This window comes from Adiantum capillus-veneris, chromosome 10, assembly GCF_014529385.1.
Source record: "Adiantum capillus-veneris isolate H3 chromosome 10, ASM1452938v2, whole genome shotgun sequence".
In the NCBI taxonomy this organism is placed as follows: Eukaryota; Viridiplantae; Streptophyta; class Polypodiopsida; order Polypodiales; family Pteridaceae; genus Adiantum; species Adiantum capillus-veneris.
The window spans coordinates 27106418-27178506 of record NC_140940.1 but is presented as its reverse complement, the minus strand read 5'-3'; the positions used below and the strand labels follow the sequence as shown (position 1 = coordinate 27178506).

The window sequence follows — 72089 nt, the reverse complement described above, 5'->3', positions numbered from 1 at the left end:
AAAACACCTCAAATTTGCATCCATTTTGCATGTAATCCATAATGTGTACGCGTTCTGCAACCTGCTCAAAATCTTTTGCAAAGCTCTTTTGAGAGCCCTCAATAGGGTATCATTGTTGGCGAAACCCATAGGGTAGTGCAAGGCAAAACCAGGGCAAGGCAAAACAGACAACAAAATGTCAAACTTGAAAGAAGGGTTTCTTGGCTTTCAGAAGGGTTTGGCCAACGAAACCCATTTGAAGGCTCCCTATTTATCTGTGAGGTCCCCAACCCCAAGAAGATTGAGACGACTTGATAGATGGCCTTCCTTTATTCTCCTTTTCCATTGACGACACCCTACTCCGTTTCCACAAAGTAGAGATACGAGCAACAAAAGAGAGGAAGTCCTCCATCCATCGTTTACGTGGTTATAAGGGTGATACGCCACAAGCTAGGTCGATAAATCTAGGATTCTAATGAAGCTGTTTCCTAACATAAATATGAAATCCAATCCATAAACAACACCTTTTTTCCCACCTTTAAGAGGCACGGCCGCCATCCATAAACCATAAATAGGATATGAAACTTAGTCTAAACTAAATAGTAATTTTATGTCACATAGATTTGGGACATCTTGACTCTTGGCACAATGAGTCTCTAATTTCACTTCTCTTAATAAGAGGGAGTGGAGAGTTTCTCGACTAATCGAGAACACCCATACTTGACTGGCAACCTGAGCCAGCCACCACTTTCCACCCCACACTCACACTTTTTACCACACTGTTTTACATATACAAACAATGTTCCTTAATTATTTCAAAACACAGTTTCTTTTATACATCCCTTCAAACAATACCAAAACAATTGAAACAAGGCCTAATGAAGACATCCCTATTATTCAACAAAAATAACTTTTCCAATTTCTCATGAGTTGCCTCTACCCGCGGACTTTCTCTGTCTAACCAACAGAGCCTTTGCAAAGGATTTATTCGCTAACCACGTGCGCAACCTTCCCATCTCGCTAACCGCGATGCATATTGCTAACTGCAAGGAATCTTGCTAACCGCCAGGCATCCTGCTACACGCGAGGCATCCCACTAACCGCGAGGAACAAAAGAGAGCCAATAACCTCAGCTTAATCTCCGCTAACCACGGAATCATCTCCTTACCCGTGAGGAACGAAAGATATTATTTCAACAATTCTTCTCTTTAAATGATTCTTCAAAAATGATCAACCACTTCTTCATATCAATCAAAATCCACTTATTAAACAGTAACAATTTATTAAGCAATAAGAATTCAACAAACAATGACAATTTATCAAACAGTCCTTTCACTAATCTATAGAAACATATGCTTGTTTCTTGTGATAGAATCACGTTTCTCGGACAGTTTAAGGGGTTTTCTATGCTTAGCTTTCCAGGTCATCATGAATAGCAATGTAGAATTATAAATTCGTCTTACCTGATTAGTGACATGTTTGATTACCTCCCGTGTTTGAGGTTGGATGGCTTCGACTTCTTCTGCGACCAATACATCTGCTTCAGCAACGTTTGGAGTAGATGATATCTTCTTTTGAACCTTCCTTGGAGGTGGAGCGACATGAGCGTTCTTCGAGCTTTGAGTAACTCGCTTCAGGCCATCGTATCGATGTAGAGAAGAGGGAAAGAGAACTCAAGAATTTCAAGGCAACACGATGATGGTAGAGAAAGACTCGGAGATGGAGATGGCTTGAAGGTAAGAGCTCGAGGGAGAGAGCTTGAGGGAGAGAAGATAACTCCGACGTCAACGCAAGAGAGCTTCCGCTTCTGAGAGTGTGTGTCTGTGTTTTGAAAGTGAGGGGAGAGGGGTCTTTATATAGGCTCTCAAGGCCAGCTAAGAATAGAGGGATAAGTTCGCGTATGTTTGTAGCTCCCTTTTAAATTTTAAATTTTTTAAATTTTTTATAATAATGCGGACACGGATTCCGATGCAAGATTTTGGTTCTCCACTTTTAGAAAAAGCTTGGGCTCCAAGACAAGAACTCTAAACTTAACTCCCTCCTCTTTCTTTCCTAAAAATACTCCTCCTTTTCTAAAATTGCTGCTTCTTTCCTAAGAGTCAACTCTTATCTCTAGATACAATCTTGAGGCTTAAGTTTCCCATCAACCTTATTGTTTTCAAGTGAATAAGGGTCATATTAATAGTTCTAAAGTCTGATTTTTGATCCGATCGTTCCATTAGAATGCTGTTTGACTTAGCAAAATGCAAACCTCAAATATTTGAGAAGTAAATGAAATACTTTTATTGAAAAATGTTGGGTACATTACAATCTCCCTAACTTAGGGATTCGAGATATCCTCATCTCAAGAAAAAGTGAGGATACTCCTATTCTAATTACTAGCGACCATCATTATGTCAAAAAGGGTGATGCTTTAGTCTGCTTCACTTGCTACTGTTGCTCCATTAGTCAATCGTGGACAAGTGCTCTGTAAGAACTAGGGAACTAGGCCTTGAGATCCTCCTCCCAACCTCCCTTTATATAGGTGGGCTCCTAGCCCCTTGCCCTAGACGGGTCGTAGTCCATGACTATCCTAGTTCTTAGGGTACAGGACCCTTGTCCTGACATTACTCCCCCCTTAAAGAAGAGTTTTCATCCTCGAAACCAAAAGTGGTGATATCTTCGTAAGAAGACTGATGTTTTCTGTTTTGGTATCCCAAACTTGATGCAATGAGGAGGTTCAATGAAACCAAGAGCAATATCTTGATTTTCAACATTGTTGTCCGTTTGCAAGCACTTGGGTCTAAATGGTAACTCCATTTATAACTCACTTCAGTACTGTAAAGGAGGAACCATAATTAAGAATTCTCCAAAGGCATAACCAGTGTTCAGATCTTCTGAAGGTATTGGATAATGCAAGAAAACATTGGCGCAACTGTCCATGAAGTTGAAATCCAGATTTCCAACTCGCGTTAGTATCTTAAAAAGCTTCATAGCTGCGAAGAAGTATAGTAGGGTGTGTCCTTATGTCAGAATTTTGAACATATTGGAACACATAGAACTACAGATTCATCCCTAATGAAGGTTACTTGCCAACATACTTTGTCAGCACACTTGGTAAGTCCTTGACGTACGAAAGTATTGACACAATCTCCAACCCCACCACAAGAGGTGTTCAAAGTCGAAAATCGTACTTAAGAAATTTCAAAAATAGGGAGAAAAATCATCTATTCAGAAATGCATTGTGCTAATGTATGCTCTTAGCAAATCCTTTAGCAGAAGATTACTCTTTTTAATCTACCTATCCCCTTGGATAACTGACATTACTGAGGTGTGTTTTTTGCACGGTTTACAGATAGTCGTGCTAGATGATTGGTAAACAGGAAATCATAGTAGTGTATAGCATTGGTGAGGAATCAACAATGTCCGAAATAACCATCGTGGTTAACTTGAAAAAATCTACAAACACCCAAACCGAGCCATGACCTCTGTTGGTGATTAGTAGACCCAAAAATAATCTCATAGAGATAGTGCACATAGAGTGCAAAATGCTTCAAGATTATTGCCAAAAAACGTTAAGAAACCTTAGCTTTTCATTGGATTATGGAAGCAGCTATCAAATAACGTACTATAAGCAGAAATAGCTAGAGTCTAGATTAATGTTTATCTGCTGAAATACTTCGTAAGCAACAACCTGAGGAATATGCATGCCGTTCCAAATGAGCCTGTGCTAAACACTAGGCCCATAACACCTAGTGTGCATGCATTTAGCAAAAACTAACCCGAACCTGTATATCCATAATGGTCCTTGCCAATACTGATGGCAAATGTGATGCGCCTAACACACATTAAAAGGAATGTAAATAGTTCTGAAAAGAAACTAAATACTTTTAGTTGCAATCTTTTGCAAGCCTTGCTGAAATTTCTGAATCACAATAGAAGGTGAAACATTGATCACGTCTAGGTACAGACAATGAAACTTTTTCATTAACAACTTATAGCCTTGCTATATGTATAAATAACCATCTGTAATGTTGTTTAGTAGTACTTGTACCTTACAAGTCATTCTGAGTATCTGACAATTTCTGGCCACGAAATTGCTCCTGATACGCCGTGCTAAAAAATGGTCTAGAAAACAGATGTGACCAGCACCTAGGGAATTTGTCGTGACACATAATTGAAATAATGGCGCCACTGTCAGTCCAGAGACTCATATTCTCCACATGTGGAATATGTCTCATGTAAGGATGTGTAAAAAGGAACATCCTTCAAGTACAAGATGTACTTGTGTGTGGAGGTAACTGCAAACACTCTACGACTGGAGTGAGAGGGACCCTCATTAGTCTTGCTCCACTGGCTAAACCGAACTCCTTGAGTTCCTAGACCATGTTGTATCCCATGTGACAACATGTGCCAAATTGAACCCTACAAGTAGGTTCGTAACATCATAAGGCAGAAAGATAGATTGGGCACTTGGCCCAAAGTACTTTGTGCCGACATGCCCTTGGCATGGCTCTGTAACCTTCAAGCGTACTTAGATGTCTTGAAAAAACCAAGCAAATCATACTAAATATGGAATTGACACCAAATCAGTACACTTACCTGTATGCAAATGCAATAACATAATGTACATTTACTTGTATGCAAATGGAATAACATAGTGTACACTTACCAACAGTATGCAAATGGAATAACATAATGTATATTTACTTGTATGCAAATGGAATAACATAGTGTACACTTACCTGTATGCAAATGGAGAGGAGCACGTCCCCTACCTGAAAACAGACAGTATTGCACTGGGAACGCTCGTTGTTGCCGTTGCAACCCCAACCCTTGGATTAGAATCTATGTAGTCAAACCCCTTGATAAGACTTCTTTGTAGAAACTAGATAACGGTAACCAACATAGTTAACCGTGTACCGATTGAGTGGAATCAACTTGAAAAACATGTAGTGCAAAAATGACACCCTAAACATCCGTAATGAAAAGACGCTTGCTTGTCAATTAACATCAATGTGTACTCCACTGGGTAGAGAACAATCATCCAAGGAAGACCAACAAATGGATCTTATCCTAGGTTGAGCAATGGCTCTTAGCTAGCGTGCGTGGTTCTTCGCCATCGTGGAAATTAGTGTTCAATCGTGGAACGGATGAAGACTAATATGGATGGCACCTTGGCCAATTTCTAGCTGAGAGTTTTAGAGCAGCTTGGCTCAGGAGAACTCAGTAGTGAAACATTTCACAAAACTTCGTAGAAAATTTTCATTTTGTTCCTTAGAGAAAGAGATGAAGAATGAACAGAAGAGCATGCTGGGCTGAGGAACTTTCTTGACATTTCTAGTGTGTGTGTGTGCCCAGAATGTGTGTGCTTAGACATCTTATGCCTGACTAGCAGCGTATTCTCTAAGCATGCAACAATCTGACTGGATGATGCTCGCATCGCGAGAGGGAACACAAGTCACATCTTGATCGTCTACCGTGTATGGGTTGTGACTGTATGGGGATGATTTGAATAGGGCACCTTGCCAGTGAATCCAGTAGAAATTGTAGGTTCTTTTTAGTGGTGTGTGCCTTGATAACAAACATAGATAAAATTATGGGAAACTATGCATAACTAATATTGTCCTTGACAAAATGACTGTGTGAGAGTGTACTTTATACCACCTGGGTAGCATGCCTTGGATACTAAAACGGAAGCCCGTGACAACCGTAAAAGTCAACACCATAAGTGCCTTGCACCGCTAGACTGGTAGGGATTCGATGAGATGATATCTTGAATAATGTAGGTTCCCCCAACTTGGTTGCCAACTGCTCTTGTCACCGAGTTAATCGGAGTAGGAATTAGAAGCCTTGTGTCATGTGAAATTTGCCAAGCATTTGGCTTTTCACAATACTGTCCAAAGTAAATGCGAAATGTAAAGTTGTAGGACACGTGTATCATATACACCCTAATTCAATGATCTTGCATTCATCTCATAATGTTTTCAGCAAATCGTATAAGCCGAGAGGATGTGTCTGGTCGTACCAAAAATGACTATGGCAGAAAAACAATTGGGGCGTAATAGTACCCAATTCAAAAAAAACTTACAATACGCTGAAAATCCATATTCAAGTATGAGAAAATGGCTAAGCATAACATGTTCAAAAGCCATATAACTACTGTGCCGTGCACCAAAACTGGACTTTATGTCAAATCACGACCTCATGCATCATGCTTAAGTTTGTCTGACATGTGGCACTGCTTTTTTTGATGCGTTCCTAAGCAATAAAAGCATAATTTTTGACGCTTTGCCCGTTGGAAGTCTAATTGTGAGAGTTGTTTCCTGACCACGTTGGTCACGACCAACAAATCTGTATCGACAGTCAATTTCTCTTGTACCTGCTGGACCTCTTGGTTCATAACTGTTGGGTAGACAACCCCTCGGGTTGCTGGCGAGTGAGAAGCTGATTCTGGTAGCATTCTATAAATTAGTTGTGTGAGATTTTCTACTTGCGTCACCGATATTTGGACCCTTACAGCTAGCTTGCGAAATCGTGCATCAAAAGTTTGCCAGTCCTGTCGAGTGACAAACTCCTTGGCATCCAGCAATTGACTGTCATCCTCGAGAATATCCAACACGCTCTGAGGAGGAGGGTTTCATAAATGAGGAGAAAGAGATTGATCACTTGGGTTTGCACCATCCATCCTTGTTGCCACGATGGTACCCTCCGTGAGAGTATCCGGCGCCATGACATCCACAGGTGTAACCAATTCCAGGTATTCAAAGTCAAACACGTGTTGATCATCAATTTCCGCACTCATGGCGATTCTGTGTTGTGCGAAAAAAAGAGAAAACAGTACCTTGGAGTGCAACAAAAACTTGTAGCCGTATCGAACACAGAGGTAGTTAGCCGTGCTAACCTCGCCGGCGGTCGTAAAGAAGGTGAATTTCAAGTCACGGTAGAATTGGTGAAGAGGTGAAATCACCGAGGAACTTCAGCACTAGCTCATAGCAGGTTGCGATAATTAACTGGGTAATTATGTCTTCAACTGAACTGAATGCCGAATTCGAAGTCGGATTGTAAATCCCAAGCCACCGTGAAATCAACAATTGATTTGCAGCCGAGGATGCATTTGAAAACACAGATCAATTCATAGTGGCCGATAACGGGATTTGCATCTTATGCAAACGGCAAATCGGTTGTGCAAAAATGCAAAATCTAGTTTGCAGCCGGCTCGGAACACTGAGTTATTCCTGCTCAACAACAAATTGTGGTCGTTTATCTTCCAAAGGAGCACGAGAACGGATGGGAGGCTTGCCGGCCTCTTGCTTATGCCGCCATGTTGGTGGGAAGGGACACCTACTATGGCCAAAGCTCAAAATTAAGTGCTAATTGGCCTGGCCATGTGAAATGGAGCAATTTGTTGAAGGCTATTGTCGCAGGCAACGCATAAGAAAAAAACGAGAGCTGTGGAAGCTGTGTGCAGATTGCAATGGTCGGTAGTGGCTGAGAGCTCTTGACAACAGAATCTCCTCGCCAAGGTGCTCCCCTCAAGCCCAAGAGCACCAGCGTTTGTGCACCATAGCTTGGCGTCCAAAACAAAAAAGCGTGCCCAAATTGGCAAGGAAAACTGCTATTTTTGGAAAAGCCTAAAAAAGCCACGGTTCTCACCCACAGTCCTTGCTTTTAGGGACCTAAAGAGACCACGCCTAGAGAGAGAGAGTGGAAGAGAGACTCCTAAGCTCTGATACCAGTGTAAGAACTAGGGATCTAGGCCTTGAGATCCTCCTCCCAACCTCCCTTTATATAGGCGGGCTCCTAGCCCCTTGCCCTAGACGGATCCCGTGTCCACACTACCTAGCCCGACCCTTGGTCGTAGTCCATGACTATCCTAGTTCTTAGGGTACAGGACCCTTGTCCTGACATGTTCCGATAATGTCCCAACTTTCCACATTCAAAGCATCGAGCATTCAAGCGTCGAGAATCTTGCACAGTAGCGGCATAAACCCTTTGTGGTTGTCTATCGTTGAATATTTGATTCTGTTCGGTTCTTCTTGTAATCCCTTGTTCCTTCATCAAAGGTTTAGATCATAGTAAAGCATCTTGTACAGTGGTAGGCTTCATGGATTCCAATCGCAAGCTAATTGGTTCTCTTAAACCTTGGCAAAAGCGAGCTACCTACTGCTCTATGGTCATTGATGGTGCGTAACGTCTTAGTCTTACAAACTTTGAGTAGTACTCTTCCAAGGATAAACTATGTTGTTTTAAGCTAAAGAACTCATTCATCTTTATCACTTCATGGGCAGGAGGTAAGTATCTTTCCTTCACCGCTTGTTTGATTTCTCTCCAACTCTGGGAGTTCTCCAATACTCCCATGTCACGACAATGTTGTTTCCACCATAATTTCACTTCACCAGAGAGGCAAAACATCCCTAGCATCGCTTGATTTGCAGGTGCAGTCTTTGCAGCCAAGAAGTAATCATCCATAACTTCAATCCATACTTCTGCATCCTTCTCAATATCAGCACCCTCTCCTTTAAAAGAAGGTGGTTGCATTTGTTTGAGCAACAACTTCTTCTTTTGAATCTCCGTATAGATAGCATCGTTCTGGAGTTTCCCAACATAGAAGTGATTTGAGGATTCCCCTGAGTGTACATCAATGTTTATAATAACTTAAATCAATAGGGTACTTTTCAAACTTAGACTTATCCAGTCCACTAAAAGCTCAATCGTATGACTCAACCAATCATTACTTATCCGATTCATTAAAACTCAATCACATGACCTAACCAATCTTGACTTAACCACTCCATCAAAACTTAGTCACATGACTTAACCAATCATATCTATCTCAATCACATGACTTAACCAGTCATGGGTTATCCAATCACATGACTTAACCAACCATGGCTCATTCAATCCACCAAAAAAAAAACTCACTTCATGACTTAACCAGTCAAACAATTTCTTTATAGAAAAACAACTCAATCTTCTATCCATAAAATCATCCAAATGTCATATAGGGCCTACAAAAGATGTTTCTATGAAAAAAAACATAATAGAGGTTTCAACCATAACTATGGTACATGTCAATCGACATAGCATAATATCTCTACAAGTCGGATAATGGGTATAATAACCATACACATGAGGAAGATTGAAGTAGCCAACTACATCTTTTTAACCTATTCTCTGATACCAATTGTGAGGTCCCCAACCCCGAGAAGATTGGGGTGATTTGATAGATGGCCTTCCTTTATTCTCCTTTTCCATTGATGACACCCTACTCCGTTTCCACAAAGTAGAGATACGAGCAACAGAAGAGAGGAAGTCCTCCATCCATTGCTTACATGGTTATAAGGGTCATATGCCACAAGCCAGGTCGATAAATCTAGGATTCTAATGAAGCTGTTTCCTAACATAAAGATGAAATCCCATTGACATATTTAGAATCCATAAACAATGCCTTTTTCCCCACATTTAAGAGGCACGACCGCCATCCATAAACCATAAATATGATATGAGACTTAGTCTAAACTAAATAGTAATTTTATGTCACGTAGATTTGGGACATCTCAAATCTTGGCACAATGATCTCTAATTTCACTTCTCTTAATAAAAGGGAGTGGAGAGTTTCTCAACTAATCGAGACCACCCATCTAGTTCCCACTTTCCACCCCACACTCACACTTTTTACTACACTGTTTACATATACAAACATTGTTCCTTAATTAATTCCAAACACAGGTTCTTTTATACATCCCTTCAAACAATACCAAAACAATTCAAACAAGGCCTAATGAAGAAAACCCTATTATTCAACAAAAATAACTTTTCCAATTTCTCATGAGTTGCCACTACCCGCTGACTTTCTCTATCTAACCAACAGAGCCTTTGCAAAGGATTTATTCGCTAACCGCGAATTGTGCAACCTTACCATCTCGCTAACAGCGAGGCATCCCGCTAAACGCAAGGCATCTTGCTAACCGCTAGGCATCTTGCTGCCCGCGAGGCATCCCGCTAACCACGAGGAACAAAAGAGAACCGATAATCTCAGCTTAATCTCCGCTAACCACGGAATCATCTCGCTACCCGCGAGGAACAAAAGATATTCTTTCAACAATTCTTCTCTTTAAATGATTCTTCAAACATGGTCAACCACTTCTTCATATCAATCAGAATCCACTTGTCAAACAATAATAATTTATTAAGCAATAAGAATTCAACAAACAGTGACAATTTATCAAACAGTTCTTTCACTAATCTATAGAAAGATATGCTTGTTTCTTGTGATAGAATCACGTTTCTCGGACAGTTTAAGGGGTTCCTTATGCTTAGCTTCCCAAGTTATCATGAATAGCAATGCAGAATTATAAAATTCATCTTACCGGATTAGCAACATGTTTGATTACCTCCCGTGTTTGAGGTTGGATGGCTTCGACTTCTTCCACGACCAATACATCCACTTCAACAACGTTTGGAGTAAATGATATCTTCTTTTGCACCTTCCTTGGAGGTGGAGCTATATGAGCGTTCTTTGAGCTTCGAGTAACTCGCTTCAGGGCCATCGTATCGATGTAGAGGAGAGGGAAAGAGAGAAAGAGAACTCAAGAATTTCAAGGCAACATGATGATGGTAGAGAAAGACTTGGAGATGGAGATGGCTTGAAGGTAAGATCTCGAAGGAGAGAGCTTGAGGGAGAGAAGATAACTCCGACGTCAATGCAAGAGAGCTTCCGCTTCTAAGAGTGTGTGTCCGTGTCTTGAAAGTGAGGGGAGAGGGGTCTTTATATAGTTTCTCAAGGCCAGCTAAGAATAGAGGGATAAGTTCGCGTACGTTTGCGGCTCCCCTTTAATTTTTTTTATTTTTTATAATAATACGGACACGGATTCCGATGCACGATTTTGGTTCTCCACTTTTAGAAGAAGCTTGGGCTCCAAGACAAGAACTCTAAACTTAACTCCCTCCTCTTTCTTTCCTAAAAGTACTCCTCCTTTCCTAAAATTGCTCTTTCTTTCCCAAGAGTCAACTCTTAACTCTAGATACAATCTTGAGGCTTAAGTTTCCCATCAACTTTATTGTTTTCAAGTGAATAAGGGTCATAATCAATAGTTCTAAAGTCCGATTTTTGATCCGATCGTTATATTAGAATGCTCTTTGAATTAATAAAATGCAAACCTCAAATATTTTCAAAGTAAATGAAATACTTTTATTGAAAAATGTTAAGTACATTACATTATCTTTTTGACCTTCAAAAGCGTTTTGCCAACGAAATCCACAGAGCAAGGCAAAGGAGTGCGTGTATGTGCTCATTTGAGAGAGAGAGAGAGAGAGAGAGAGAGAGAGAGAGAGAGAGAGAGTACCTTGGTTCTTCCTCGTGCCATATTCAGAATACCTCTTGCTTTGCTTCATTGTGGGCTTCTAGACCTTGTCTGTATAATAAATCCTAGAACTTGAAACGTAGTCCTTCAAGAGAGGAATGGGACGTTATGCTTATACGATTTGAACTTGAAACGTATTTCTCAATAGAGGAATGGGAGATTTAGAGAGAGAGAGAGAGAGAGAGAGAGAGAGAGAGAGAGAGAGAGAGAGAGAGAGAGAGAGGAGAAGAGATTGTTAGCTTCGTCAAAACAATCCCGAGTGACCTAAAAGAATATAGTAATGTGCACTTTTAAAGTTTTGTCATGAGTGTGGGGAGAGATTCAAGTGCACTCATTTAAAGCACAACTCTTAAATGATAAATCAAGATCTTTATCATTTGATTCATGCAAAAATCTATTGAGTAGAGGTGAGCAACAATCTATTGGGTGAGTGCAAATGTCGTGCAACAAGATGAATAGTGTTGTGATTAGAAATGGAAGGAATACAAAACAAGTTGAATATACTACACAGAATGGTGTTGTTGAGGTCTCTAAGCAAGATTTGTCAGTAGTATTTGGGTTCAGAGAAGATAGTATTCAACTTCATTAGATCTTTGGAGTCAAAACAGAGGGCCTCTCGTTTGAAATGCCAATGACTAAATGAGGAGACATCAACATGTTTCAACTTGATATCCAATCTAGGAGAACTTTTGTGGTACATGGTGGCCTGACAAGCACATGCGCCTTAAAAGAAGAGTCATTTGTGCAGAGAGGTGCATTAAGTAGTCAAAATTCAAGTTTTAGTGTGATAAACATACTCAAAAACCTCCCTGAATGAAACTCTCTTAAAGTAAGCTTCTAAGTGGTGACAATGATACAACAGGTTACAGAAATCCCAAAAAGATATGATGGGAATATATTATTTGAGTTTCCGTGCAACATAATAGGTTCAAGAACTGGTGGAATAGAGAATAAGCTTGATGGGCATGTTTGGACAGATGGGATTACAAGCAATGTTTCCGGGTTCAAGGGATTGTGAGAAATAGAAAGTGTGATGGCCACCTACAGTGCATCAATCGCCTATGCTAAAAAAATTTGCAATCACAGGAATTGAATGAGAAGCATTGGGTTGGGCAACTAGCTCTAAAGTTTGCCCTGCTAGCAGCAATACAAATGGGTTTGGGAGTTTAAAATGTTTCTTTTGCACTATGTCACCCATGTGCATTTTTGAGTGCTCGTGCAAGCTTATTTATGCTTTTTCCTTATATATCTGAAAATAAACAACTAAGTGGTGGATTTATACATCTCGGGTATCACATGCACCCTGTGGCAGAGGGTGTTACACAACAAGCAGTGGCTGAGGTCCAGACAAGGGGCAAGGAGCTAGTTGCTAATGACTTTTCTGGAAGACCAAGGTCAATCCAACAAGAAATAGCGAAGGAGATTGTGATGTAATTAGTGCTCATTGGAGACCATTCATAAGAAAAGAGACTTTCAGATAAGGATTTGAGTGATTTGTTAGCAAAATTGGCACCTTTGCTTGACAAGAGAAGATTATCATGATGGACAAAGGAGGCTCAGGTAGAGATAAATCAAACAGTGGGAGATTATGATGGAATTTTCAAGTTAAAAAGAGGGTTGTTGTTTGACTTCTTTCAGAGCAAGGCCTTTCTTGGGCAGCTGGAATTCTCAGAATTTGATAGGTGTCATATACTTAAAATGTCCACACAAATGGCATGGACATGGTGTAGAACTTCTCAACAAAATGAGACTAGGAGGTGAACTTGGAAATTCATGGTTATGCTTTGATTTTGTGAAAAGAATGTGTGATTGGACAACAATGGCTTGCCATGTTTACAATCCTTATGTCCAAGAAATGCAAACTATCACGATTGGGGATTTCAAAGTAGAGGATACAAAAGCACAAACATTATTTTGGAGCCTTCTAAATAAAGTGATGCGAATGGAAGGATACAATAAACCTGAATTCAAAGGGTTGATGACTAATGAAGCTCAAGCAAATTGGCGTCACAAATTCAAAGGGTTAATGACTAATGAAGCTCAATAAGGACTATATACAATGGAGGCCCTGACAAAGTGATGGCAGGGAAAGAAAGGTCTTGTTTGCTTCATTGGCTTCAGAGTTTGCAACAACATACAAAAAGTTGTATACCCCCTCATAGCCAAGAGGAGTTTAAGAATAGGTGTAGACAATGGAGGAAAGATATAAGATAAAGTTTGAGAAACTACAACCATGGCTAAGAAATGGGCATGCAGGCAAGATAGAGATCTCTATGCTTGAAACATGGTTGGTATGGTGGCATGCAATAGTCACCCATTGGGGAGAGTACATGATGTAGGTATATTTTTAATATTTTTTCTTGTTTTCTATATAAGTTCTTTCACTAGTTAATTTCATTATGTGCAAAAGGCCATGGAGAATGATGATATGCATATGGTTCCAAGGAAAAACTTGCCAAAGTTGGTCCATGGTGGCTGGTTAGCTTCAAATGATGGCGTTAAGTATGTATCCTTGTATACTGCTTGTCTAGGAGATCTGACCACTACTCTCTTGCAACAATCAAGGTATGACTCATTTCTCAAAGGTGGACACAAAGGGTGTGGTCTAGGACTGCAAAAAATAAAAAATAGGAGAGCTTCTATGTCCATGGTGCCACTAACAGTGAGCAATGCTATTGATCTAATCAATGAGGCTGCAATGGAGCTGAATATACCCCAGAGGATAGTATCCATTATGATGGTGATGCACGGAAAATAAGGAGAAAGCATCGAGGCACACTTGAAACACCTACTAAGGAAGGTGACTCCCACCGCTCAGAATATGAGTATGTCACACAACACGTGTCACAAAATAGGAAAAAACAAGAAGAGCATAAATAAGTTTGAGAAATAGTTGAAACTAACATTCATCCTAGTAGGTGGGTGACACATATGACCAATCTTGGAAGCGAAGTAAGATGTCAAGGCTACCTCCATGATAAGAGAGAAAAAATGTAATAAGCTAATTGACCAAAAGGGAAGATCAAGATGAGTGGGTGTACCTGCTCCATGCTCTCAAGGGGTGGTACAAGTTACATCACAAGTTAAAAAGAAATTGCTTGTGTACGCTTTGCCATACATGTCAAAGGCTGGGAACTTGCCTGTGCACTGTGTGTGAGCATTGAAAGGCTGCAAACACACAACTAGAGAGTCCTAGAAAGCTCAAAGAACAATGGTGTGTCACTCATCTCTCAATGCTTCCGTCGTGAAGGATTTTGTGCTGCAAAGAAGAAGGAGATGCCGCCAATGCCGTGCTCTACCGCCTCGCCACTGCCGATGTCTCCGCAATGCTCGATCACACTCTCTCTCTCTCTCTCTCTCTCTCTCTCACACACACACACACACACACACACACACACACACACACAAAGGAGAAGGAGATAGAGATGGAGCAAGAGCACTTCTTAGCTTACACCTCATCAGAGAATGAGGATTTTTAGGTTAAATGGACCTTTTATAAGAGTTTGGTACATTCACACATGGGCGCCCACAGTGGCTGGTCGTTGCACAAATATTGTAAAAATAAGATAAGTGGTGCGCCTCTCATTGGCGATCACCTACACACGTATTGGATCGACAAGCCCAGTCCATGAATCTATCAAATAAATAATACTGTGTCCGTCGTAGGTGATAGGGTGTCCGTGAGGGTTAACATGCCCCGCTTCCTGATGTAGATTCCGTCCTCGGGAAGCTATTGAGATGAAGCCCGTTCGTCGAGGTGGAAGAGCATCCGAGATTGAATGTCCTTAGCCTTCTTCAACCACTGCAAAATCAACCAAAATTGGCACAATAATTGCATTCTCATATACATTAAAAAAGCATATGCAGTTGTAGGCAGACAAATTGATTGGTAACAGAATATTAAACAATTTGTCAGCAATAAACATTAAACTGTAATATAATCAAACGCATAAACAGTTGTAAAGATAAAAATCTAAACAATTATGGGGTCACTAATTTAACGATCGAAAGGCAGTAGAGGTCAACTATTAATACCATGGACAAGCTTCTCAATTTTTTCTGGTCAATTAAGATGTTTAATCGCAAGAGCCAAGTATTTCGTGTCTGAGGGCTGACTAGAGGCTATACCTAGAAGACCCTGTAGTTAAGCTACAATAAAAGGAATTGCTTGTGAAATCATCGCTTGACTTATTTTCTTTTCTTTGACCCCCCAAATTCTTTTCACATTGATTCAATTTGATGTGTGTGCTTATTTTGTATGCCTTGGGTTTTTTGCTTTTCAAGGAAAAGCGTCCACACTAGGAACCTCTAGGGCTCTAGTACCACATGCGATACACGTGAGTGAAATACCAAATCAAGCTAGGATTTTTCTTCCAGCTTAAGATTTTACATTGTGATACTTTTGATTTTTTTTTTTGTTCGTTTTCAACATTTTAATTTTGTAACTTTGGGGGGTCATATAACACTATTAGCCCTCCCCAGGTTCATCACACTAGTAAATTCCCTTTATAATACTTAAGCTAAAGGTCGATAGGGACTAAGCCCACTAGAAAGCCCTAGTACATTACACACAATGCTGCCTAAATTGAATTAAGAACCTAAAGTAACCATTGATTATTAGGAAGGCATTCCCCATGGTATTAATAGTTGACCTCTAGTGCCTTTCAACCGTTAATTAATGACCCCAAAATTGTTTAGTTTTTGACCTTTACAACTGTTTATGTGTTTGATTATATTACAATTTAATGTTTATTGCTGACAAATTGTTTAATATTCTGTTACCAATCAATTTGTCTGCCTACAATTGCATATGCTTTTTTAATTGTATATGAGAATGTAGTTAATGTCCCAACTTTGGTTCATTTTGTAGTGGTTGAAGAAGACTAAGGACATTCAATCTTGGATGCTCTTCCACCTCGACGAACGAGCTTCATCTCAATAGCTTCTTAGGACGGAATCTACATCATGAAGGGGGGCATGTTAACCTTCACGGACACCCTATCACCTACGACAGACGCCGTACTATTTATTTGATAGAGTCATGGATAGGGCTTGTCGATCCAATAGGTGTGTAGGTGATCGTCGCTGATGAGAGCTGCACCACTTATCTTATTTCTATAATTTTTGTGCAACGAGCAGCCACAATCAAAATTTGTAAAAATAAGATAAGTGGTGCGCCTCTCATCGGCGATCACCTACACACCTATTGGATCGACAAGCCCGGTCCATGACTCTATCAAATAAATAGTACGACGTCCGTTGTAGGCGATAGGGTGTATGTGAGGGTTAAAAGTCCCCCTTCCTGATGTAGATTCCGTCCTCGGAAGCTATTGAAATGAAGCCCGTTCGTCAAGGTGGAAGAGCATCCAAGATTGAGTATTACGAGTTACTGGACTAATTGGGCCTACAAAGTCTAAACCCCATTTTCCAAATGGTTGAGTCACTTTAACAGGTTGTAAGGGCATATTATCCTTTCGTTGTGTGATCTTGTAACGTTGGCATTCATCACATCCTTTTCCAAAAAGTGATGCATCCTTGAATAAGGTAGGCCACCAATAGCCTGATTGTATGTCCTCCTGCTATACCCATGTGGACTTCTTGCACTATGTATACATACTCATCCTCACGGGCACAACGTCTAAGAATATTGTCCTTTCCTATCTTGTAGAGAGTTCCTGCAATGAGAGAATAAGGTTCACATTCTTTTAACAGTTTTCGAGCTATATCCTTACGAAGCTCTTTGGGTGGTAAACAATTAACTAGAAAGTTCACAATCTTCTCACTCCATTCAAGCATGGTCTTGACTAGAAATAAGGAAGTATCAGGCAATTCATTATCGACTCCAGTAGGGGCTTCACCATTGGGTATGCAAGACAAATGATCCACCATGACATGTATTTTACCAGGTCTCACTATGACGGTAAAATCAAACTCAAGAAGAATCAACAAGCATCATGTAATTCTTCCCGTGGAACAAGGTTTATTTACTAGATACAACAAGACTTGATGATCCACATAGAAAACAAACTTGTTGGCAAGAAGTATTAGGAACAGGATGGGGTCTAGGAGGGTTTCTTTATTTGCCATGACGTTATCGAGGTGATTAACATTTTGACAAATAGATGTACGCTATGTGTGCAAGAATGGTCAGTGTGTAAGAGTGGTCAAAGGATAAACTTTTCCCCCCAAAAAGGAGAAGGATAATTTTATAATTTTTTAGCCTTCCATAACTCCCACATATGATCTCCAATTTGAGCGGGTATGATGGATTCAGAATCCACGCATCGAGCTCTTTCCATAGATATGCTACATGATATGGTTTTACCCGCTAGATTTAAAATTTCATTTTGGGGAGAAAATTTGAATTCAAATAAACTAGCCGTTTTGCCTATTTGAATTCAAAAGTTGTTCTTTGATTACTTTCTTAATACTAAGGGTTTGACTTCCTTAAACTGCCAAATGAAGAGGCCCTCCTAGACCCCATTCTCTTCCTAATACGTAGTAGCAAAATTTCTTCATTGAGTAAATCATAGCAAACCTTCCCTCTCTGTAGTGGTGTAGTTTCTCTTAGCATCATTTAATTGACGACTTGCAAAGCTAATAGGGTAGTCCAATTTATGTTCTCCTGGTTGAGCTAGAACACACCCAATAGCAAAGTTTGATACATCAATATGCACATGGAAAATTACATTCCAATCGGGCACTCGTAGAAGAGGAGTGCTAGTCAAGGTCTTTTTCAATGACTCATACGCATGGTCACACTCCACGGTCCAATGAAACTCAGTAAGAAGTTTGTACATAGACGAGCTATGTCATCAAATTTTAAAATAAACCGCCGATAATAATCAACATGGCCCACGAACCTTTGAACTCCTTTATAGTTTGTAGGTGGTGGCAATTCAACAATGGCTGTGGAAATCCCATTTTTGGACACTATATGCCCTAAAATGACTCCATGTTTAACCCAAAATTGGTACTTGAAATGGTTTAAGGAGATGCGATACAATCTGCACTTCTCAAACACTTTTCGTAAATATGACAGATGTTCTTTCCAAGAGGAATAAACACAAAGGTCATCTAAGAAAGCTTCACAAAACTTCCTCAAATATTCTCTAAAAGCAGTGTTTATTAATCTTTGAAAGGTAGCAGGGGCATTGGTTAAGCCAAAAGCCATAACATGAAATACGAACACTCCAAATTTGATTATAAAGGCTGTTTTAGCTTGGTCCTCTAGCACAATTGTGATTTGATTGTAGCCAGAGTACCCATCTAAAAAGCTATAAGCTTCCTTCCCTGCAACTCTTTCAAGCACATGTTCTGAATATGGCAAGGGGTAATGGTCCCTCCTAGTGGCGGCATTGACCTTCTTGAGATCCATGCACACTCTGAGTTTCCATTATTTTTTAGCACAATAACTGTTGGAGACACCCATTCTGAGTGCTCAATAGGGTATATGAATCCGAATTTCACAAGCTTTTCAATCTCTTCTTGAACAATCTTTGTATACTTAGGATTCATTGGGTGGAGTCGTTACTAAACTGGTTTAGCCATGCTATTCATGGGGATTGTGTGTTGCACCACAGAAGATAGAACACCTTTCATATCATGATATGTCTAAGAAAATATATCCTTGAATTCCTTGAGAAGTTCTTTAAGTACATACTTCTCAGTCTCTGTCAGATCTTGGGCAATGAAAACAGGTTTGGACTATTCTCCTGGGTCTGCTAACTCTATCTTCTTAACTATCACTGGACCATTACAAACTCCGTTGCTTCCATCGATAGGTTTTCTTTGAGTCTTTGTATACACAACCTTACGCTCCTCTGTGGTGTAGGATTTGAAATGATCGGGTGCAAGGTGTAAGTCTGTAGGGTCTTGTTGTTTTGTGGACTATGATTTCACTTCCGCTTCCTTTTATTGTTGAGCTAACTCTTGATTTTTTTGTCTCCTTACGGTACGGCTCAACTTTGGCTTCTTTGTAGCCTCTAGCTGTGTGATGTCAATGGGTTGTGGACTACAACACATAACGCTTTGAAGGTATTCACCCCAGTTATCTACTAGCTTCTGATTAGTATCACATGCCCCTATATAATTAATCCATTCCATGGTAGAATTCTTTTCATTTATTCTAGCACACAATTTTGTTCAATATCGTCGCCTCTTATATCTCTTACTCTTCTTATCTAATTTTTGATTACGGCCGATCTCTAGTGAAGAGTCAGTAAATGAATCGCTACTTGTGTCTTCTGCTCTCCTAGATAGATTGCTATCTAGGGTACCACTAGTCCCTGAATGGTTTGTCCCCACATTTTCACTAAGATTTAACTCAAATGCTTTGTCCTCAGAGTCAAATTTAATTGATGATTTTGACTCCAAATCGTGTGGGCTATAGTCTTGTGAGACGCTACTGGTTCCAATGTCAGTCAAGCCTTCATCTTGTAGGTCAACAGAAGCTATATGCATTGCTTCTATCATATTTAAAGGTACCAGTGGTGGCATTTCATCCCCCTCAGGTGTTACCTAGGTCTTCCTTCTATTTCCCCAAGTGTCTATGGTTGCTAGTAGGTGGACCCAAGTGTCTATGGTTGCTGGTAGGTGGACCCAATCCACATTGTCAGACTCAGCAATATTTAACGACACCTTTTGGGCTTCAATCTCTTAAGGTGGGGAAGATGGGATCTCCATTTCTTCAATAGGGTCAAGTAGCCTCTCTGTAAACATTCTTTCCAATAACAAGTGAGTATGCCCACTTTCCCATAACTTTAAGTCACTTTATTCTTGGATGACACTAGGTATGACTAGGGGTCTATGGACTTTGTGAGGTTGTTGTGTAGGGAACACTGTGTCTGTAATTTGGATCTGCCTAGGTGCTGGCTCTAGATCCCTTTGGGTATTTTCTACCGAACTCCTTAATTGCTTGACTCGCTCAATCTCCTCTGTAGGGTTTGGGTAAGTGCCTATCTTCTTCTTGGGTCCTAGCCATTGTGGCTCATGACGATCTTCCTTGTTGGTTTCTTTCCTAGTGGTCATTTTGGTCTCCATGGTTTCACCTGAATCAGAATCCTCTTCAGCCTCGTTCATATATACGTGGCCATCACCAGTCCCTATGTTGGTCTTTGAACTGGGGTCTGACTTCGTTGCTTTTTTCAATCTCTTCCTTCGTGTTTTCTTCTTCTTTTGAGATTGGGCAATTGATGCCATGTCTCTTTCCTCAAGAATATAATTTTGTTTTTGGCGCATCGATTGTGTGAGTACATTTACTGGTACCACATGTGTACTTTGTGATGGCTCCTCGATAACCTCAATCAAGTTTAATGGTGTGATCTTTGGCGCATTTGGATTATTTGGACATTGGGCAATTAAATGATCTATGCCACATCGATTACACATGAGTATCGGCATTGTAGACGTGCTTGCTTGGTTGGTTTGCATTAGTGTTCTTTTGTAGCCTAATAGGACACTCGACTACACGATGTGGACCTCCACACTCATAGAATTGAAGAGGTGGTCTCTTAGTAGTGTTATTGATATTTTGGCCTCTTACAGCAAGAGCAGCTACTTGATAGACAGGTTTGACTTGTCCCCAATAGTCCTCCATGTAGTGTGATCCCATAGGCAATATTAGGGTCTATATCTTCCTCACAGCCCTCCAAACAAGCAATAGATGACTCACAACCCACTTGATTCACATAAGTGATTCTCGGATGTGGTGGTTGTGGTCCTAGCACTGGAGGTGGTAAGGGTGTTGTTTGAACAACATTTTGGGCCCTAGGGACCATGTGTTGTGATGTTTGTTCAAGAGGTGGGTCCGACATCAATGCAGGCACTTGAGGTGTGTCCGTCCATGCTAAGGTTGGTCTATTAGCCATTGCACACTTAAATACTATGCAATTCTTGGCTTGGTGACCATAACTCCCATAGGCATTGCATTTCCCGTTGAATTTACTCTAAAAGTAGGGCATTCATTGGTACTATGCGGACCATAGCAAACTGAGCACCATTGTTACTTGCGCACTTAAATACTATGCAATGCTTGGCTTGATGACCATAACTCCCACAAGCATTGCAATTCCCGTTGAATTTACTCTAAAAGTAGGGCATTCATTGGTACTATGCGGACCATAGAAAACTGAGCACCATTGTTACTCCCTTCTTGGATACATATGATTGTGTTGTGGAGCACGATTATCTCTAAGACTCTCTTGAATGGCCTTGGTGAGATATGCTAAAGTAATCTCATATCCCGGGGGATTCACTCTATATAAAAAACGAGATGCCACCTGCGAGCAGACAACTTTGATAAAACCCCTATATACGACTCATATTAGGGAATATGACCCCCCTTTCTACGCTTATACAACAATCAATAAAGAAAACTATCATACCTCTATCTTACATATAAAATTTAGGTCTCACATGATCTAATTGAGTAAAGCTAGTCAAAGAGTGTGTAGCATAGTCACTGGCAACATACTAAGGAACCACTTATGTTGATAACTAGATGTACCCTCAATGTGTCATTAGGAGAAAGCTGGACTCACTTTTGGGCCTTTCAATTCTAGAGAGAGAGTGGTGCTCGACCAATGAGGAAGAGGCTACCGTTTCGTTGAAAATCGACATTTTGGAGTCAAGATCTTTTAAAAAAAGGGAGGAAATTTTATTTTGGTTCATCATATTGCACAATTTCACGCTTTCAAGGCATAAATGCCGTAAGTCGTACTAACTATGTACCGAGGAATTTCAGAACTTTCATTAAAGACTCTATCTAGTACTTTGTTCCCGCCCAAATATGACTTTGAGTAGCTCTACTTCCCTCTCAAAACTTCTTTCCTTTTTTATATTTGCACTAACCTTTCTGTGTATTCATTCTACTGCACACCATGTCTACTTCTCGAAGGCCTATCACTACCATTGACTTTGTTAGCATTTTTAACAGTTATACTACAGACGATCAAGCATGGATTCCATCTCGTATAACTATCGGAAGTTGGGTTCTACTGCAAACTAGGAGGAGGAAGAGGAGGCAACGCAATGATTTCGTGGAGGCTTTCAAGGGTCAAGTTAAAGAGTTTAAAGTGTGTGCACAAAGCAAGCGGGTGAAAGAGGTCCTCATACAACATGCTTTCTAGCATGCAGACTTAAGGTTGCAAACATCTCCTCCAAGTTTTCCAAGGCATCGACCCAACTGTAAGTTATTTTAGCATCTTGCTTAGTGCATGATTATATTCGAATATTAAGTGGTGGATATCATCTTTGGTATGTTTCAGATATTTATCCACCGAATAGGACAGATTGGAAACCAGTTGAGAGTATAGTTGGGATTTTTTATGCTTTCCATGCATTTATTGGTGAGCAAATGTACCGAGGAAGACAACACAAGGAACTTGTAGATAATGGAATTTTATTTTGTGATATGTCATATGTGGAACCGAGAACTTCCATTGGTTGGGGTCATGTAGCTCCTTTGTCACTTCCATCCTTTGACAGCAAGGATTGGTCCCTGCCTACTTCGCAAACTAGTGAAAGCTTCAGGAATAATTTGTTTCAGGATATACAAAAGTCCCTCAAGTATTCAATTGCCACAAAAATAGTTCGGCTCGCACTATTTATGCCTCTTGAAGTGTTTGCAGATTTTTTCTTCGATGAGCAAATAAGAACTACCGCAACAATGTTCATTTGCAAGTCTGAGAGCTGTTTGGACTTTTTAGATGATAACTGGGATAGGAACAATCACAGAACAAAATTTGTATTTTGCAAAAGAAGTCCATAATTTGCAAGTTCATTATAAGCTCTCAAAATTTCTTAGTATCGTTTTACTACATTAGATATCATCTTCTTAGTGGGCAGCTTATTCCACTAGACCAAGATACAGAGAACAGCCTCAAGAACAAACCTTTATCAATGGAGCTCTACTTTCGAGACAGCCTACTTACTGTGATGGAGACAATGTCAAACACAACTCTGGCACAGCTTAGGATAGATCTTACATGTGAAGAACTTCCACTTTTTCCGGAATTGTATGCATTCAGTCTCAACAATAGAAAGGTGCTTACTAAATCGATAAATTTTGATTGTCTTTAATACACTATGACTGAATCTAACTTTTTCTTCTTTTCAGATTCCAAGGTGCAAAGAGAAAACAACATTGTGCAAGGAGTCACTAACAAAGACACTTCACTTAATTGCTTCCACCGGAAGCTAGGTCACATACCTTGTGCACGCAAAGAGCTTTGATGCCATGAAAACCATGATGTACTCTTGAAAATGACTAATGCAGAGATATTTTTTGGCGGTCAAACAATGTTTCAAAAATGTACATTTTCAATGTTTTAAAACTTTACATATTGTGTTGTTTCTGTCAAGAGTAATTTGCTCCCTTTCCCTGCTACTGTCCTCTCCCTCGGTTTGTGCCACTCGTCCCCTGTCCTCTCCCCCGGTTTGTGCCACTCGTCCCTTGCCCTCTACTCCGGTTGCTCCCCTGACCTTTGCTTCGGTTGCTGCTACCTCTGCCTCTGGGGACGCTGGTCTCGGGCATCCTTTCACGTCGCTCGAAATCATGGGCCTCTTCCATGGCTTCCCATGCTTCTTGCACCTGTGAAGCTTCCCACTGTTCTTGATCTTGCTGTCTACGTGCAGCCCATTCCTCTACTTTTGCGGCGTCCGCATAATATTGGTGTATTGCTTCTTGCATATTTCAAACTTCTTCTTGAGTCTGATTGTGGCGTTGCGTTATTTCGTTAATGCGAGCCTCTTTGAACTCATCAGCTCTCGCCGCTTCCTCTCTTGTGCGTCTGTTTATCGAGATTATAATATGCTGGATGGCCATTACAGAAAAATGTCGCACATCGTTGTTGGTGTAGTTATGTAATCGAAGTTCCTGTAGAAGCGTGATACAGACATCTGTTGCTTCATACATACGTTGCAGCAAACAATAAAACAGTAAATTACTTACGTTCGGTATATCCATAATTTGACTGATGAGCAACACGGCATTCAAACAGGTTCGACAGCCACAACTATAGTCATCAGTCTGCGTAGGCACGATTACCCGTTCGTGCTTAACTACATTTCCTAGATCATGTGCTAACAAAAGATGCTCTACACAACATACAAGTTTTTTCGTGGCACTACATACATAACCACTTGAGTCAGCAACACATTGCAAAGAGACACTACACTGCTTTCCAAATGTACCCAAATGGACCTTACGTTTTTACACGACCGTGAAACGCCCTGCTTTGCCCGGAGTTTGCGTAGTAAACAATCTTAGCTTCCATGTCAAATAACATCAGATTCCAATGATCACTACAAAGACACCATCAAAGATGAGGAGATATTCGCAATGCAAGATGTTTTTTACAAGGCAAGAAAATACTCACGATTGATTGTACGCAGTGACCAGAAAGCACGCTAGATCAAAGTTGACTCTGCTAAACCAGTTCATCAGACTCAAAAAGGAAACTGAGTTGTTCTGCAGATAAGGCGATACTAGCGGATCTATTACGTATACTTTCTCTTGAACCTCAGGGGACAGAAGCGAGACAGCTTGGCTAACATGAACAAATGACAAAGATTAGACTTGAACACTAAGTGAGTCAATACCGAGCGAGTGGGGCAGCTATCGAATTCCATATGCCACTGATTCGCTTGGTATTGACCCATGTCTCGGCTGAAATGAAGAAGAACTTGACGACTACCGCAAAGACATGGGTCAATACCGAGCAAGTCAGCGGCGGATTCCAATTCCATAAGAAACTGACCCGCTTGGTATTGAACCATGTCTTTAAGGTAGTGAACCATTATAAAGAAAAACTTGGTAACTGCCACGGAGACATGGGTGAATACCGAGCGAGTAGTACCAAAATCCAATTTCATTAGCCACTGTCTCGCTTGGTATTGACCCATGTCTCGGTAGAGACCCATTTAATGAGCATAAGAATTAAAGAGCATGAGAATTACCACAAAGCAATATTGACGACCTCATTTGTTGCGAGCGAGTCGGTGAAATTGCGCATGCACATGAAGTCTACATTATCGAGGTTGGTAATGCAGGCCTCCTCTGACCTTGCAGGCAACTGTATGTGCACATGCAGAGGCGCTGAGCTCAACAAAATTCTCAACTCCTCTTCATTCTCCTCGTTGATTTTCTCTAAAATAATTGACTCATCCGATACGTTGGATGGCCCTTCTGATGCAGAGCCTTGCCCTTCCCTTTCTTAAGCTGGCTCCCTAGCTGCCTCAGGCTCCTCCCTAATAGCCTCCCTAATAGCCTTAGGCTCCTCAGGCTTCGGATCATTTTCCTTCAATATTGGTTGCTCCATAGATGCCTCAGGCTCCACCCTGACCTGCTCTTGTCCCTCATCATCCACGATGGGCTACGGATCCTCCATGACTTGCTCATTTTGGTGTCTAGCTGGCTCCTCAATAACTGTCTCTGTTTCTTCCATGACTGCCTCGGGGTCCACTCTCTCTTGCTCTTGGCCCTCTGCGGCTATCTCAGCCTACCTATCTGTGTCGTTTCTCTCGACCCGTGATCGGGTCCTTCTGCTGTTTGTTTCAACCTTAGACGGCTCTGTCTGTCGTGCACGAGGATGGAGAGGGGGGATGTTGAGAATATCCATGGTTCTACTATCCCGGATAGGCATTGGCTGAAGCAGCCCATCGTAGCGGAAACGAAGCCTACGAAGAGTATCAAAAGCCCGCGGCATGATAGTGACGCGGTGTGCATGGGCAGCCAGGATATATCCATTGCTGAAGAATTCCACGAGGTAGTCTTCAGCAATTTCTTGAAGGCAGAGGAGTGCACTGCTGGCCCATCGCATGCTGACTCTCCACTGCTCACAAATCTCCCGCACTACTCGCTGGAAAGGGAGATGTGGAATAGTAGGTTGAACGTGTCGTTCTATCCTGCGCAGCTCTTGTAGTACACCTCTGTGCGCCTCATATCGGCGTCTTCTTGCTTGAGCATTCAAAGATTCACCTATTGCCCTCCTAGCGCAGGCCTTTACACGAGGCATCTCTACAAATACAATAACACCAAAAGACAATTCATTTGTCAACACAAGGGGCTTCAGATTTAAGAAAAGGTCAGTACCAAGCGAAAAGATGGATAGGAAAGAGTTGCCTTGCCTTATTCGCTCGGTAATGACCTCAGAAAATAGTAATGGTAGACATGAATTATATTTTCTGAGGTCACTACCGAGCGAATAGGTGCATAGGAAAGAGTTTGCCTTGCCTTATTCGCTCGGTAGTGACTTCAAAAATAGTAATAGCAGATATCACTTACATTTTCTGAGATCACTACCAAGCGAACAGGTTTGCAACCCCTGCAACAAAATACCTTATTCGCTGGGTGGTGACCTCAGAAAAGTGTACAAGCAAGCAAACAGGTTTGCATCCGCTGATACAAAATACCAATGTGAAGGAGATCTTAAATCGATGCGGTTCTAACTGTCATGTCGTTCCCTCCCATCACCTCTCCTAATATCAGGGTGATGGTACCATTGATTCTCTCTCCCACGTCCCCCTCTCATGAAACCTCATGGTAGTAGACCACTCACTCATAAGCCAGAGCCCAGGCTCTGCTTTTTAGGCATGTCTGAAAGTCTATTTAAGAGCAGTTGTTTCAGAACCTCCCTCAGGGTTTCGCAGATCAACTAAAAGAAGCTTAGGATAGTGGCGATGCCTTTCCAAGGTATACTCCTGCAGTGCCAGCAACACCGCATCCGGGCCCTCCTCATGAGGTCCCCCCTTGGCCCTCCCCCGATGTTACTTGTAATGTTCTCGACCGACACAGCTCGGGAGTGGCTGTTGTCAACACGGGAGTCAATTCTCGAGGTAAGCCGCTGGTAATTCTTTGCTTTCTGCTCCCAATTTCCAAGCTCCTAGTTTGAAGAGCTTACTTGCTAAATGCTCTGTGCAGGATGCTAGCCTGAAGCTGCAGCAAATGTTGATCGTCAGGCAGAGGGTCTCAATCCTTAAAAACTATCTGGAAGCAAGAAGGCCTGAAGACATGCAACGATTGCTCGCCGAGAATGTCTCTATGGAGACAATCATTAATTGGCTTCAAGAAATGAAGGATGAAGTACTTGAGCTAGCCAGTAAATATGAGGAAGCCATTAACTTTGCAAACAGGCTTTGCGAAGAGATAGCCTGGCTGTGAAGAAACCCCCGGAAATTAATAGGCCACTCTTTGTAAAGTCTGAAGTGTTTTCTAACTCAAACCCGGTGTTCAGTTGTAATTTTGTTTCTTTCTTATAAAATCAAAAGGCGTATTTGGCAAAAGAAAACCCTAAATCCGCAACAAGTAGGGGTTACCTTTCCCTTATTTGCTTAGTATTGACATCTGTACTAGCAGACATCACTTAACCTTTCTTTTGGTCAGTACCAAGAAAATAGGGCTCTTCGGACTAAGTGACGTTACCTTATTCGCTTGGTACTAACCAACTACACAAAATACAAGCGCACTGGACCGAAATCAAAAGGCGTATTTGGAAAAAGAAAGCCCTAAATCCGCAACAAGCAGGGGTTACCTTCCCCTTATTTGCTTAGTATTGACCTCTGTACTAGCAGACATCACTTAACTTTTCTTTTGGTCAGTACCAAGTGAATAGGACCTTTCGGACTAAGTGACCTTACCTTATTCGCTTGGTACTGACCAACTACACAAAATACAAGCACACGGGACCGAAATCAAAAGGCGTATTTGGCAAAAGAAAACCCTAAATCTGCAACAAGCAGGGGTTACCTTTCCCTTATTTGCTTAGTATTGAACTCTGTACTAGCAGACATCACTTAACTTTTCTTTTGGTCAGTACCAAGCGAATAGGGCCTTTTGGACTAAGTGACCTTACCTTATTCGCTTGGTACTCACCAACTACACAAAATACAAGTGCACAGAAGGGTAGTAAGTAGCATACCTCTTCACTGTGTGTAGAGTTACGCGTCGCTGAAGCACTACAGAACAAGAGTAAGAGAAGGAGGATGCACGAGAGTACGAGGTGATGGAGTTTGCTTACCGTGTAGCGTCGATGGGGGTAAAGTTAATTAGAATGATGCGCAGTAGAGGACGCGAAAAGAGGCAGAATAGTTGAAACTTGAGATGTTTGGCGGGGGTAATGCCTCAACTTAGAATTCTTACCTCGGGGAGGGTGACAACTTCACTTATGCGCGAGATTGCGGTTGGTAAATCATACTGCATGGGAATCTGAGACCATTTAATACTGGTTGTCCTTGAGAGCGCAGCCCACGTGCCTTTTTGAGTGACCGTTAAGGGTCAGATAGACGCCAATCGCCCTTGCAGTCGCCATCTCCATCTCCATCTCGCACCTTCTGCTTGGCCAGATCTCGTGCCTTTGCCTTTTCTGCGCCCTTCCCCTTGGCCAGCTCTCGTGATCCTGCGTTTAGAGTCAGACGCCGATCGCCCTTGCATTCGCCATCGCCTTTGCATTTTCTGCGCTCTTCCCCTTGGCCAACTCTCGTGATCCTGCATTGAGTGACCTCCACTGGGTCGAGTCCTTTGCTGTCGCGTCGCCATCGCCATCGCCCCCCTCTGGTTCTTGTTGTCGGTGGCCTGCGACATCGCCATCCAAATCGGCGCCATTGGATATTGTAGAGACAGGTTCTTTCTCCCTGTCTCTCCCCTTCCTGTGTGTTGTTAACTGTGTGCGCACCAAAGCCACTGCGTTAGGGTAAAAACGCATGCATGGTTGGAATAATTACTCATTATGTGATCGTATCGCATTCATGGTTGGAATAATTACTCCTTATGTGGTGACCGTATCGCATTCATGGTTGGAATAATTACTCCTTATGTGACCGTGCCTGAGTTTGGGCATAGTGAGTGAGTAGGCCTATAAATCTATCACTGATAACATAATATGCTCTGTTCTTATCCACCTGTTCCGAATGCCACAAGATAGAACCAAGTGAATAGGGCCCTTTGGAGATTCTTGGGGGCTCTACTTGCTTGGTACTGACTCAACTAACGTCACCACTTATGACATTAGCGCACGGGACATAACCCGTCGATAGGGCCATTCGGTGATTCTTGGGGCCCCTAGTCCATTGGTTCTGACTCAACTAACGTCAACTCTTATGACGTTAGCACACGAGACATAACCAAGCGAATAGAGTCCTTCGGAAATTCTTGGGGGCCCTACTCGCTTGGTTCTGACTCAACTAACGTCAACTCTTATGAAATTAGCACATAGGACAGAACCAAGTGAAGAGGGTCCTTTGGAAATTCTTGGGGACCCTACTCGCTTGGTTCTGATTCAACTAACGTCACCTCTTATGACATTAGCGCACGGGGCCAAACCAAGCAAAATAGGACATTGAGGGGTACTCGAGGTCCAACATTCGCTTTGTTATGACACCAAATAGTTTTGGCTTGATTTTTCTTTCAGTCATGGGGATCATAGTCCTGGAGACACAAGTGAGCAAGGATACATGTGAAGAAAAACTATTCACATTCTTATATAACGCCCGTGCTCATCACCGTGCACCAGAACTATTAGGAATGTTCAATGCAGAGTTTTTCTATACAGAGGATTATAGATTGCTCCTTTGAGTACCTACAAAACCATTTGCAACAGTATGAGGCAGTCACTTGTGACAGTTCCATGACAGTTGATGGCATGAGATATGTGCACCCTGCCGACCTTGACCCTAACAAGAGTGCTTCAAGGAGACTGAATCGATGTCTTGAAAAGTGTCCCTCCAATGCACTGCTTGTACAAGACAGGTGTATGAAGCACTTAAAAAAATGTCACTTATTGGAATTCTACCATGGGTTTGTCTGTTACTTATACTTGCAGACGGATGGCGAGTCAGAGACTTCGTAGTCAAGAACTTTCGGTAGTTGTCCATTGGCGCCGGAGGAAGAGGTAGAGGATGTGGAGGTGCAATTCAATCCAGAAGAAGAGCAGGAAGAGGTACTAAAGGAAACATTTGATGCGGGCTTAACTCTTGTTTCTCTTGCGGATGCAGCAATAGGGTGCAATGAAGAAAGCCCACGTATGGAAGCGACTTTGCCTCTGAATTGTGCTCCCAGCTTTGCTATGGCGGGTGACACCCACTATGTTCTGCTCACAGATACCATGCATGAGCTCAATATATGGGAGGACTACTGCCTAGAGGCAATTGTAAATTTTTGTGAGGCAGACATGGGGTTTGTGGACGATGATGGAGTGGACCAATATCTTATTGCTGACACAGCTGTCCGCGACTCATAGTTCACTTCAGGGTCGCAACTGATTAAAGATACGTTCAATGAGGTGAAGTCCGGAGAGGCCAATTTGCCAACAGATGAGCAGTTTGATTTGACAACAAAACAACTCGGCTTGGAAAACATGGGTAGACACGTGGCACCCGAAGATAAGGTAATGAATAGTCAGTCTATTCACTTGTGGGGGAGGTCGATGCTGGAAATGGACGAGAATCAGATGGTAACTTTTGTCGTGCATTCAGATGGTATTAGAGATGGCCGAGTGATAAAATATCATGAACATTGTTTTTTGCTGCCAGGTGCTAGTGTATGACGATAGTTTCCTTAGAAGAACGGAAGGGCACGGCAAGGGCTTGTCACTGGAGTCCAAGGCAAGGATGCGGCGTTGTCTCACTACATCGGGCGTTTCAACCACAAAAAGGTTTATAGAAACAATTCAAGTACTTGACAATTGTACTCATCTCACTTACGGCCCACAAATTCATTGCAATTATTATGTAGATCATAATATACCACAAGGAATACTCCGATGACAATGCAAAGTTCCCACTGTTTGCAATGAAAGCTATTACAAAATTGTGTGGTGGGAACCCCCTCCCACTAAACGCAGAAAGAGTAATTCTGATTGAAAAATAGTTTGCTCTACGTGTATTTGGCATTGGGTATGGGTGCCAGGCACTCAGAGCCCCCTATTTCATGTCCTACACAGCTCAGGCTTTGGCTGCAGGGGTTGAAGACCCGGAAAGCTTAGATCCATACAATAAGTGGCTGTTTCTGAGGGAAAGAAGACGCATGATGCCAGTGGGGATGCTGCCATCAACAGAGGAACGAGCTCGTCTACAGAGCTTGCACATCGAAGAGGTATAAAGTGAGGAGGAAGGAGGTGCATCGAAGAGGATAAAAACGACGGTCTCAGGTCCATATTCTCCCGCTCCTGACTTGTGACCAGTGCCACCTCGCATGGCGCTCCACCGCATTTGAAGATCCCCAAGCCATTTGTTTCTTCTCTTTGCGGATGTGTTGTAAAGACCGTGTAATTTCTGAACTCTTAAGAAGTTCCTTCTACCTTGCTCTATGAATTAGTCATCTATAAGTCCATTGGTGTAACTCTAATAGGCTATTGGCCTTTTCTTTTCCTCCCCCATGTCGAGTGTGCTTAAAATAACCTGTTCTTGCCATGTAGTGGGTTTTTTCCATGCCTTGTGTGGACCATATTGATAGTGAGCTGTATGTCTTGGCAAAATATGGACCATGGTTGAATAGTATGTGCTGCATTGAAATAAAACAAAATGGTCAGTTGAGTACAATTTAAAATTTTGTTTTGTATACGTAGAATGCCAACCTACCATGTAATGTGTGATATGTTGCCCACCCCACCTTGTAAGGTAAGCCTTTTTCCAATCCAGCAAGGCTGCTTGAAATGATGTGAGCTTACTTTGGTCCCAAGGTAAGCTCCAGGTAGTGGAAAATTTTATCTAGTGATTTCCACACATTCGCCTTGTGATTCTGGATTGCCCCACCACCAGCATTGTCTTTAACCACTTTATGTAACTGTTTCCATTTGTTGAACAGGATTCTCCTTTCTTCTCTATTTGAATCTTTGAGGCTAAACCCAAGAAACCTTCTTGCCTTCACTCCGCCTATCGATGCTTTCCTCGGTACCTTGTACCGACTTTGAGACATCTTAGGGTCCTCTTCGATTTTGACAGTGCCTCCATGCAAACCAATGTCTGAGAGCACTCCCTCTAATGCTTTGAGCACTCTTTTCGACTCACTCTCTGGCTTTAATGTCCATGCAAAACATATGTACAAATGAACCACCTTTTCAATTATTCGACAGAGTGCATGAAGTGTACAGACGTGAACTCTACTCAGAGGAATATCAAGCACTGGTTTAAAAGTTTTATCTTGAAGATGTCTGTTGGGAGCTCTAATCCATGCACACTCTCAAGTGATTGTGCATTAGCCATGCAATATAAGCATGGATTTGCCACAGCTGATCCGTGTGTTATGTTGTACATACACTTAAGAGTCTTTAAGTCACCTGTCATGTGCCATTCCACTTTGTAGTCGCCAAATCCTTCCACTGAAAGAACGGCTCTATTTCTTTGTTCACTGATGATAGAAGGAATTTGGGTTTGACTAAAAACCCAATCGAGGATTTCAAAATTTTCCTTATCAACCTGCAGTGAAAAATGAAAACACAAAATCAACAACCAAATAATCAATATTTTTGTTATCAGAGATTGAACGAAGTATACCTGAAATGATCCTAGAGATAGAATGTTGTTTTCTGATTGCACGCTGAAGTATCGTGGATCCTCTTTCATTATTGATGGATCCAGAGCTCTGTTCATGAGGGTAATGATGACTCTCTCCAAGTTCTTGTTCTTCAGGACCTCGCACTTGTCGAGCTTCAAAACAAACTTGAGAACCCCACCGCACTCGTCTTGACTGATGTCAAAGAAGTGAATTGCATACCTTTGCAATGCTTCAAGATCAACGAAGAGGTTGTTGTGCTCGTTAAACTGTACCTCTCTGCCGCCCTTGCCTAAGAACGTTGCTTCAATATGGAATGGTGACCCAAGTTTCTCAAACACCTCATCGTTTACGTGCCGATGAGCAGCCTTTACATGTGATGGCTTTGGCAAAAATGATCCTCTCTGTAGTTTATTTTGAGATTTTTTAGCTAATGCTTTGAAGAGTGCCTTGTATCCCATCTGCGAGATGCCACTCTCATCAAGTATTGCTTGCACTTCCATTGGTTCCAGCTGATTCTCGTTCATAAAGGAGGTAAGTAGCCTCCCTTTCAACTTACGAAATTTTTTCTGAGTTATCATCTCTTCAACTACTTCTTTTGGAACTAGACGGCTGTAATGCACTCTGGCATTGAAGCCTGCACCGTTCGAGTTTGGATGCAGTAAAGACCTGCCAAAAAATCACAATGCGTTATGATCATGTATAGGAAAGTAAGTGTATCCACTTCTTAATGAAGCACATTGAAGAAACAAACTTCGAGTTACCTTAAAGCTCGTATTCGTTTTTTCAGGCCAACACTACCAACCTTCATGTTCTCAAGGTTGCACAGATCTCGTTTTCTTTTCCGACTACCAAGCACGGTGTCTTTCTCTCGCAAACTTGTGATCTTCTTCTCAAGGCCTTGGATTGTCTCTTTGTTTGATGAAATCTTTTGAGAGCATGCTTCATTAAGTTTCTTCAGCTGCATGTTCTCCATTGCCAGGAAGTTTCTTTGCCTTTCCGCATTCAATCCTCTCATTTCCAAATGTTCTGTGTATCCCAATAGCCCATCCTTGCCATCGCCTGTGAAATGTAAGAGGTTAGTGATATTAGCAAAGGGAGGTGGCGCATTTGTCGTAGGATCCTTTGGATAAATAGACCCATCGGTCCACAAATCCAAATGATGTTCCTTGTTTGTCCTTCTAAGTTCTTTCTCCCGTTGAGATAAGAAAGACTCCCTCCTACGTTTCTGCAACGGTGCGTACTCTTGCAATACATCAACATGAAGATGATGTGTGTTCTTTCTTTGAGTAAGTGTTAAAGATGAAGGGGCCGAGGATTGTAAGTTCAAATTAGTGTTTTCATCAGGAAAAGATGCGTTCTCCATTCCTAGAGTTGATAGAGAAGAAGACGGAGAAATGTCTCAGGTTTTGGGAGGGAAAGCCATATTCTCAAGTTTAGAGTTGATAGAGTTCGTGTGGCTTATGTTCTGGAGGGAACGCTTATAAGTTGGCATTTCAAATCATTAGTCATACGGTTAGTTGGATTCCTGACAAGAGAACGAAGGATAAGAATGATAAAGACGGCGGCTACCTACCAAAGAATGTCATTTTGGCTTTTTTGTTGCGCAGAAAAGTATCACATAAAATGCACAAGTTAACATTTTCATTTTCTCTCTCTAAGCCGACGTGGAACTTCTTACAGGGCCCAAAAGTGAGTCCAACTTTCTCCTAATGCTTAGTTTGACTTTCAAATTATGTGTCCAATCAACCGGCACTCTGGCTACTTGTCCAATTTTGACCCATTCAAAGCTGGTGTAAATCAACCCTTGACCTGCTCCAAATCAGCCCTTATTTATGACCGGCTTGATGAAAAATTTAATGTGTGACCCAATAAAAAACTTTCTCAAAATTCATCCGAGTTCTAGTGCACAATGGTGACCAATCGTTACAAGTAATCAACCCGGATTAGTTCCCTCCCCCCCCCCCCCCCCCCCCCCCCCCCTTGGGAGATAAATTATTGGGGGCTTTCCCCTAACTTATACGCTTATGTAACTTGTAAAAAAGCCCCCCTCCCCTACACTTACGTGGTGCGGTAAGTTTTCCATGGTGAATCCCCCAGATCTCAGATATCTTTGGCTCCTTAGCAATAGGCTTTAGGGTCATTGGTTGATGCCCCGATGCTTGCGAGCTAGTAGATATAGGCTCAACAGACACTCTTTCTCGTTGAATCATTAAATTATCCTCCAGTTGGATCGCATTGGTGGTGACTGCTTCCCAAGTGGTGATACCTCTAATGACTAGCCCATTGTAGATATCCTCATGTCATAATCCCTTGATGAATCTATCAAGCAATTGATTATTATCGAAGCACTCATTTGGATTACAAAGAGAATTTGAATGCTTCAAGCGACTAATAAAGTCTCTCACGGACTCCCCTTCCTCTCGTTGGGCTTTCTGGAGCTGAGATGCTACACCTCAAAGCACTCCCTTTCGTATGTATTCTTTCAAGAACAGTCTCCTAAGAGTAGGGTAAATCATTTTTTCTTTCACCCTTAGGGTTCTATACCAAATCCCTAGCCTTCCCACTTCAGGTCAGGCTTAAAGCATTACTCTTATGTAGGTCATTGTGTTCTCCTAGGAAATCACAAATTTGTTCAAGCACTTTGGTATGCTTTCTCACATCCCCATCTCCACTAGATTTTTGTGTGAGCTTGGCTATTTGCACTGCCTTACTTTTAGGCTCTCTATCAGGCGTGTTACGCATATTCTCAGCAATAGATTGACCGATACTTAAGCAAATGTTGCTAAGTCACCTAAGTGAGTAGGCACCGTGGGTGAAGGCGCTCCAAAGACTACATGTGGAGTAGGTATTGGCATTGGGCTTGGCGCATATAGGAAGCCCTTGGGTTCCAAGTTTGGTACAGTGTTGTGCCATGTGGTGGCCCAAAGTTCATATGTGTGGCCCTAGGCATAGCAGACGTCGAATGTGACTGCTAATGCTAGCCGGTATGGTCTCATTGAAATAAGAGTTTGGGTGTTGTGGTTATGGAGCATAGGTTGTTGGAACAATGGGAGGGGTAGTAGCTATATGAGTACAAGGACCCTTAGGTGTATATAATTGGAACAATGGGAGGGGTAGTAGCTATATGAGTACAAGGACCCAAAGTTCATATGTGTGGCCCTAGACATAGCAAACGTCGGATGTGACATACTAATGCTAGCCGGTATAGTCCCATGGAAATAAGAGCTTGGGTGTTGCGGTTGTGGAGCATGGATAGTTGAAACAATGGGAGGGGTAGGGACTACATGAGTACGAGGACCTATAGGTATATACGATTTGTACACACTTGTAGATACTATTGCAGGCATTGAGCTACCATGTAGCGGTGCTTTACTAACAAAAGAGGTCCATGGTGTGTTTCTTGGCATGCCCATCACTGGGGTAGGCATGGTAGCCGTGCTATCATCAAGGGAAAGATGAGCTAGACTTGGAAAGGTAAAGCTATCACTTGTGGGCTCAAATTGCACTAAGACCCCTGGCAAAACAACATATGGAGGATCCATCGGACTTACCGAGGGAGTCTCCATTTGCGATAAGGTTGGTTGTTTAGCCTTCCCTGTATCCAAGAATCTCATGAGATCTGTTGAAGGAATGTGGATCCCCTTGTTCTGTCTCTCTAGCTCAATAACTCTATGGACGATCTCACAAACTCTTTGTTGTTGATCCTCTACACTTGTAGCACCTGTTGTGGATTGTAGGAGATCTAACCTAGGTGTGACCAATATATAGGTCGGTTAAAGTCTCCCTTTGTAGTTTATACTCCCAGTTTTCGTTTAGGAACGCTCCATCTAGGATTGAGGTGCTAGGGGTGTCCTTTGAACTAGATGCAATGTGGGCTCTCTATGGGTTTACCCTTAGTGGTCGCTAATTCAGGAGCACTCGATTGCTCGCCTGGCATGGATGTTGACATAGGGGCTTTCGGCTTTAACTCTCTCCTTTGCTCTACCCTACGTAAGCTCTCGATTTCCTTTTCCCTAGCCGCAATGATATACCGCTCAACCTCTTGTACTTCGACAAGGCTTCTACCATGAGATAATATAACCGCGGAGGGGGATAGCTCTAAAGCGTCAGGGGGTGTAGTGAAGGGAGTATTTCTGTGTACACTCTCCAGGAGCATGGGGTTTACGTTGGTCATGAATGGTGAATTTACTTCCCCACCCCCCTCATTTACATCATTACCTCCATGTTCGGAGCGAGTGGCTCTACTAGAAGTTTCCTTTAAGCGGCTAAGCATGCTCAACTCAAACCGTGAGCCCATGGCATCCATGTCTTGGCTTGAGCTATCAGGTTTAGGCATCGGGTAACCCTCCATGACGTCGTAGTCACAGGAAGAGTCACTAGACGCAATATGTGGGTCTTGAGTGGTACTACCTTGGGTTCTCACTAAGAGCCTAGAGCCTAAGGTAGAGGAATAATGAGTGCCCGTGTAAACGGAGACACTCTCGATGTGCTCGTCCTCTAGCACGTGACCAGAGCGTAGGTGCATGTGACCACAACACTCTAAAAGTGTTGGTGAGTGCCCGTAAAGGCCGCTCACCTAGTTTTTTAGGTATTTACAACCCAAGTTTCTTGTATTTTTGGTCCCTTTTTTAACCAAGCCACGGAATATGGCGTGCAATAGCTCAAAACAACCGTCTTGGCTAGGGAACGTGCCGTGCTTTACAGCCTCCAATTCGGTTACGTACAACCCTCAGAATCCTAAAACTAGTCGTTTCCTAGGTGGGGAGAGGGCTAGAATTAGTAAGTCCAAAGGGTGAGTGTGAAGGGGATGGTGGAGGACTTGAGGAACTTGTCCCACAGGCCCTCCCTTCACTTGAGATCCTAGTCTTTATATATAAGGTAGTGTGAGTAGTATATCATAAGAGTGAGGATTGAGCTTGGGCTTGGGCTTGGGCAAAGATCCCGATCCCTTCCTTTTAGAATAATATTTTTAAAATTTACTTTTTGAATTTCTTTTTAGTCCCAAACATCCTGAGTGTTTTTTTTAAATTATTATTATTATTTTTTTGAAGTTTTTATTTTTTTTCAAAAAAACTTTTTTTGGGGATAATGTGACCGCGTGGATGCCGAGCTCCCACGCGCACACAACAGCTCCTAAGAGCTCTGTCTACTCTCCTTATAGCTGATTAACAGCTAATTAACAACAAATTAACTGTGTAACACAGAATTGCACACTCACACACAATCAACTCTGCTGCTTACTGTCTACTCTACTTCTCACTGTCTACACTCACTAACAACTCTACTAACACTTGCACAATATAGATCTTGCAAAACTAACAAAAACCAGTACAATGTAGAACTAACAAAGCTTACTGTTACTAACAGAATATGACAAAAACCTGCTAATCTGCCCTTTACAGTCACTTAACAATTCTCACAAAATTCAGCAACAAAACAAAAAACAGATGGAAGAAAAGATTTCCGAGGTAGCACTGAGTGCTCCTCAAGCTTAATGCAAGGATGTCCCTGCCAACGGCGTAAAAAATGTACTCTTTGCCGTACGTGTCGAAGGCTGGGAACTTGCCTGTGCACTATGTGTGAGCCTTGAAAGGCTGCAAAAATATAGCTAGAGAGTCCTAGCAAGCTCAAAGAACAATGGTGTGTCACTCACCTCTCAATGCTTCCGTCGTGAAGGATCCTGTGCTACGAAGAAGAAGGAACTGTCGCCAATGCCGCGCTCTACCGCCTCGCCGCCACCGATGTTGCCGCAATGCTCTCTATCTCTCTCTCTCTCTCTCTCTCTCTCTCTCTCTTTCTCTCTCTCTCTCTCTCTCTCTCTCTCTCTCTCTCTCTCTAGCATACACACACACATACACGAAGGAGAATAGCTTACACCTTAGAGAATGAGGATTTTTAGGTCAAATGGACCATTTATGAGAGTTTGGCCTATTCACACGTGGGCGTCCACAATGGCCGTTCGTTGCACAAATATTGTAAAAATAAGATAAGTGGTGCGCATCTCATTGGCGATCACCTACACACCTATTGGACCGACAAGCCCGGTCCATGACTTTATGAAATAAATAATACGGTGTCCGTCGTAGGTGATAGGGTTTCCGTGAGGGTTAATAGCTTGTGTGGTTTTGTGGAGATAATATTGACCACACCACAACTCTAGACAATATTGTGACTAAAAGACCTATAAGTCGACGTGTTGTCAAGCCAACTGCAGATGGTACATGCTTGGATCTTGAGGAAAAGGTTGCACTATGGAATGCAGGCTTTGAATCGCAGAATTCTAATTGGGATTCGTTTGTGGAGACAACAAGTTTTTCACATGTGCAAAATATGGAGGGGACAAGCACTTCATACACAAAAAGTTTTTACTTTTGGCATTTTTTCCACCTCTCATCAGCTACTGATAAATATATTGATGTAAGATTTTCAAATTTAAAATTTTTACTCGTTTGTCATTTTTGTCCAAATATAGTAATTTTTGAGGTGCTTGCATCCACCTAGATGCGATTGTCTCGTCTAAATCTACCCCGACCTGAATTTCCATGAAAATAGCTGCTTGCTCTAAAAACTGCTAAATATAGCAGGTATGTGCATTTGACACCTTAGCTTGTCCTCCTCAAGCTTGTCGGAAGAAGTTTCTATGATTCTGGAGTATTGGAATATAATGAAGTAATGTTGTATGTCAAGTTTTTATCTAGGAAAGATTATCTTGGTGCCGATTTGGAAGGGTTGTTTTAACAAACTTGTGATGAAACCCTTGAAAGGAATTTTGTGTATGAACAATCATGTGGTAGTAATTAGAAAACAAGAAAAAAGTGTGAGTGTGGGGTGGAAAGTGGGGACTGGCTCAGGTTGCCAGTCCAGGATGGGCGGTCTCTATTGATCTCTCCGCTCCTCATTGGTAGAATAAGCGAAACTAGAGACTCATTGTGCCAAGAGTCAAGAAGTCCCAATTGTACGTTCCTTTGAAAATTATGGGGAAAAAGGAATTTTGGATTTCTCTCTTTTGGAAGGTGAGAATTAGGAACGTTAGATTATTGTGTTAGTTCATGCTTTCCATGGAAGACAGGGCTAGGAAACCTTTTCAATGGCTCAGACTCAAGTTACTTGGTGGCGAGAGTCTTTTCATTAGAAATCTTGTCTATCTGACTATGCTTTTCTCAATCTTGTTTAGAGCCTAGCGACATGTCAGGTATCCTCCTATTGCCAAATGGATATGGTAACGGGGAGGGGACCTCACACATGGTATCAGAGCTTAGGTTAGGAAATTGGAAAAATCATTATTGTGTAAAAATTTGGAGCAATGAATTGGAGACTGAAGTCGAGAACTTACCAGCATCGATGTTTTGGCAGATTTTGATGAAGGCTTTCTCTCCTCCATGAACAAGAATCCAAAGTGGATGGAAAGTTGCGTGGGACGGTGAAGGTGGCATCTTCTACATCAATATGAGAAAGCTCGGATGCCTTTCCTCTGATCTAAAGAAGCTTGGATGGAGGGAAGAGCTGAGAGTTATCCAGCTTTACTACTTCCTTGGTACTACTAGGGATGACTGCACTGTTATATATGAAGATGGCCTTGACATGAACTTAAATGAATGGGTTTTCATTCAAGTGGTGAAAGTGATTCCTACTTACAGGATCAAACCCATTTCTATCCATGACATCTTTCCTCAAAATAAGAGAGTTGTATTCTATGAACCCCGCAAGGATGTGTATAAAAGCTACTACTCACATCAAATAGTGGATTATAAATACTTATCCACAAATACCTATCGATTGTACCACTATGTCCCTGGGAATTCGGCTCTAAGAATCATATAGATTTTTAGCAGAACTAACCTTTGTATATATCATAATAGAATAAAAAGATACTCATCCATGAGATCTCAACTTTGTATATATCTTGATATAAATAAAGTTATGGCATCTTAAATTTAATAAAGATAGTTTCTTTCCAAATTTTGTCTTGAGTTGTGGAAGTTTAGAGCACTTGATATTGCGTTAAGTCTTTAAATCAACCCATCGACAAGCGTATTATTGCGTAGGTATCGTCAAATGACTTATACACTGCCGTACATGAGAAGAAACTTGTCCTGAAACAAGCACAACCACCCACATTCAAAGGCAAGGGAACCCATATCAAGCGCGATGCTGAAGCATGGATTGAGGCAATGGAAGACTATTTTGAAGTTGCAAGAACCCAACCTATAAATCAGAATATGCTTGCAATGTTTCATCTTACTGGCAATGAAAAAATATGGTGGAAACAACATTGCAAGGACTTGGGAGTTTCAGGATCTTCCCAATCTTGGGTAGATATTAAAGAAGCGGTTACAACACGATATCTTCCACCTGCTCATTGAGACGCCAAAATGAACGAGTTCTTTGCTCTAAAACAACTATCCTTATTGATGGAAGAGTACTACTCAAATTCATAACCTTGCGAAGGTATGCCCCAAAATGTCCACAGAGCAGCAGGTAGCACGGTTTTGTCAAGGATTGAATCATCCCTTGGATACCCATCTTGAAGAAATGAGACCCACATCACTTCAGGATGCTCTCTTAAGCGCAACACCTCTGGCTAAAGAGAAATCTAGGAATTAGGGAAGAGGAAACTTTATAAATCAAAGGGATAGGACAAACAATTGGAGCCCTAGGCCTGCTAATCAAGCCTATCAACCTCGCCCTGTAGTAGCAACAACTACAGTAACTCAACCGCAACATCCAAATGTTTGTTGCTTTGAGTGTAATGACCTGGGTCATTACAGGAGTCATTGTCCCAGAGGAAACATAGAAACATCCACAAATGCCATTCTTGTTGCACTAAATGGTAGAGGCCAACCTATTTGTTGTGGAGGAAGGAACACAAGAAGAGGACGTGGAAAAGGAGCCATTATTATGTAAGCGCCAACAGTAGGAGACCAAGCTGAAGAGAGAGCAACTCTACATGCCGCAATTGACAACCCTAATGCTTGCCAGTAATGTGCAGTCGTTCAAACACCAGGATCTCACCAAGGTCAAAAAATTAAATTCTTAATTGATTGTGGAAGCACACACTCATTTCTCTCTCCTAAATGCATGAGGAAACTGAAAGTAAACTAGTATCCTGCTAAAAGGCTAATTGTAGAACTAGCGAACAAAAAAGGAAGTCCTGACTCAACATACAGCAGGACATGTAGGATTTGAACTAGGGGGATACTCTACTTCTGTTTACTTTTACACTTTACCTCTAGGGATTTACAATGGGATATTAGGGATGGACTGGTTGAAACAAAACCAAGATCATATTCACTGTGCACAAGGTAATTTTACCTTTATAGACGAACTAAGGAATGAAGTTCTAGTTCAAGGAAAGAATGGGAGACCTAAAGCTCACATAGTCAAAGCTAGTAGGCTTCTTAACGGATTACAAAAGGGTCAGCAAATCTATGCAGTTAAACTCAACAAGGTAGAAGACACAGATTCAAACTTTCAACTGATTGGTTGAGAGAGTATTCATATGTGTTACCTGAGGATCTTACAAGTTTTCCACCACCTAAAGAAGGAGGATTTTATATTTGCGAGATTTCATTTTTGAGCTTTTGCAATCGAAACATTATTTTTGAGCTTTTTAAAGCTCGTGCTACATTAACAATATCTTCAATATTAGTGTGGCATGAGAAAAGTCTACATTAGATTGTGTATTCCTTCAATCCCAAACAATCAAACGTAAAATGTACGCATGTCTTTACTTGGGGGAGTGTATGCTCATGCACATCACTTATTAGCCTAAAATGTAACTTAAAAAAAAAGAACCATTTCTAATTAATTTTGATTGAACATCATATTTGGAAGAATACCCAACAACATACTTACCACAGTCCCAAAGTAACCGAGAAAATCAACTCAAGAAACCTCAAAACCAAATTAGATTCCAAGTGGCAAATATGTATATCCCAATACCCCTCACTAACAAAAACATCCTAAATTATTTTGCCTAAATCAACATCTTGTGTAGTCCAACATGCCTTCAAGATGATGGCATAGGTGACTACAATAGCAGAGATGCCATCTCTTTGAATCCATTGAAAGCAGCCCATAGCTTCCTGGTTGTACCTTTGTTGGGCATATCTTGCAATCAATGTATGTCAATAAATGACATTGCCAAGCACTAGATTTCTTCCAAAATCCCCTAACTAAGTATGTCATCCTAAAATCTTATTCCTATATCGATATCTTGCCTTATCTTAAATGTCGTCAAGATGCAAGCATAGGTAATTGCGTTTGGAGAAACGTCCTTGCTTTGCATCCATTGGGAGTAGCCCATACCTTCCTAGTGAAACCCTTGTTGGGAATATTCTACAACCACTGTGTGTCAAGAGGTTTCATCCATAGATGAACCTCCTCAAGCACTTTTTGTGCTTTTTGATGTACACCACATTTGGCCAACAAGTCATCCAAGGCATTGCACAACACTAGGTTTCTTTACTTTGTTAGCTATACACTTAATTCAAAATATTCTCACCTCCTTCGTACATATGTATGGCCTTTCAAATGGAACCATGGTATTTTTATCAACAAAAGAAAGTAGAATCTAGTTATATAAATCAACACAATTGGTGGGCCTTGGGGAGGGGGGGTTTCTGTGGAGTGCATGAGGGCTTTCTAACGAGGGATCAAATATGGCTGTCTTTGAAGCTTAAGGTACTGAATAGAGTTTAAAAGTGGATGTTTTTCTTTAGACGCCACACACACCATACATGCATCCATCACCCACATGCAATAACATAACACAAAATAAAGTATATTCATGGCAATGTGAATGACCCAAATCAAACCATGAGCTTTGAGATCGGAAAACTAGTAGCTAGTAGTATCAATTTGATTTTGATCATAATTCTTGTAGGTTGCTTATACCTGCAAGTCTGAACTTTGACCTTTCAAATTCAAAGGCTTCTTGATTTGGTAAATTGCCTAAATGCACATTATAGGATGTATTGTTAAACTCAATTTGACAAAACATCCACAAATATAATGTAACCAATCTTTATGGATCATGTTCTCGTCACCCTTTTTTTGTTCAATTTGTAGTAGCAATAACATCCTCCTCTTCTTGACATCTAGATGGTCTTGTAAAGCCCATGTTGATGCCAAGGATCCTTTACTTAGCTGTGTACATCTTTGCCATTGTCATTTGGATTTGACGTTGAGTTTGGGGATCCTTTGCTTGATCTTCCTATATGGGTTGTGGCTGTTGGGAGGCTGCCAACCCTTGGGTAGTCTCCTTCTTGATCTAGTCTATCTAGGCCTCCTCTTGTATTCCCTCTATATGTGCTATACTTTCTAGTATCTTCTCTATCAAGCCCTCCAACAATTCAGAGTCATCATATCCTTCAAGGTTGAATAGTAGCTTCATCATAGGATGTGGCTTCTTGATTTGGTAGATTACCTAATTGCACTTCATAGGATGTAATTTTAAACCCAATTTGACAAAATATCCACAAATATAGTGTAACCAATCTTTATGGATCATGTTCTGGTCACCCTTTTTTGTTCAATTTGTAGGAACAATAACATCCTCATCTGCTTGCCGTCTAGATGGTCTTCTAAAGCCCATGTTGATGCCAAGGTTCCTCATCTTCTTGATGTCTAGATGGTCTTGTAAATCCCATGTTGATACCAAGGTTCCTTTGCTTAGCTATGTACGTCTTGCATTGTCATTTGGAGTTGATGTTGAGTTTGAGGATCCTTTTCTTGATCTTTCTTATATGGGTTGTGGCTGTTAAGAGGCTGCCGACCTTTGGTCCGTGAGGATACTGATACACTCGTGCTAGACACGCATGGGTGCTACTACATGGTAAAATATGGCGGAGAGGTGGACTTTGGTACATCATAGGACAGGGCATTTCGATGCCATCTTCAGATTCTTATAGATTCGACGTATAAGAACTATTTTGTAAAGTTTAGAGACCAACTTCCCAATCTGCACTCTACATTGAGGAAGTGCTGCACGCTAGATTTACAAATGCCCCTGATCAATGTTTTCAGAATAGTGGTTGAAAGGCTACATAAAAACATTTTTGAAAAACAAGTAGACCAATGTACGGTGCACTGCTACCAACCAGGTTAGAGATCCAGACAGGAGCTATCGCGGTAGCAGATACGGAGTGGGAGTGGGTAATGCAAGAAAAGAGAGATCAAGTTACGACGGGATCATCCTACAGACAACAACGCAAAGCTCGTGCCAGACAAACTCCCACACACTATGGCTTGGGAGGCAAGGCAGCCTGGAAGGATAAATATGTAAGATTGATTAAATTACAACTTAATTGGTGATTATAAAGATTATAGTTGATGATTTGTTATTGTTATTGCTAACTTAGGAAAATATCACTCTTACTCGACCAACCAGAGAGATGGTCAAGTATCGGGAGCGACCTACAGAATTTGATACTTGGCGATGGTTGTTCGAGAACAACCACATCTCTTGCGAGCAATTCGACGCAGCAGTTGGATCGACACTACAAGCGGTAAGTTTAAAAAGTAATTTTGTGTCAATTGCTTTGACTCTTGAGCTGTTGATAATTGTTTAATTTGGTTTGGGTTTATGTAGAGTCAAGGTGGATTCAAATGTACGTGCCTCTGGACAACGACGAGTACGAGGAGGATTAGAGAGAAAAATATTTATCCAAACTTTCGTAAAGTCCCAATGTGGCACAATGTATATACAACTATTTACATTTTATTTATAACTTTTTTAAATAGTTGATCTTCTGCACATTAAATTGTCAAGGTAAAGTAAATTCAATTTCAATTCTTTGGTTTTTTTGTATACTCTTTCAAAAAACAATTGATGTTTCATTGTTTTATGCATAATGCAGGTAAAAAATAAAGGTGCTCATTTGGGCCACCCAATTTTGGGTGGCCCAAATGAGCATCTTTATTTTTGAATGGGCGTTTAGCGATAATTAGTGTAGTAATACCAGGGGCAGCTGGCGTGGTAATAGAAGCGGGTTTATTACTCTAGCTATTACCACGATTATTGCTTTCAAACCACTACCGCGATTTGAGTCGTGGTTATTGCCGCGCACACAATTTTCTCTCTCCATTTTCCTTTGTTTTTCCGCGGCAATGGTAGCGGTTATAGACTACTCCTCTTATAGTGTGTTGAGGATGACCTCGTGGATGAAGAACACCGAGATCAAAAGTTTGTTTCGAAAATCTCGTATATTGATATATATTTCAAATTAGATTTTTTACATGTTCAGTATCATAGATTTGTTTTGTTTATGTGTTGTCAACACAATCACAATTATTTTTTAAAAGCCTTGTTTTAGCGTACAAGCTGTCAATTATTGCCATGACAAAAAAATTATATGGGTTATAGACATTGCCACACATAAGTGGTAAGACCTCCCAAAAACATATGTTCTTAGCCCATTGCCACAGTTCTCGTGAGGTTATTGGGTACACCTTAAACCCAAGGTTTGGAAGTCAACCAAAAATTCCATTAATTGTTAGCTTAGCAGTAGCACCAAGTTATGGGTGTACCAAAATCCTTGGTCGTGAGAGAACCTTAAACTCACGGTTGACGTGTACACCAAAAAATCGAGGTATCATGAGAGTGGTCTATTTAGTTCCAGCTTTTGGGGGGAGGGGGTATTAGATTTTCAAGCCCATTTGTCGGAACACACCCTATAGCATGCAAATGATACGCTCGATTGTGCATGTAAAAAGGAATGGCTAGTATTAGTCAAGTTTTCTTATATATGTAGATTCAATCAATCAAATAATATAGCGTTATATTTTTGTGCTACTTTTGGCGTCTAGCTCTGGTCTCTCTCTCTCTCTCTCTCTCTCTCTCTCTCTCTCTCTCTCCCCTCGTTCTTCATCTTTGCTTTCTCTTTGCACACTCTTCTTATCACCATGGCTTGCTCATGATGGGACCCACCATATCTTTCAAGCCTATCAGATGGTGGTATCAAATAACATTTGGAAGACATATAGCCTCTAAAAGATAGGGTTCTTCAAGAACGATGTGATCCTAGGAGGGATGGGGATGAAAAGCCAAGTGTTACTAATTTGCACGCAAATTGTTTGATTCTGCTACTTTAAGCAAGTTTAATAGGCAGAGAACTGTCAGGTCTTTGAGAAGTGTCTCTCTTGTGCTACCTTCTCAAAGATCGTGCATAGATTTCGAGGGGGATGGACATCATACAAAATATTAATGGCATTGATTTTCTCGTTCCCTACGTGCATGTCGAACCCGCGACCTCCTCGACAATAGGCTAGTGTGCTAACCACTGCCGTGTGGGTTTGGTTGTCCAACACTCCACTTCAGAGCATGATATAGTGAACATGAGTAGATAAAAGTAAACTCAACCCTAAAAAGTAAACTCGTTTGCCATTCAATTGATACCCGTTGTTATGAAATTCGTCTCCGTATTGCCCGTCATTGATCCCATGGCTTGGTCTCCATTCAAGACCCCGTGTGATATAGTGCTGAGGCTCGAGTACCTTGGGCTTCAAAATTGATGGGGCCTTGATGAATTATTCGAGCCTTGAGGTGAAATGATGAAAGGTCGCTTGGAGCACATCCGCACGTCGAGCTAGAGGGGGTAAAGAGTGCATCACCTCATTTGTACGCTTTCTTCTACAACAAGTGATAAAATCACAAGGCCTGCCCTTTAAAGTCACACATTGAGAGCAAAAATAACACAATCTCCATTTTCAAAAATGAATAGTGATAGCTATTTGCGGGACCACATTGTAAGTCCTACTAAGATCATTGTTGTGTTGTATTTACCTCAACATCAGTAGCTTTTGAGAGGAATACATTGAGCACACTAAAAGATCTACGCTTACCTACTCCACGTGGGAAAATGGTAGAAGCTTCTTGTGACATATAATGCATGCACTATAGGAAAACTCGTAGAAAGAGTCCACTTTTATAGATGAGAAAATGTGTGGCAATAATTCATTGCATGCCCAAATGAAGGTCCTCCAAGTCCAGGGATCTCTTTCCATTCATGTGCCTGAATTTAAATTTGTAAGCCCTCATTGCCTCTCATTACTGCTGTGATAACATGCATCCGCTCAACTCTCTGCATATTCACTTGTTGTAGAAGAGGCAAACCCACCTTCTAATCATGGACAATGAGCTTGAGGATGGTGTTTGATCAACAATTTGAGGGAAGCCCAACGCATATGTAGGCACGCCGTTGCTCAAGCTCTTCAAGATAGAATTCCAACCACAAACAAAAAGAAAGGCACCCACAGATGAATGGCTGAGCAAAGAAATGTGAGGAGCCCATGAGATCACCATCCCTCAATCCCTGGTGCGTTCCATAAACCCCTCTAACAGGATCTCCTCAAATATTGCCTTGTTTTTGTATGAATCACGGTCGATGACCACATAAAACTCTCTCTACTACCCTCTAGACCATGGGCTAGCTACCACATTCTTGTCTATAGATACAAGACTGTCAAACACGATGTGAGAAAAAAAAATTGAGGACTGTTGCTGCTAGTCAAGCCACGATAAAGAGTTATCTTGTGGAATGAGGCTTACAGACGAGTTGAGTGCCATACTCATTAGTGCAAACAACTGACAAGGTTTATGTGGATGCAGTACATAGGGAATCTATCACATGGGTCTCTAGCTCATACATAGTACTGACAAGAACATGACCTTCTTTTTTGGCATTCTTTGGGCATTTCACAGACACAGAATGACAACAATCTAGGAAAAAGTGCATTGTTGGCCATATGCATTTGTTCATGAGAGCAGATCTTTACCTTCTTGATCAATTGCAGGGATGTAGCCGCTGGCCATGAGGTCCTGTCTAAGTGTAGAGCTTGGATCCCGTATACAAATTGATCACACTGCATCGCATAAGAAGCGCTATGAGGGCACTCATAGCAAGTGATGCAAAAGTGCTTGCCCGAGCCAATCTTCTTCATCATCGTGATCGCCTTCTAGATGCACCTTGTCTAGACTACCATTGGGTAGGCTTGAATTGGATGGACGAATAGCTTTGAACGAGGGAAAGTCCAGCAGGGTGAGCAGGTGGCTCACGGAGGAGGCTAGAGCTATGGCGTGCAGGAAAGCAGGGGAGAAGCGCGAGTCACACACACACACACACACACACATGCCCGGGGCAAGGGGGGAGGGGTGTTCTCTTTGTGGGCTCATGCATCTCGATCTGCCACGTGTGCCCCTGCCCTCCTCCCCGTGCGAATGTGCTCTTGCTCAACGAGGGCAAAGTAACCGTCACGCTAGGTGGTAGGCTAGGGGCTCGTTACAAGGGACCCTTGCAGCATGGCCGGGGGACCCGCCCTTCATAATGCAAATTTGATGGAATTGGTAGTATGTGGGTCAGCAGGCCACTCCCTTGCTCAGGAATCGTGAGAGGGAGTGTGAGGGGCCCGGCACTGCAGGCGCCCGAGCCAAAATGGAAATTGGAATCCTGAGAGGCAGCCTACTGCCCTTCTGTCATCATATTGTGACGGCCTGCTTTATATAAAGCGAACCTGCATGCTGATGTGAGGGGCAGGGGAAGAGGAATCGACTGTAGCATCATAAGAGAACGCTTGAGAGCGAGAGAGAGAGAGAGGGCACGATGAGGGTGAGACGGATTGGCGAGAGAGTGAGCAGCACTCATTTCGGGGATGATTCTTCTGCAAGCAATTTCATTAAGAAAGGGACATGGACCCGCGAGGAGGACGCCCTCCTGCTTGCCTTTGTTGATGAGCATGGAGCTGCAGCCTGGAATATGGCCAGCTTCTACTTTCCGGGGCTCCACCGGAGTGGCAAGAGCTGCCGCCTCCGCTACGTCAACCAGCTTCGCCCCGGCATTAGCCGTCGCTCTGTCTCGTCTGACGAGGAGCGCTTCATCCTATTGGCGCATGCCGTCTTTGGTAATCAGTGGTCCAAGATTGCCTCCCTGGTGAGTTCCTGTTTTCTACTCCTTCCCTTGCCCATATTGCACATGTCTCTTAGCCATTCATTGCATCGATGGGCAGAGGCGTCATCCTTATAATATAGTTCAGACATCCCCCCTCTTCAATTCTTGATAATGTTTTGAACGTTTGCCCTAAATGTGGTTGAAAATATAGGGAGTTTCTGCAATATGAGAGAGCTTAAGATGGATGTTCAGAATTTTGTAAAAATGTGAGTTTTCGGAGGTTGGGGGCCCTAATCACATCTCTTTGTTTCTGATGCGCATCCTGTCTCTGCAGATACCTGGTCGCACTGATAACACTGTCAAGAATGTGGTAAATATGCACCTCAAGAAGGCGAGACGTAGGGCGGCGACTCTCAATTTTGCACGGGCTGCAGCGCAAATGCTTTGTCCTTTCAATTTGATAGCGGGTATGAATGCTCTGGGGCTCGACGGCCCTTGCACTGGCATCCCCAGCAGCGATAGTCACAGCTCTTTGGCCAGCGCAGATGGTGAAGGTGAGGGAATTTCTGCAAAGGAGAATGAGATGTTGGCAGCCATTAGCAGTCTGTATCCTGCTGATGCATCAGCCACAGCGACATGCGGTGAGAGCAGCATGGGTTTTAACAACTGGTTAGCTCTGCAGCAGGCCCAACTCCCTTCAGTCCAACTATTTCAGGGCCCATCAGTGGGCACTGAGCTCCCTTCAGTCCAATCTGTTTGCAACAGCTTGGGAGGGTCGGCAACGGCCCACAAGCGTTCTTCAATGCAACAGCAAGCTACATACTTTGAGTGCGACATGTCGGATGAGGTGGTAAGCTTCGGCAACTCGAATATGGCAGCGACTGCAGGTGACAAGGATTTGTTGGAGGCTGTATATAATGTGAGCAGTGGCACGTCTGGGATCAGCGACAGGCCGGGCAATGTTATCGATGACTCGTCATTGAGCGCCATTTTGATCGGTTGTGAGGCAGCCACAGTAGGCTCTGCAAGTGTGATGGCTTGTCAGCAGTCCAATGATGGAAGTGGAGAAGCCGTCTTGCCTGCTAGTCTCTTCGACGATCCTGGCGTTGTGGAGCTCTTGGTTCGCAGAGGCTGTGATCTTGGCAGTGCCATGATGTTGTGTAGCCCTGAGTGGGACACCATGCCTGCTGCTAGCAGCGTCGGGGACATGCCTCTCAATAGTTTCAACTGCCAGGCTTACTAAGAGCGCCTTCATGTTTTGAGCGTGTATTTGCAGCTTTAATCAATTCTATGCCTATTAAGCTATATAGGTTCCTTGTAGCGGATATGTTGGTAGCTTGCTTCCCTTGTAACCTTCGTTTTGTATGGTTTGCTTCGTAACCTGGTCTTTGCTTTTGGCAGATTTCTTTCTTGAATCTCACGTTTCTTTTCTGTCGCGGACGATGCTTTTTATCACAGATAATGTATCACGGCAGTCAACGTCTCAAAGAAATTGGGCAGTCAAATTATTGTGCTAGATCAATTTAACGAAAACCTTGTTATTACATTCAAAGCTGATTTTTTAAGGGTGACTCTTATCATTCAAATAAGGGTAAATTTTTAGCTATCTTTTATTAAGCTACATGCGGGCAAAAATTAGGGGTGACTCTTATCATTCAATAAGGGTAAATTTTTAGCTATCTTTCATTAAGCTATCTGCAGGCAAAAATTAGAAAGACTACTCAAAGATTTTCAAGATTCTATTTTTTTTTAGTGGTAAAAATATTTTTTGCTCTTCACTGAAGGGTAAAAGTGCCTCTGAAGGGCGTCGAAGCCTTCAAAAATTGGCCCTGATTACATTTGCGCACAGGCCTTGCAAAATCCCCCACACCCTTGTCAAAATCCATCGCATGGTTCACGGTGACTCACCGCTTGTGGCCTCCCGTGCACGATCAGCTGCAATTGTAGCCGTTTTAGGGTGTCCACATGGCTGGGGTAGAACCTGCTTCTGCGTGTGAAATCTCCATTGCTCGCAGGCAGGGGTAGCAGGACACCAGCGAAACTGCTTACTCGCAAGAGAGTGTGTAACCCGCCTGCAATCTCTGCAAAGCATCTCACATCAACTCTCTGCGTCTATTGAAGGATGCTGTAGATTTTCCACTTTCACAAGTGCTCAAAGACTACAAATGGCAGCTTTGTTTAGTAAAGCTTGTAAGATTTATTCGGCCACCAGACAGATGATGTATATGTAGTCTCTCACATGTTGTCCCCTCTTTTCATGTTAATACCCCTTCGCTCTTTGGGTTGTCTAACCCCATCTCTTGCACCTTGCCCCCTTTTTCTCATTGTAATGTTTTATCTTAAGCAATTCCACTTTCTCAAAAAAAAAGAAAAAAACTCTCTGCATCTCTCTCAGGTTGCTTGACACTTGATCACTCCAGCCGGTTCTCTCAGTGGCACTATTGCATGTGCGCCATCTCTCCCCTCCCCCCCCCCCCCCCCCCCCCAACCAAAAAAAACAACAAAAAAAACACCTACAAAACAACGCACTGCATTGAAACACCTCTCTCTTCGTGCATTGAAACTCCTCTCTCTCTTCGCCTCTGCACCCACCTCATGGTGTGGTGGAATATCGAAATCCTAGTTGGGGTGGTGGTATACTCTTGTAGTATGCAATAATGAATCCTTAAGGGGAGGGGGACACATGCAAGGCTCACGTTTGGCTAGGCGAGCAAGTGAACACCCAGTGCAAAACTCGGCATGGAGCACTTGCGCACAAGCAAGCAACCCGGAGCCTAATTAATTGCACTTCTGTGATGTAAATTTGAAAAGTTGCAAGGTGAAAGCATAGGTTGGTCGCTCAAAATGTACTGTCCATGACAGTTAATGTGAGGCACTTGTGGACTAAAGCATCTTTGCACTTCTTAAAGGAACTTCCTTCAAGGAAGTATTTTTACTAATGTTGAACTTTTTTTTGCATTACACGATTGTTTATTTAGTCTCTCGACGACCATCTCACGTCAACTACACCGCGGATGAGCTCTCTCTCTCTCTCTCTCTCTCTCTCTCTCTCTCTCTCTCTCTCTCCATCCACGCATGGTGGAGGTTTCTACCTTTTTTCCCATCCATGTTAAATTTCTACCTTTCTCTCAAACCTTGTCATCGAGGAACATTGTTGGGGAGAATATACAAGAGGGCATTGGTATGGAGAAGTTCTAGTAGGAAATTGGGCATCAACAATAGTCTCCTTACCACTTTCAGTATGAACTGAAACCCATGAATCTAAGCTTTCGGCAAAACTGGCTAGCATTGCAACGTCGAGAGCCTTCTTACATTGGAGGCCAACCCTGAGTGGAGTTGATTGGTCTAGAAGTGGGGACTATGACCAAGGACATTATCTACACAATTTTCTGCTAGGAATGCAATCGAGCCTGTCGAAACATAAATTGGATAGCTTTTGCAATAACCATCTTTTGGATGATTGTACCATGAGTGCAAAATGCCGGATGTGGTGGTAGGCTTCGACAACTTGAATATGGCAACAACTCCTCGCGACAAGGATTTATGGAGGTTGTGTACATGTACAATGTGAACAATGGCACATCTAGAAACAATAGCAAGAGCAATAAGGGCAATGTCATCGATGACTCATTGTTGAGCGCCATATTGATGGGATGTGAGGTAGCCATAGTAGGCTTTGCAAGTATGATGGCTGCCATGCAGTCCAATGATGGAAGTGGGGAAGCTTCCTCTGAAGCTGTCTTGCTTGCTAGTCTCTTTGATGATCCTGGCGTTGTGGAGCTCTTGGTGCATAACGGCTGTAATTTTGGTAGCGCCATGATGTGTGGCCTTGAATGTTGCTGCTAGTAGCGTCGAGGACATGCCTCTGAATAGTCTCAATTGCCAGGCTTACTAGAGCGCACCTTCATGTTTTGAGGGTGTATGTGCAGCTTTTATCAAACCTATTTTTGTTGGCACTACCTTTCGACAAAAAGTATGGTTATGCCGAGGGAGTTTTAGCCTGTGTACAATGGAGCACCTTTCAAATTTTGGAAGGTATGCTTTATTCTTCTTCTCTTTGATCTATAGTCTTTCTTCTTTTCCTTCTTCCTCTCTCTCTCTCTCTCTCTCTCTCTCCCCCCCTTGCAACCTACAGTTTGTGTGCTTTGCTTCCGTAACCTGGTCTTTGCTTTTGCTAGATTGAGTGTTGCTATAACTTCTTTTTTGAATCGCACATTTCTTATTCTAACGTGAAAAATTCTTTCATCACAAATGTTCTATCAGGGTAGTCAAAGCAAAACAATCGAGCAGTCAAATTATTGTGGTAGATGCATTAGAAAATTTCGGAGGTCATTTGGAGGGCCTTGTAAGAAATTGTATTTCTCTCTCTATAAACGTTTTTTAAAATGTACTTGCACCTTGTGAGTACGTCCAAAAGAACAACCAGGCACTCTAAAAAGTAGATTTATATTCCCAATAGTCCTTGAAAATGGTCACTTTTTTATTTAATGCGAGCGTCTTTTTCAGGAGGCAGGTGTGGCGCATTCAATGCAGCTTACATCATCACTGGAACTTGAAAAGTCACAAACTGTCAAATAGTGATAGATTTTGAGGCTTTTGACACCACCAATGCATCCGAAACACCAAAATACCCTAAAAATGAATGTCTACTTGTTTCATTCCGACATCCGGAGAGGCAAAAAATGTCAAAAAACCCCAAAAAATGGGCTTTTTACTTAAGGCGCACGAGGAGGCATTCTAAAATTTTAGAATGCCCCCCTGCGCGCCGTTAGTACAAAGCTCCTTTTAGTGGTTTTTGGACACTTATCTTTCAAGAAAGCCCCTTTTGAGAGGTTTTTTGACATTTTCCTCTCAAAAAGCTCCCTAAAAAGAGGAAAAAAGGGGCTTTTTACTAATGGCGCGCGAGGAGGCAGTCCAAAATTTTGGAATGCCCCCTCGCGCGCCGTTAGTAAAATGTTCTTTTAGGGGTTTTTGACATTTTTTACCTTTTTGGATGTCGGAGCGAGGCAATTGGACATTCATTCTTAGGATATTTGGGCGTTCTGGACGCATTGATAGTATCAAAAGTTTCAAAATCTTCCACCACTTGATAGTTTTGTGAATTTTTGAGTTCTAGTGATGATGTAAGCCGTATTAAATGCACCGCATCCACCTTCTGAAAAATGTGCTCACATTAAATGAAAGAGAGTGATCGTCTTCAAGGACCACTAGATTATTAAATGAGGAGAGGGACACCTTTTATATTTTTGTTAATATCAATCTATTTTTCTACGTAACGTAGGCTCTTCTCTCATTGGAGGAGCTTATTTTCCTCTCTCTTCCAAAAGGCCCTCCAAAAGACCTCCGAAATCTCCTAATGCTCATCTTAAAAAATGTCAACTTAATGACGATAGTTCAACTTTGAAAACCTTGTTACATCTGCGCTCTCTTGTGGTGCGCACATGTGCACCTTGCGATGTATCAAGAGAGGAAAATGTGATGTTGGTCCACCAAAATCAGTTTTACCTTTCGCAAAATCCATTGCTTGGTTCATCATGTGTATCAGAACTGCACTCACCTCCCTTACACAATCAGTGTTTCATTGGGGCGAGAGAGTGTTTCACTTGCTTGTAAGCTCTACACAGCTTCACATGTCTTTAGAACTCTCTTATCCTCTCTCTCTCTCTACAACACACTTCATGTGCACGTTTTCTCAGATTGCTTGACGATTGATCACTCCAATTGCTTCTCTCAGTGGCACCATTGCATGCTCTCTCTCTCTCTCTCTCTCTCTCTCTCTCTCTCTCTCTCTCTTCCATGTGAGACTACTTAAGCCTTACAAAGGAGAACCACCACAAGAACCAATCATTGAGGACCCGCCCAAGAGCAAAGATCAAGAAGAGGTGCTTCAACCTGAACCGATGTTTTTTGACATAAAGACAAAGTACTAAGACATGGTAAGATTACCCGATGGTATCTTAGTAAGTTCAAAAATGATTCTTTTGAAGATGCTAGTTGGATGCAAGGAACACATCTTAAGGATAGTATGAACCTTGTCAATGCTTACAATGCTACATTAGAGTAAGCAAATGTAAATGTTTCTTTTAGATGACCAATGTTTTTGTCTTATAAGACTAATTCTCTTTTTATTATGCATACGTTTAAGTAGTATGCATGCTTAGAATCATGTTTGTATGACGACGTCTCTAAAACACCAAGTAGAATTTGTCACTCTACTTTGGGAGAATGAAATAAACTCAAGAGCAGACATGCTTGTGGCAGCTAAGTCTCCCAAGCCCCAAATGGATTAGTCATCCATCTAGGAATGATCTTGTAGGGTAAAAAGGGACCCTCTACCCGTTAAGAAACATAGACTAATGAATAAAGTTTTATCTCCTCTACCTCACAGTCAAGGATGACTATGATTTCAAGAGAGAGGTAATGTCATAAAATCTAATATCTAACTAACTCAAATTAGTTTCTCAAACTGATCATTTAATGTGGGAGAATAAACGGGAAAAAGAGTTAGAATATAAACATGTGCTTATGGATCTATATCAACACGATATCAAAGTCAATGGGTCCAAATGAGAGATGGTTTGCCAAAGAGCAATGCTAGCTAATGGAGCTTGAAATTCCTTAGGGTTAGCTTCATTAAAGACCTCCAAAGGTTAGGGTTCCTAGGACCTTAGGCAAGCTAGGGCTGAGCCTCAGGTGGGAACCTGGCACAAGCTTGAGGTGCTTGTCATGCTTGCTGACCAAGGTTCTTGAGGTGCTTGTCGTGCTTGCTGACTAAGGTGCTTGAGGTTCTTGTTGTGCTTTATAACTAAGGTGCTTAAGGTACTTGGGGGCCAAGACACTTGAGGTACTTGAAGTCAAAGAAAGGCCTACAAAGAAGGGGGCGAGCCCCAAGAGTAGGGGGTGGGGTTGAATGGTCTTTCCCTCACCCAAGGGACACCCCTTGCTCAAAGAGGCAAATAGGACACATGTCAAGGCCCTAGCTGGTTGCCCCCATAGTGTGCCTAAAGCGTATTGGATGCCTTTGAGAAAGGTCTGATGAGAATTCAGTGTGAATAAATTAATTGTTTAAGATTTATTCAAGTCCTTTCTCCCAAAGGGGTAAGGAGGACACTTGTCCTAATGATAACCCATGCTTGTTATACACAAAGCGTGTGATTGGCCACCAGGCTTGAGGAGGTCCAATCATCTCCAAGCTAGAGCTAGAAGGGGGGGTCGACCCAAGCAAGGAGGGGGTGTGATTGACCATATACCCTCTCTCATTCGCTCATACACACTCTCATTCTCAAAGTGTGTTGTGCAAGCACACCATCTCCTTCTCCAAGCTTGAAAAGTTGAGAGCCTACACCAACAACTCTTGGCTATGGAATGAAAATCCAACCAAGAGCCATGCTTCAATGCTATGCTAGCCATCTTCTTCATCTCCATTACTATGCTACTATGCTATGCTAAGCTCTATGAGTAATGTTATGAGAGGACACTACTTCTTTCTTGTAAGAATACTTCTTCTTCCATTTCCCTGCCCTCATTCCTTGCTAGCTATCTCCACCTTCAAAGGTTTTTGGGGTCGTGGGACTGAGGCCGGAGACAAGTTTAATGCTTTCATTTAGCTAATTACGAGAATAATTGTGGTTCATGAATCTCTCTATCTTCACTGCACCATCAAGGTCTCAAGGAGCACAAAGCTTGTATTGTACCAAGTCTCTCTTTATAGGAGAAGCTATAATCCAAAATCCTTTTGGAGGGGGGACCGGCTCCACATAAATCTGGTCCTCAACTGTTGTCAAGTTTGTTAATCATTAGGAAAGTTTTGAACTCATTTTTGGGCCTTTTAAGAGTGCCACATCATCAAAGTTGTACAAAAGAAAGCAACCCGGTAGACCCCTCTAAATATTTCTCAGAACCCCATGATATGACCTATCATTGGAAAGCTTTTAAAAAATGGATTCTAAAGAGATAAGGTCTGAAAATTTTGGATGACTTCTATGAAAGTTATGCCATTTTTTTTCAATCAACCAATTTTTGTTACCGTTACGGTAATCTAAAATCACCTTTTTCTAGATCTATATGAAGGCAATGTCCGATACATACATGCTATATATCAATAGATAGCATTTGAAGAGTAGATTCTAAATATCCAACCTCCGACAAGTTTGGATCTTATTTACAAAATTTAATGATCCCTACTTTTTTGAAAGCTATGCCATATCAACAATTCTGACAAGGCCCAAAAATGAGCTCAAAATTTTCCTAATGTAAGTATAATGGTTATGTTGCTACCTCAAGTTCACCCTCTATTTTGTCAAAGTATTTTAAAAAAAATGTTCACTATGGTTTCGTTATTTCCACTATTTTCAATGTTCATGGTTCATTATCATTACAATAGTCACATTCCTTAGGTTTTGGGTGTCATATCCTTAGCCATTCCCCTAAAGGAATCAACTAGCAATTTAGTTCAAATTGAAAAAAATATAGTCTTCATTATTTTGCATAACCTGTCAAATGATTCTCTATTAACAATCCTCATGAAGGGAAATCTAGGAATGAGAAGACTCATGGCTTCTTGGGCCTTCCTTATCCCTCCCAAAGACTTGACTTGCTAGATCACCCCCTTTCTCACATTGCTCTTGGTAACATTAGGATCATGGTTGGAAAGTCTAGGTTGGGACTCCTCAATTGACCTATCCTTATCCCATGTTGGATTTTTTTGTGAAGGATAAACCTTTTTTGCTATCTGCTTTTTCTTTTCCATCCTCAAAAGGCACCAACAATAAAAGTTGAAGGGTGAGAGGATGAGATGATGGCCAAGATGGTGCAAGGAAGTACAGTTGGGTTTGTGGACTTTGGCCTAAAACTATTGGGATGATGGCTAAGATGGTGCAAGGAAGTACTGTTGGGTTTGTGGCCTTTGGCCTAGCACCAACAACTGGCATGTGAGAATCCACCCTTCTACAATCAGCAGCCCAGTCATCGAGGAATCATGTGAGGCACATGGTCTTACACACTTGGCAAGTCAGTTGCACAAGAGTCCAGATGCCATCCTAGTCATCATGGATTTTCCACATTCTATGGAGCCACTCTTGACCAAGAGAAGATCAAGGACCTCAAAGAAAGTTTTTGTGGCATAGTAGTGATTGAACAACTATGTAGTAGATTCTAGCAAGTGCCCTTTTCATTAGATTCTGAAAAGGAATTTTACATGTCATGTCATAGAAAACTATCTACCTTCATAGTGGAGATAGCTCAAACATGAGTCCATTTTCTTCGACTTGCACCTGTTGAGCACCCAGTCATGGTACAAGCCATCATAGTGCAAGTTAGGAGGTAAGGCTACATTTTTTTTTTCTCTTCTCCTTATCTCTAAATATTTGCAAGGTCTTCTTGTAAATTTTTATACTTGCTTTTGTAAATGTGCATATTATGGCTTGGGATGTGATGTTTCTATACTGGATCTTGCACCCTATCTTCACTCATATAACATATGTTTTGCATTGCGTTTGCATTTGAAGAGATTAGTTCTTGTCATAAGCCCATGTGTGAGGCCAAAGAAATCCTAAGCAGTTGGATTTTTGCAATGGGTCGCCAAGGCCATCTACAAACACCATGTACCAACATCAGGTAGATTCACTAACGACACATGCATTCCATTTTTCATCAATCCCATATTAATTAAAAATTATTTACTCAAGATACTGATTAGGGTTGGATGTACTCTTGTGCATTAATGTCTACACTATTTGCCTTACGAGTACTACACTTAGAATCCAAATACATACTCACAATTTTGGAAGGCCATATACCAACGATAGTAGTGCAGTGCACCTAAGATTCTTGAAGTATAAGTACTAGTAGTACAATATATTCCTCATTTAGCACAATGGGACCTTGGATTCTTGAGGTATAATTATTGGTAGTATTATAGTTACTACATTTAGTACAATAGGACCTTGTTTACCATAGTTAGAGGCCTAAATTAATGTGCAACCTAGTACTCTATAATATTACTGGTATACCCAATACTATTGCTATAGTGTATGATGGATCTGTTTTAGCATAGTACTTATGGTATCCTACTTTAGTATGTCATATAGTTCTCTTGAATAGGAATACTACAAGGCATGCTAGATTTTTTGTATAATAGTACTCATAGTATCCTTATGTAGTGTTTAATATAGAACTATAAAGAAGTAATGCAACAAAGCATTGTAGATCTCCTTTAGTATAGTACTGCAAGTGCACTATTATAGAGCTTAGGATAGTAGCATTTTAGTGTTTAGACCTCTTAGTATAGTATTCTTATCTCATTGTAGTACCTACATAACACTTCAGTGAATGGTAAATCTCAATTAATAGTTCAGTACTCCAAATAGACCATTTTATTGTTTAGTATAATACCTTCAAATATTAATGCTACAGTGAATGGCATTACTCATTCAGAAATAGTCATTCAATGAATGGTACATACTAATTAAAACTCTAATATATTTACATATACTCCTAGTAGACTTAGACATTTGTAGTTTCTAGTATACTACTTTGGAATAGTAATACTACAATGATGGCAGACCTCAATAATGCTCAATCGGTATAGTACACATAGTACACTTTGTAAAGTGCTCATAAAATGATAATTAAGTATAGTATTTTTAATATCTAGAAGTTGTGTTTAGTATAATAACTAAAAATAGAAATGGTACCATGCATGGTAGACCTGTTTTAATATAGTACTGATGTTAGACTACTTTCGTATTTAATGAAGTACTCTATATAGGCTAATATTTTTAGCTAATGATTTAAATTCCATTTGTTTTTAAGTTCACTCTTGTAGATCTATAAGCACATTTTTTGTGTTATCTAGTTATTTTTCTGCTCTTTGGTTACAGAGAGGAAATCCATTCCTTCAAAGAGAGCTATTGTGGATTCTAGAGTGAAGGAAGAGAGCACAACTTTCTTCAATGACTTGGAAACAAACATGTTGAAGGATGAAATGAGCACTCCCATAAAGGGTGGTGTGTCCAAAGGTGATTTGCTAGAAGATGATGGCACATCATATGATGAAGATGACATATTGAGGAAGGTGACGCAGCAAAGCAAAAAAGTGAAGCTGTCCACCATGCTGTCTCATAACAGGAAGGTTGGTGTAGGCACCAAGAGTATAGGGGATCAGAGAGGTGTCAATCATGTCACACCTTTTCCAAAATCTATTGTAATTGAGGAAGGCCAAGATTCTTTATGCCAAAGATCACCACAATTTACTGCTCCAATTCTTTGTGCAAAGCATGCATGCACTAAGGTGAGGTGTAAGTTGAATGATCGTATGAAGTCCCTAAAGTGTATACATTTTATGTATTTGACTTGAGAATCTGACAATATCTGTGATCAATTCACAAGACAAGACGACATTTGGTGCAACTGATGCAAAAATATAATTAGGAAAATTACATTTCACATTTTACAAATAGGTAATACAAAATTGTTGGCTACAAATTGCTAGTTCCACATTTCAAATTCTACTGCTTCAATGATACAAATTTTAGTAGCTACATTCTCAAATTTTCAATTATTCTTGCATCTTCTTTTGATGGAACACAAGAAATAGCTTTGTGCCTCTTCACTTTATATGCAACACGAGGCATTGGAAACTTGATGTGTATGACATTTGAAGATGGGACAATGGCTTTGGGTTCCTCTTGTAGGAGACCATAGTTCACTTTCCATGATGGGATCTTTTGATGATGACTTCCTCCCCGGAAACAAAAATATTACCTTAGCCATCTTGTAATGGGACATTCAGTTTATGCTTTGACTTGTGGTACAATATCACATAGTATGGCACATTTTTGCATTCCCTTCTTCTGTGCGGAGTGTAAAATTGTCACCAATCTCCGCAAGATTCATTGCATGGAATGCATCTTAATCATGGTGTAGACTCTTTGTTGGGTTGCTTTGCAATCATTGGTATGAGCTTCTTCAGTTTCCATGGCACAAAAGCAAGGGAGAGACCTAAAGAGAACGTGTGTTGGGTCTTTTTTGGAGAAACCATAAAGTGAATGGAAGTTTCATGCACCCTTTATGGGATTGCAATCCCACTTTGTTTTTTGGTTCACATCTAAGTTAGCATTTACCAACAAAAACCTCCTCCTTGCGCTATGAGTTCTAGCCAGGGTTGCTGTAAGATAGTTTGTAGCATCTTATGCATTTTGAAGCTTTGATCCTTTTTGCAGATAGTTCGTAGCATCTTATGCACCTCCTTTTTGGATTTATCCATCATGACTTATTCATATGTTCTCCGCTTCACTATGTATGAATCACTCTCATCTAGCTCTCTGGACAAAACTTGATCTTAGATACACCACAATGTTTGCATTTCCCCAATAAGCAAGACTTCTCATGCCACTAGCATCCATCCTTGTTTGAACATATTGTAGATGTCCATAGGTATTTTATAGGTTGAGAAGTACCCTTCATTGCATGGAATGTCATTTCCCCTGTTGAGTTGACAAAATCACATAGGTAGTCACAACTTGAGCCATGCAAGGTAGGTCTCATTTTGTTAATGCCTATCATAAGCAACTCTATGAAAGTATGATAGATACAACAACAAGTGTTCCTCTCCTTGAGCTTCCTCACATATATGGCTTTAACTTTTGTATGATCTTAATTCAATGACGCATTTACGATGCAATGATCCTCTTTGAATGTAGCAGAGAAATCCGTCTACATATAATCAACAAACACTACTATATGAGGATTATTAATACTATGTGAAATACTGATACTACATTGTCCCACATCCCATTTAGAGAGTGTCAATAGAAATCTAATTTTCTAAGACTATTGTCTCGATAGTAATCTCCATAGAAAGGTGCCATTACTAATAATAATCATAGTACTAAAGGTACTATGAATATCCCTTAAATTACTAACAAAATCTCCATTGATAACACATACCATAGAGAATGCTCAATAGCAAGCACAAGTAGTATTAGTGTTTTTTGTCCCGATGTGCAATAGGAGTGAATAGTATTAATAAACACTTTCATTCATATTGCCCCATAGTGTTCATAGTTTAATAGTATCCCATAGAAAACTCACAGCATGTCCAATAATAGCACATGCCATAGAGGATGCTCAACTGTTTGCACTTAAAACTTGTAGTAGTATATGTGCTTCAAATCATGATGCCCCATAATACCCATGTACTGATACTACTAAAAAAATATATGTCATGTTGCCCATTGTTCTCATAGTATTCATAGTACTAGAAGCTTTCCATGGAATATTCACAGTGTGTTCAATGACAACACATACCATAGAGGATGCTCAGTAGCATGCAAAAGTAATATTAATACTTTCAATCCCAATTCCACATAGGACTACTGGTACCAATAAACACCTTCAGTTTCATTGCCCCATAGTGCTCATAGTGCTCATAGTACTCATAGTACTATGTGTAGTACTTTGGAATTGGAGCTGATCTCTTGAGATAGCTAATTCCAGTGTTAGAAGATTTTAGCTACCAGTGATGTATTAGTTCAGACAGTAGACTGGACAGAGGAACAGAAACTGAACTGGAATATATCTACTAGAATAAGAACCAGACTATGTACTCAGAATGATATTCTGATTCAGATTCAGATTCAGATTTAGAGTACTGAATACAGAGTAAGTGTAACTGGAATATACTACCATGATTGAAATTACAGATGAAAGATTACGATGAGTATGATGTGGCTTATAACAGAAAGATAGAGTACAACTGACAACAACTGCCAATGATTGACAAATCAAACCGTAGTAATTACTGACTGATTCATTGCCCGTCTCATAAGAGAGCATTCCCACTTAGTGAAACTGTCTCAGCCATCTACATCCTTCCCTCCTTTCTTGAATTTTGGCAAGATTCCAAAATTTCTGAAAAATTTCCCTGTCTGATTCTGGTTTGAAGCTGAAAAATCCACTGTCTGCTTCTGATGTTGGGGATTGGACTTGACCAATGATAGAGAACCAGCTGGAAGGGTCAGTGTAGAGCACTCATCATCGACACAGAGCTAAGAAGGAAAAGGTCAGTGTAGAGCTCTCATCGTCTACACAAACTGATATCAACCTTCTAGCTGAGGAAGAAAAGCCGCCACTAAATTCTGAGATGGAACTACCCAGTATCCTTCCATTGAACCAGCTTCCGTTTACCCTTTGGCTTGGATGGTGTCTGAGAAGTTCGAGTGCCAACATTCTCCTTCTGAATGAGTTTGTAAATGGCCTCCTGCTCAAGCTGTGATCCCGCCTTTCTGTGGTCATCTCTACTTCATAAGGCGTAAGGGAATGATAGGTTTTGGTGTCAGGATCATAGAGCGTGCATCTGCCTTTGGTGATCCTAGTTCTGGCCAGCTTGTGACAATGCGAAGCAGTATGGATCCATCCTTTTGGAAGAGGCTGATTGGTTTTGATCCGAGCTTCAAAAAGAATCTCAGCCATCTCTCTCTACTGTGGTGCTAGGCCCACCTTAGCTGCAATATCCTTTTCAGGAAATTTAGAGGACTCAATAGTAAGTTGCAGCAACTGATTGGTGATCTTGGTCAGGCCTCTGATCTGAATCTTCCACTGACCCATACACAGCCGAATCCTCTACATCTCTTCTTTCAGCTCGTGAATATCATTGAGTTGGAGAGCATCATTGAACAGTGTTTGCCAAGTTTTCCATTCCACAGTTGATCGCTCATACCAATCCTGGAGCTCATCAATAATCTTGAAGTATGTAAGGCGGTCGACTAGTTCTGGATGTTGAGGGTAAAGTGTTGGAAAAAATCTTGGCAGTTTTGTCTCTCTTACTGGGAAGGCATACAAGAGAACTGGAGAATTAGGCACGAATTCTAAAAATTTGAGAACTGCCTGGTTCTCTTGCTGCATCATTTTTTCTAGTTATTCTCACTAGCTGAAATAGTTTGTGGAGAGCAGTTGCCTGTTCTCCGACTGACATTCTAGTCTGAGGTCCTTTACTAGTGGCTGTCTGTTCTTCAAGAATGGCCCGCACTCTTTGATCCAAGACTCCTCTGGCAATTTGCATCTACACAAAAACCTCTTTCAACTGTTCCCTAACATCCTTCATATATTTGTAGGTTGGTTTGTTTCCCAGCAGAAGTTCTAATTCAAGAGCGAGAGAGCGAAAATCTGTAGTAGACTGTCTTTGCAAATGTGGGTTGGTCACTCTCTCTTCAGCAGTGATTATCCATTCAGGGACCCTTTCCAGCAGCAGCTTGACTATGTTGGGATGCGTAGGTAAACGACAAGTTTCTTGATCATGAAAAGCCACTGATTTCCAGTGCTCCACCATTTCCCGGGCCCTGACATACAGTCTCTGAAAACATTCCAGATGAGATAGGAGATCATCATCCTCCAGATATTGTCTAGTTATGGGAGCCTGTTGATGTCTCAATCGCCTGTTAACACTAGAATGGTAACATGACACTTTTATGTCCTTGGACACTTTTGTGTCCTGTTAAGTGACCATTTTGCTTGAATTATTTGAAGAGTAGGAAAATGAATTTCTAGGTGCTATATATCCACAAAGTTGCCTTATGAGCTGAAAAAAACTTAGCATTTTTTTTGAGTATCGATCTCACCATTAACCTTACTCTTGCACAACATTTTTGAACCTAAACTGTTTGAAAAAACGGGTCCTGCTTTTGGATTTTCTTTCAAATTTTGGCAACCATACCACTCTAAACATCATGTTTGTGAGGTTTAGATGGCTAGATGTTAGGCCTTCATAGTTCTCAACATGTTTTGATGCTTGTAGGGAGATCTAAGTGTTAAAATTGAAAGTTATGACCAATTTACAAGAATTGCATAATCCTGTTTTTTAGCCAAAATTAGCACTTTTATAATTTTTTTGGTGGCTTTCTTGATATCCAAATTCAATTTTGATTGTGTAAGTGTAATGTATAACATAAAGCTAATGTTCCTTGAGTTTTGGGGGACCTAATATGCTATATAGCATAGTATATGATGATGGTTGAGTTTTTTGATTGCTAAAGAATACGATACATTTTAGAGTAGCAAGTATAACTTTCTCAATATTGCTAGTTTCTTAGGCCAATTGTGTGTATTTTGTAGATAGTAACCATATCTAATCATAGACTACAAACTTGGCTAGATATTGAGTAGTTTCTATGGGTTTCTAGAGGTCATAATGCTAAACCCAGTTTTTTCATGTTTGCTATATTTAGCACTTTATCATTGCCCCCAAGGTTCCAATTGTAAGAGATCCATTATCCTTTTAACATGCTCCATGGATCCTTTTGAATCCAGAGGCCCAAAGGGAACTAAAAAAACATGTATATAGTATCTGTATTCAGCATGACTATAGAAACTTTCATGATACGTCCGCAGAATGGCAAAAATGCAACTTTTTTGTACCTATTTTTTTTGCCCAAAAAAAAAATAGTGAGGTAAAAGCAACCATATGTTTTGGTCACCAACCGATTGAAGTTAACGGGGCATTTTATCTCATGTCCTACAAAAATCTCCACTCTTATTTATATGCAATCAACCGTAAGAAATTGTTGTTTTGGGCAAAATGCACTGGTCCATCAACTTTGGAGGCTTGTAGTGACCAAGGGATGAGAAAAATTATAAGTTTCTAATTTTTTCCTATGTAGTAGTTATTGAACTATAAGCTCATGAAAGGATTTTTCAAAATGATTGGATCTACTATGGTTTTGGATTTTTTTCCCAAAACCCTGAAAGGACACTTTTATGTCCTGTTAGGTTACCATTCTAGTGTCAAGGGTGATAAGCTGTAAGGAATGCTGCTGATCAGCTTGTTGGTCTCTCAGCCTTAACTTTGCTTTTCCCTTTAGCCTCCCTACTGAACTAGGACTGATTTGCTGGCTGATTCCCAATGTGACTGGGTTGTTGTTCTTCTGACTGTTGATTTCCCGACTTCTGTCCTTCATTCTGTCCTGGTTGGTCTGGCTGTGATGACTGACCTCCTTCAGTTGGCCCTATGCCACCAGTACCTGGTCTTGGAGGTGGAGATGGAGGTGAGGCATCATCATCATCATTAGTATGCCCTTCTTCTTAATCATCCTCCTCCTTATCAGCTCCTTCTTCCTTATCCTCTTCTTCTTCCATATCTTCTTCTGCTTTATCTAGGGAATTCTGTTGCTCAATATAATCCAGGATTTCTTGATTCATCAGAGCACTATTATATTCATCCACTTTGTCCTGCAAGTCACTTTGCATAGTCTCCATAAGAGACTTCAAGTTTTCCAGATCAAAGACAGCGTTGCCTACTGGATTTAAAATTTCAGCCAGGCTATTATAAATATATCTATCAGTGAGGGAAGCCTTTAGAGCTGTATGGAGAAGTAGCAAGGAGTTGAAATCAACTCTCTTCATTTTCAGCATCGTTTGAGCCCGATCTGCAGCTCTCTGCGCTTCATTCCTTTCTTCCTTCACAATCTGCATATCAGACTCCACCTTAGCTAACTTGATTTTTAATAGCTCAATGAGCTTCAAGTAGCCTATGACATAGATTCTGCTCATCTCATGCTGTCTTCAGCTTCTGAATCTGGTCTTCAGCTTCCTTCAAGTCAGCTTTAGCCTTATTCAGTTCATCTTATGACCCTGCAACATCCAGCATTTGTCCCATACAATGGACAATAGTGTTCCATGAAGACTGGATGAGGACTCAACATCCATTCTTAACTATGGCTGGGTCAGAATCAGTGGGCTCATACACTGTAACTAGAGCCATATAGGGTAAGGCTGCATAATCAGCTTTCCGAGTAGAAAGAGACGCTTTTTCAGTGGATGGGTCTGCATCTGCTGCAATCTGTCCTTCTTTACCAGGTGCAAAGCTTCTTCATTATTTGGGATAGAGACACCACCCAGTAAAGTTGGAGATGCTGGACCTTTGCCTTTGTCCAGTTGACCTTTACCCTTGTCCAGTTGTTCTTTGTCCACAGTCGACTGTTCTGCTGCCTTCTCAGAAGTCGCTGCTTTTGCTTGATCTTTGCCAGTACCATTAGCGACTGTAATCTGTCCTACTGACTGGTTCAACTCACTGTTCTCAGCAGGTTATTTGTCAGCTTGGATAACTATAGCCTTTTCAGTAGTCACAGTTTTGACCTGACTCTCTATCTGCTTCAGAAAAGCACTACTCTTCGTCAGTGTCGTCTTCGGTTTCTTCGAACTGCCAGCCTGATCTTGGGTGGCCTTCCTTTTCAGACCGATTGGAGTGGTCTGATTGTCCATGGCTTCTTCATCTGAAGACAAATCAATATTCATGGATTCTGGAACTGGATTCTCACTCCAAGCCATTTTTACCAGCCATGAGCATCTGGAGCAGTGGCCCAATATAAAAATTGCCAAACATACCAAGCCTTAAAAACACTCTGGGATTTCAACTTGGCAATTTGTTGAAGCACATTGTGTGACAGAATCTGACAAAAGTTAATGGAAACCTTTGAATCCAACGTCTTGGCTAGCAGCATAGCAAAAACTTTCTCGGACACATATGTTGGATTATTTTTAAGACTTACTGCCTCATCTACAAACCTATAAGCAGTAGAGGCCTCCAGTCCTGCCACTGGAATCCCTTGACCACTAGCTTTTATTTTGCGCTTAGCAGCTTCATCCTCCTTAAGGACTATATTGATCTGTTGTGGGGTTGCCACAGACGGCTTGGGCTCATTTGGCATCCGAAATGCAAAAGCTATGTCTTCTGGTGTAGCAGACACCTTCTTACCATACACCATGGCATTTCTATCTTCAACATCGAAAGATTCAAGAACCTGCTTTATGATGGCCGCGTCGTAAGTGATTCTTGTAGCTTGCAGAACTACCTGTACATCCCATAGTTGCAGCAAAGCCATAGCTTGGTCGGTGAACACGTAGCGCTGAATCTTGCTGTAAGGAATGATGGGAAGGCTTGCCTTTGCAGCAGTGACGATGGCTTGGGTTTCCTCAAGAGATTCTTGCATCTTGTCTGAACGCTTCTTCCTACCCATACACTGTGAAGACGACGAAACAGGTGAGGAAGAGGAAGAATTACTTGATGCTTCAAAGTCGTACCCAGGTGTTGCTGGCAAAGCTAGTCGATAGTCGACTGTCTCCTTAGAAGACGATGTCTGTGGTTGTAGCGAAGATACCTCAGAGCTTGGCGATGGTGAATGAACAACGGGAGGCAATCGTCGCACAGGACATTTGTGAGGAAAATGCCGACTCTCCTTACTGCTATACGTGTTCGTGCCATAAAAGCTCCACCACTCGCCGCTCCTAGACTTGTGTGCATCGCTGCTATCGTGGCAGACATGTATTGGACAAGTCTTCTACCCATCCTTGAAATGATTACTACTGGTGTGCCATCTGACCGTTGGGCGCTTAAGAATTGAAAAGTGTGTTCCCACTGATACTGGACTGATTCCCAGTCTGGCTTGATCACACTGGTACTGATCTTGAGACCAATCTGGTTTGGTTCTCCTGGCACTGGTTCTGAAACTAGGACTGGTTGCACATGAAAAAGCCCAAAAATATCTGATTCTGGTATCTCTTGATCTTCAGTTCCTAATTCCCTAGTTCCTTGTTCTTGGCCAGACTCTCTAGCTTCTGAATAGTAGAGCTTGATCTTTGCACCATTATATACTCCTGGCAACAATAATCCAGATAGATCTTTCAGTCTTACTGTACCATTGGAGAAGACCCAGTCTACCTCAAATGGTCCGGCCTAGGAAATCTTTAGGTTTGGCTTCTTCGGGCCCAATCTAGACTGATAGAGAAGCACCAATCCTTTTTGAAATTCCCGAACCTTAATTCGGCGATCATGCCAGTGCTTACTTCGTTGCTGAACAATTTCTTGTTCCAGCATAGCTCGTTGCCTGAGTTCATCTGTCATAAAAACTAATATCTAAACAACCCAAATGATTTTTTCATATTAAACTGATCACTTAATGTGGGAGAATAAACGGGAACAAGGGTTAAGATATAGACATGTGCTTATAGATCTATCTCAACACGGGGCCAATGGTAAAGGAGCCCAAATGAGAGACGGTCTATCAAAGAGCAAGGCTAACAAATGGAGCATAAGACCTTAGGGTTAGCTTCATTGAAGGCCTCCAATAATGTGTGTAAAAGTCCTTTGACCTTAGGTAAGCTAGGGTTGAGCTTGAGGCGCGGGAACCCGACCCAGCTCGAGGTGCTTGTCCTGCTTGTCATGCCTGATGACTAAGGTGCTTGAGGTGCTTGATGATTGAGGTGCTTGAGGTGCTTAATGATTGAGACTCTTGAGGTGCTTGAAATGCTTGAGATGTTAGGATTGCACTTGAGATGAGAACCTAGCCCAAGCTTAAAGTGCTTAAGGGCCAAGCTTGTGGTTGGAACTGGGTGGTGGAAACTGGGCCTATGCATGAGGGGTTGAGGTGTCAAAAAGTCAAAGATTCAATCCCTACAAGGAGGGGGCGAGCCCTACATGAGGGGGGATGAGAGAGAACACCCACACACTCATGCATGGTACAAAGAAAGCAAAAGAGACACTTGTCAAGTTCCTCCTCATGTTGCCCTCATTGTGTGCCTGAAGCCTATTGGTTGGCCACCCAAGGGGTCCAATGATAATTTAGGGGATTTAATTAATTGATTTTGCATTTATCAAGTCCTCTCTCTCAAAGGGGAAAGGGGGACACTTGTCTCAAGGCTATCCTTGCTGCTTGTAATGCCTCCTACTTATGATTGGCTATCCTTGCTGCTTGTAATGCCTCCTGCTTATGATTGGCTAGGCCTGGAGGGGTCCAATGAGCTTCAAGCATGAGCTACAAGGGGGGGTCGACCCAAGAAAGCTAGGGGGTTTCTTAGGGGGTATACTCACCCACACACACTCACAAACACTCTCATTGTGTGCTAGGCAAGGTGCAAGAGCTCCATCTCCTTCTCCAAGCTCCTTGAGAAGTTGAGAGCCTACACCAACACTCTTGGCTATGGAATACAAATCCAACCAAGAGCTATGATTCAATGCTTAAGCTTTCCATCTTCTCCATCTTCATTACTATGCTATTATGTATGCTAAGCAAGAAGAGTGATGATAAGTGAGGAATTATTTCTTTCTCCTATGGAATACTTCTTCTTCCTCTTCCCTACCCTCATTCCCTGCTAGCTCTCTCCACCTTCGAAGGTGTTTGAGGTCTTCGAACTGAGGCTTGGGATAGTTAATGCTTTCTACAAAGTGCATGTTATGCTTATTGCAAGAAGGCTAATGGTTTATTGCAAGTAGATTAGTTACTTAATGCAAGTAGATTAATTGTATTGCAAGGTGGATTAATTGTTGCTTTAGGCACAAGTTGATGCATAAAAGTATACATCCTCGTGCACTCAAATGATTTAGGGAACACAAAGACTAATGATGTTCACGAGTTCTTGATTGTTTTCAAGCTAAGATTGATTGTTGATATTATGCAAAAGCTTGGTGTATGAAGCTTCCATCTCCATATTGCCAAAGAGGTCTCAAGGAACACAAAGATTGTATTGTATTAAGTCTTTCTTAATGAGAGAATCTATAATAAAAATGCCTTTTGGAGGGGGGACCGGCTCCACATAAATCCGGTCCTCAACTGTTGTCATATTCTCTAAAACTCTCTCTCTCTCTCTCTCTCTCTCTCTCTCTCTCTCGCAAAGGTATTGCTCATGCCTAGTTAATTAAGTGTTATGATTAAGTTGCTACTACCAATTAAGTTCACCATCTGTGCTCTCAAAGTTGCTCACTCTAATTCTCTTAATTCCGCTATTCTCTAAGTTCACAGGCCATTTCCATTACATCATCTAACTGCATAAGTTCATCTAGTGCTTTTTCAGATTGTGATTGAAGTCTAAGCCATATTTCACAGCCATTCTCAGACTTAGGATAACAAACTCCATAGGAACCACAACTTCAGTGCCATACACCATTCTGAATGGTGTCAACCCAGTAGTGACCTTGTAAGCTGTCCTATACGCCCATAAAGCTGTCTGGAGTTTCAAATCCCACTGGTCTGGCTTCTTCTGCACAACCTTAGTGAGAATAGTCTTGATTGTCTTGTTACTACTTTCAGCGTGTCCATTGCATCTGGGATAATAAGGAGTAGATTTCCAATACTTGACTGAAAGCATATCCAATAGAATTTCCATGGTGTCATTGATAAAATGTGTTCCTTGGTCTGACACAATCTCTACCGGACATCCATATCAACAGACAATATTCTCAAATAGAAAACTTGCAGTTGACTTGGCTGTGTTGTCAAGAAGAGCCTTAGCTTCAACCCACTTAGTGACATAACAAGTAGACATTACTATGTACTTGTTCTTCCTGGGGGTAACCTTCTTAAAAGGTCCCATAAAATCTAAACCCCATTTCATGAACACACC

At 41.5% G+C, this 72089-nt stretch overlaps 2 protein-coding genes across 3 annotated transcripts; one reads left to right on the top strand and one right to left on the bottom strand.

Annotated features, from left to right (window-relative positions):
- Nucleotides 1-14777: 14777 nt before the first annotated feature.
- On the bottom strand, nt 14778-48778 carry LOC147448592 (uncharacterized). 2 transcript variants are annotated; one of them, XM_086521160.1, is made up of 3 exons: nt 48592-48778; nt 47934-48025; nt 47508-47828 (listed from the first exon to the last, which is right to left on the bottom strand). In XM_086521160.1, exons 1-3 carry the CDS (start codon nt 48757-48759, stop codon nt 47771-47773), a joined length of 318 nt encoding a protein of 105 aa, XP_086377286.1. In that variant the 5' UTR covers nt 48760-48778; the 3' UTR covers nt 47508-47770. The 2 variants fall into 2 exon arrangements, 1 of the variants encoding a protein (XP_086377286.1); XR_015189366.1 differs by lacking the exons at nt 47508-47828; nt 47934-48025 and adding an exon at nt 14778-15126 and having other exon boundaries at nt 48592-48730.
- Nucleotides 48779-49268: 490 nt separating this feature from the next.
- On the top strand, nt 49269-51100 carry LOC147448591 (uncharacterized). Its single transcript, XM_086521159.1, has 2 exons — nt 49269-49742; nt 50035-51100. Exons 1-2 carry the CDS (start codon nt 49416-49418, stop codon nt 50941-50943), a joined length of 1236 nt encoding a protein of 411 aa, XP_086377285.1. The 5' UTR covers nt 49269-49415; the 3' UTR covers nt 50944-51100.
- Nucleotides 51101-72089: the final 20989 nt, after the last annotated feature.

Excerpts from the sequence above, each read along its gene's own strand:
- LOC147448592 (XM_086521160.1), bottom strand. The coding sequence starts at position 48,759 with ATGATGAAGAAGATTGGCTCGGGCAAGCACTTTTGCATCACTTGCTAT. Across the intron at positions 48,026-48,591 it reads CCCTGCAATTGATCAAGAAG|AGCTTGAGCAACGGCGTGCC; the intron begins GTAAAGATCTGC and ends TCTATCTTGAAG. Across the intron at positions 47,829-47,933 it reads TCATTGTCCATGATTAGAAG|GCACATGAATGGAAAGAGAT; the intron begins GTGGGTTTGCCT and ends ATTTAAATTCAG.
- LOC147448591 (XM_086521159.1), top strand. The coding sequence starts at position 49,416 with ATGAGGGTGAGACGGATTGGCGAGAGAGTGAGCAGCACTCATTTCGGG. Across the intron at positions 49,743-50,034 it reads GGTCCAAGATTGCCTCCCTG|ATACCTGGTCGCACTGATAA; the intron begins GTGAGTTCCTGT and ends CTGTCTCTGCAG.